Raw genomic sequence first — 67,705 nt, forward strand, 5'->3', positions numbered from 1 at the left:
TGTTCCTAAAGGGGGATAATGTAACACTCTGAAAGTCCATGACATAGTCTAGAGCCTCACTTGATTAACTAAGACTTGAAAAACTATTTATAATCCTAAAACAATGTATTTAGACTAAGTAAGAAGTGTTAGAGTCAAAACGTTAAGAAACGACCGTGACGTCCGGAGAATTGTGAAACATGCACTTGTGTGCCTTGGCATGTTTCATGGGGTTTCAAGAGTCAGAATTTAGTCAAATATGCTGAAAGGGTTTTAAACATGTGTTAGGGTCGAAACGTCCAGGTAAGACACCCCAAGGACCACCCCAGGAGTCCTTGGAGAGGACCCTAACATTTGACCCTAAAACTGTCAACTGGACAGTGGCAGTCGACGAGCCAATCGACGAGCTGTCAATGGGTCAAAGGCCCGTCGATGGTGGTAATTTGCAAACACTTAGAAATTATTCAAAATTCTCCAAAATCTAGTATCTGTCCCAAGCGGCGACCTGCGGGACAGGCCGTCGATGGGACTACAGGGCGTAGGTCGGGGAATCGTAGTTTGGCGGTCTGTTTCACTGCCTAGTTTTTTTAGTTAAGTGACTTAATTAGTTTATTAGTTAGGTGATTAATTAGGGGTTAACTGGTGGTTAAACTAGTCAGTTGGGAGACTATACAAAGACTAAACCTCATTAAACTAACCTAACACCTCATATTTCCCGAACCCAATTCTCTCCGACTTCTCTCTACTTTCTTTCTCTATTCAAGATCCCATTGAAGACCAAGCTTAAAGGTGAACTACTGCTTCAATAGTTAATCTTTTCTCCATTAAACTCGAACGAATCCTGAGATTAAAATCTATTCATTCTTGGGATCTCTTTCCCCAAGAGGCTCTTCGAAATTGGTTTAAAAAAGATGTCAAAACATGGGTTTTCTTCCAATTACGAAATTGATCATTCAAATTGATTTGATATTGGTTTCCCTTGATTATTATTGATATATTATGATTGTTTATAGGTTAATTGTTGTATTTCTTAGTCCTTGACCTAGTTTTATAAAAAAAAATCCATGGTTTGAACCCTTTTTCCTAACCCTAGCTTTGAATTGGACTTGTAGATGATTAAGGTTGTTGAAATTGTTTATGCAATTGTTTAATTCACTATATTATGATGATTATGAGTGGTTCATTGATTAATTGTAATGATTTGAGGGTAAGATATTGATGAAGTCCATGGAGGCTATTTGGTTAGACGTTTTGATCTTAAACTCTTTATTTCAATTATGATGGCTTATAATTGATGGTGTTACGCAATTGAAGTATTATATGTGATTAAATTAAGAAGATATGATACGATGAATATGATGGCATGTTATGATTATGTTTAATGTGAGGTCATGGTGAGGCTATGATAATGCAAGTTTGAAGATGTTTCTCTTGTGTGCCTTAGATGATATGACTACGATATGTTGATGTCACTAATGAGGGTTTGTGATGAAAGGAAGTTCTCATCCTATACCTAATGAGATAATTACATGATAAACAAGGGGTTTAGTCTATTATGACATATATTAATCTATGATGATTAAGAATGACTTAATGACATTTCAAAAAGAGACGTTGGCTTAGCACCGAGCGAACTAGATATTAGAGGTGTCCCTTCCCAATGTGGGAAGGTAGGTTCAAAATGGTTCTCATGAGACGGTGACTATAATGCAATTGTGCATAAAGAGTGTCCAATACATATCTCTTAGTTATTGAACTATGTTGCCCCCATAGGAAAACTAGCTAGTGGATCCACCTAGAATGCTACGTTCATGTTTTGGTCCTACCTTGGCAAGTAGACCACCTTCTTTTGGTGTAGGGTTTCATGACACCAGATTCCATGTTTAGCTCACATGGTGTATTGTCGGTTAAGGCAATTGTTCCTCAAAGTAAAATAAAAGTAATAAAGTGAACACTAACTAGGGTGACTTGAGGGGTTCTACTTTGTGTAGGTAGGGGTATGGACTCTACTTATACATGGCACAAGTTTACCACGAGGAAAGTCCTAGGAGGTTGTTCTTATGTAATTATGATATGAATGAAATGTATATGATGACTTTACATGTTAATGATCCTATATGATGTTAGTTGCATTGATGAACATGTTATTGTTCTATGTTGATGTACATGATTATGAATATGAATGATATAAATATATATATAAGATAGGCATTGCTTATGATCCTTTACTTGGTTTACTTGATTATGTGGGGTTATGAGGCTTCACATAAACATTGCATTTGTAGGCTTGGGAAGGGGTTGCGAGTAAGAGTCTTATATGTTGTGATGATATGAACTCTTGGACATGATTTATTGTTATGACATTATGTTGGAGTTGTTACGCTTATATGATCTTGATATGATGCCATTCATGTTGATATGACTTATGTTGATAATATCCATGTTGACTTGGCTTTGTAATGATATTGGCTTTGTGTTGAATATGGACTTGTCTTAAGTGAATATGTGATTATTGGCTTGTAAATGTTCTTAATCGTGCATAAAGACTTTTGAAAGTGACTTAGCATGGTTTTGAACTAAATGTCCTTTTAAGCATGGTTTCAATGGTTTTATGTGCATGTGTTTCCATACTTAGTACATGTGGTTGTACTAACCATTTTACCAAACAATGTAGGTTCGGTTCGTTGAAGTATCAAGGTCGCTATGCAAAAAGACCTGGACTTTTCCCCAAGTTTTGTAGGTCCTGTAGTTCCAGGATGGTGCCATGTGTTCTACCTTAGTAACATTGCTATTGTCAAAAGACATTAACTTCTTTCCTATTCATGAAGATGTTTGTTGTAAGGCCTATGAGGGAATATGAATTTGTATAAGGGTTATGCCCGAATGTTCTACTTCATTTTAGATGGTTTAATGTGAGACAACTTTATCAGACTAAATCCTTATGTATTGGTTATGATGACTAAACGAGAAGCCTATATAAGCTTCATACGCGAGGAGTATAAGTAAACTCCATATATAGTATGTGGGAAGTCAATGTATACCTCAATATGTAAAAAGTTTTAATTTTCCACATTTTGACCTATGATATGTTATGACGAATGCTAAGGCTTGTCCAAGTCCTCTCCGAGGACGACGATGCCGGTTACGTCTAGGGGGTGATCCAGGGTCGTGATAGTAAATATGTTAAATGGGTATATTGGACCTTGTCCCACCAGGTTATAAAATTCTCAGACGCATCCTTACTAGAGGCTTCTTAGACATAGTGTCACACAACAAACCTACCCCCATGATGTAAAACAGGACCTCGGATCACGAGTGACCTTTAGATAACCCTGTCTGGCATAACATAAGCATACTGACATTATCTAAGAAAACAAAAATTAATATAGAAACTAAAACAACAGTTAACTAAATGCAGGGAATACCCAATACTGATATCTAAGAGTTTAGTGATACTAAACATCATCCAAAAACTAAAATTGAGTCTAACACTATGTTTAAAAAAGCCTCTAACAACTAGAGTTTCTAGGACGTGCCCTCAGCTAACTCTAGCAAAACTAAAATTGAAATAAAAGTTGAAAAGGAAAACATGTATGTTGTCCTCGAAGTGTGAGGATTTACCACTAAAGCTGCTGAATATGGATCGTGAACGGATCTACAGATGATCTGGATTCTGAGTACATTAACCTACATCATGAAATGATGTAGCGCAGTGTATGCGTTAGTAATTGGAATGTACCGAGCATGTGTGATATGGATAGTAGGTGAACAAACATATAAGTTGAACAAAACATAACTGAGTAATGACATGATCTGAATTATCACAATAATACTAAAAACATACTTATATAAACTAAACTGAATGCAATGACCAAGTACTAATTTTTAACATAACATACTTAGAGTGGATGTTGCACTGTAACTGAAAACTAGTCAAATGTACTAATAGTTTGATTGAGAGAGCTACTATTAACCGACATAAAACCACGTGAGCTAAACTTTGAGTCCAATGTATACACACTATCGAGAGAATCCAATATACCTTTCTAGGGGTATAAAGGCATGACTAGCATGATCATTAAATTTGATGCCCACATAGGAGACTTATAAACCTACGGGGGCATGTAGTTTTGGGACTATGAGGGTACTCTATTGCTTGTCCAACTTGGTTCTAAGCCTACTCCTAACTGGACATGCGTAAGACACAACATAACTAAAATACTAAATAGCTCAATACTCTGACATGTAAATCTGAGAATGCAACATTTATATACTAACAATGAAACATTCGAAATTGGATCACTTGTATTTGTTTAACTGACTTAGAAAGTGTAATTCATGAACTAGGATAATCTAAACAACTAGGGTTCTGAGTTTGATGAAAGGAACTAAGCAATAATTCCACAATAATATGATAATTCGGTTAGGAATACTATAGCAGCTAAATCACAATCAATCTATAAGGTTTTATAAAACCTAGGTCTATATAAGATAGGAATGTAGAATCTAACTGAATTTTAGGGACCTAGTGGATGAAAGAAACCCACTAGTGAAATTCCACATACCTAGTGACTAATTTCACGGAGAAAACCTTTAATTTCGGGGCTAGAACTGAAGAAAACATTTTGCTTTCGTAGAAGGGTTTGGGTCACCTTTTTTCTCCTCTTTTGCTCTAAGTTTGATGAATTTTCGGTGAATGAATCAATTAAGGTTGGTTCTGATTTGAATTCTAGCTTAAACTGAGTTAAACAACGTACTATTGGTAATAAACAACGTAGTTTAGGTGTTCAACGCATAGGGGAAAATACCAAAACAACCCCAACTTAAAATCTGACAAGGTCAACCACGGCGTTACTAACGTTCCGTCGTGGGACTATGGCCCGTCTGGTGGGTCGTGGTTCTTGCACAGTCTCTTCTACTTCAAGGCACTTCCCTTCACGGTCTACTTCATGGACCGTGTGAAGGATCACGGACTGCCAAGGCCACTATGGTCCTTCACTTGGGAAAATGGCCTAATGGCTCACAATCACGAGCCTCACCACTACCCATTATCAAGACCACAACTTGTAGTGGGATTTTTGGTCTGACTCTTAAGCCCTGGTTGTTATGTCTCACCTCCACGAGCCTTCCCACAACTTGTGTGGTGGTCCACGACCTGTGAAGGGTCACGTGGTCCATAACTCTTGGGAGGGTGTTTACATGATAAGGGTGACAAATCGTGGTTCTTTTCATGGTCCATGAACCTGTCCGTGGTTCGCAGATTTTCTGATGTTCTGTCTGAGCTAAGTCATGAGGTGTTACAATATCTCCCCTTTGGAATATTTGTCTCAATTAGAGACTAAAAAAGTTGAGTATGGAGGAATAGATCTACAATCCCTACCACTAAGTACTAGAAACTAAAATCTAACTGAACTAAGTTCTAAGAACATTCAAATACGCCGAAATCGGAAACGACTTCTTTGTTTCTCAACCTATGAACCTAACGGTCATGACTCTCAACTGGTACCTCTTCATAAGTGAGGCTATCCTTCACAACCACACTCTCTAATGGTACCATCGATGTTGGATCACCCACACATTTCTTCAATAAGAAAATGTGGAAGACTTGATGAACCACTGCTAGATTTGCTAGCAATTTTAATTTATAAGCCACATTACCAACTCTTTTCATGATTATGTAAGGACCTACATATTTAATATTGAGGTTTCCATCCTTTCCAGATCTCATCACCCCTTTCACGGGTGAAACTTTTAGAAAATTGAATCATCGATTTCAAACTCTAAGTCTCTTCTTCTTACATTTCCATAGACTCGCGATGACTCTGAGTTGTCTTAAGTCTATCTCTGATGAGATGAACTTTTTCCATAGATTTATGAACTGAATTTGTCCTAATCAGTGTTGCTTCACCTACTTCAAACCAACCAACCGTAGATCTGCATCTACACCCATAAAATGTCTCATAAGGGGCTATCATGGTAGCTATTATTATAAGGGAAATGTATGAGAAATAGGTGATCATTCCAACTTCCATTGAAATCGATCACACAAGCTCTGAACATGTCCTCTAAGGTCTAATGGTATGCTCTAGCTTACCATCTATCTGTAGATGAAATCCTATACTGATATTTACTAAGTACCAAGACAAATCTGAAATGATTTCCAGAAATGAGAGGTAAAATGAGGACCTTATCTGAAATGATTGACAATGGAACCCCATGCAACCTGACTATTTCATAAATGTAGAGTTTAACGTAATCCTTCGTTGAATTTGTAGTCTTGACAGCCAAGACAGACTTACTAACTTTGTCCACTATCACCCAAATGAAGTCATGTTATCTGCTAGTACAAGGTAAACCCATAACGAATTCCATATTTATCACTTTCAACTTTTATGTAGGAATGTTAATCTCTTCAGTCATACGTATTGGTTTCTGGTTGACAATTAGGACACTTAGCCCATAAATTTATTATGTCCCTCTTCATATCGTTCCACCAAAACACTTCTCATATATCACGGTACATCATAGTGGTAACTGGATGAATGGAATGCCTAGAATTATGGACTCCTGTAAGGACCTATTGCCTCAACTCGTCTACATTAGGAACAAATAAACGACCCTAGTCACGAAGCACACCATATCTCCCTTGGAGAAAACCTCTACTTTTTATTGATGTACTGCACCTTTCAACTAGAGTGATGTAGGATCAGTATCCCATTTTTTCCTTAACCTCCACTACCAATAAAGATTCTGATCTATTCTGAATTATCACACACCCATATGGCATGTCCATAAGAACAACTCCTAAGCGAGCAATTCGGTGAACATCTTTTACTAATTTCTATCTTTCATCCTTAACATATGCTACACTACCCATAGATAGTTCTCTAAGAGAATCAACTACTATATTGGCCTTACCAGGTTGGTACAATACAGTTATATCATAGTCCTTGAGGATCAAGCCATATCCTCAATCAAAGATTCTACCTTTTTGGGTGAACACATACAAAAGGCTCATATGATCTATGAACACAATACAAGTAATGTGTACAAATCTTTAGAGCACATACTACAACTACAAGCTCTAGGTCATGAGTCAGGTAGTTCTTCTCAAGTACTTTAATATTTCTGGAAGCATAAGTTATGACCTAACCTCGTTGCATCAACACACAACCTTGGCTGACTCTAGATGCTTCACAATAATTACATTGTCATATCAACCATTTGGTAGAGTCAAGACAGGATCTGTAGTCAACCTAGTCTTCACTTTCAAAAAGCTTTTCTCACACTCATCTGAAGACTAAAAGATGATTTTTTTCTGAGTCAACTTGGTCAATGGGGAAGGTATAGATAAAAATTCTTCCCTAAATCTCCTATAATAACCAGCTAAACCCAAGAAACTTCTGATATCTACAAAAGAGGTGGGTTTGGGCATGCTTTACTACCTCTATTTTCTGAGAATCCACCAGGATTCCTTAACTAGATACCACATGACTAAGGAAAGCGACTGATTGTAACCAAAACTCACATTTGCTAAACTTTAAAAATATTTGGCGATCTTTGAGAGTTTTTAGAAAAATCTCAGATGAGTCGCATGCTCATGATCATTATTATTGTGAATGAGGATATCATCAATGAAGATAATAAACAAACAAGTTCAAATATGGCTTGAACATCCTGTTTATTAAGTCCATAAAATCTACAAGAGCGTTCGTTAGTCCAAATGATATAACCACGAAGTTATAATGACCATACTGAGTTCTAGAGGTTTTCTTCGAAATGTCACTATTTTTATTTCTAAGCTGATGATACCAATATCTGAGGTCTATCTTTGAAAAATAACTAGCACCCTGAAGTTAGTCGAACAAGTAATCAATCTTGGGGGATGCGATACTTATTCTTGACGGCGACTTTGTTCAACTGACGATAGTCAATGCACATTATGAGAGAACCATCTTTATTTTTCACGAACAACACTGGAGCACCCCATGGAAAGATACTAGGTCTGATGAAGCCCTTATATATCTAGAAGGTCTTTCAACTATTCTTTCAATTCCTTAAGCTCGGTTGGAACCATTCTGTAAAGAGGAATAGGTATAGCCTAGGTATCTAGAAGAAGATCTATTCTGAAGTTGATTTCCCTTACGGGAAAAACTCCAGTACGTCTTATGTTAACACTTTCGGAACTTATTTACTACTAGGATTGACTCAAGAGTTGGAATTTCAGAGTTTGAATCCTTAACCTAAATAAGATGATATATATATCCATTGGAAATCATTTTTCTGGCCTTGAGGTATGAGATAAATTAACCCATATGCATTGAGCTACTACTTCCATTCTAAGGCTGGCTAATTTGGAAACTGAAAACGAACGATTCTTCTTCTAAAATCGACTAAGGCATAGCACGAATATAACCTATCCATGACTAGAATGATATCTAAGTCTACCATTTCTATCTCTATAAGGTTTGTTGAGGTGACTTTCTGAGAGACTGTGACATGACTATTTCTTTATAACCGTCTAGCTATAACTTGGTCACCAATTGGAGTAGATATTGAGAAGGCTTCTAAAAGAGCTTTTGGTCAATCATCCAAAGTGTACTACAATATAGGATGTTACAAAGAAAAGAGTAGCCCCTGGATCTAAGTACGAGTAGTCGGGATCTTTTAGAAATAACAATGCATAAACATCTAAATTAAAGACTCGTAACTCTAGTCTTGCCGAGCCTGGAGAGCATACAAGTTGTTCTGATGCTGACCGACACCTGTACCAAATGACACACCCTACTGAGTTGGGTGACCTACTTGTGCTACTGGAACTGTAGGCTAAGCCTTATTATTATTACCTCGTTACCCCTGCCTGGCATATAGGCAATTCTTCGACCTATGGCCATAAGGACAACACCCAAAGCAACCTTTTTGCTTGCAAGACACTCTCCCAGATGGTTCTTAGATAACTTTGGACAAGCTAGGAAAGTTCGGTTACCTAAATTACTTCCCAAAGTTTCAGAGCCTCATGCCCAACCTTTCTGTTCTTGTCGAAACTTGGGGTATGGAGCAGTAGCTGGTAAGGTGTTGGGGTTGTAGACCACTGCTGAAACTGTGAGGGATTTCCACCACCCAATTTCTGCTGATAGTATTCATAATTCCCTGTTCTAGACTTCTTGTTGTACTTAGACATTTCCTTAAGATTATCCCCCTCAACCTGTTGAGTGTAATTATAAGCTTGGAGATGTTCATATCCTCTAACAACATAGCATTTCAGCACTTTGTCTTCACCAAGTAAGATATCCCAAACATAAACTTTCTTATTTGTGCCCCTGGATCGCCAACCATGTGTGTAGAATACCTGGAGATTTGGGTGAACATAAGGTTGTACTCATGGAATGACATTGTGCCTTGACTTAAATTCATGAATTTGTGTGCCTTAGACTCTCATCCTTAAGCTGGTAGGATGTCAAATCTACCATATCCTTACTAGTCACTTGCATAACTCCAAAAGATTTATCACCTCATCAATGCAGTCATGAGGGTCCTAACCAACTTGCGACTCTAGAAACTCAGGCGGATTCATTCGAATAAAATCTCAAACCCTAGATTTTATGTACCCACTATTAACATTTGCAGGAAATTGAGCATGCTAATTGTTCCAATTGGCTATACTTTGAGCCAAAAGTTGGATGACATTCAAAAACTTTACATTTTAAACCTCATGGTCTGAGACTAGAGGGACTACATTAGCTTTGGTGCATTAGTATTTCGTCAGAAGGCTCTACGAGAAGGCATGATATGAAACACAATACAATGAATTAGAATGAGAAGTTGGATCATACCTCACATACGATAAGAGTAGCAAGAAAGTGAATTTTTTCCTTAAACACTTCGTAGTCTCCCTCTCATTAGATGTGATACACCTCACATCCATGAAAAGGACTCTACTTAGTGGCGCATTTCAGACATCTTAGGACTCTTGAACCTAATGCAATGATCACGCCCAAAGGCTACCCCGGGACCTAGGATCACGAGTGACCCCAAGCTAACCCTGTCTGGCATAAAATAATCATACTGACATTATCTAAGAAAACAAGAACTATCTTAGAGTTTAGTTATACTAAACATCATCCAAAAACTGAACCTGAGTCTAACACTATGTCTCAAAAAGACTCTAACTAACTAGACTTACTAGAAAATGCCCCAAGCTAACTCTAGCAAACTGAAACTAAAATAAAAGAGAGAAAGGGAAAAACATGTCTTTTGTCCTCGAAGTATGAATTTCGATGCTAATTTTCTGAACCTACATCATGAAATGATGTAGCGTAGAGTGTGTGATGAGTCCTAGATTTGCACTCATTTAGTGATTTATTTATATAGATTTAGTGTCCTCAAACACTTATTTTGTGCAACTATTTGATGTAAAACCCTTGATTTTCATGTATATGAATTGAGGAACAAAGCAAGGACACTAATTTGCAAAAAGGAACAAAGCGAGTAGAAAGAATGAAGAAACACAAGTCTGGTGATTGCCAAGTCCACTTGGCAAGTCGCCGAGCATGGTTATTTGACTGCTTAAAGTTTCAATGTGCCAAGCACTAACGGAAGAAATTAAATCAGCGATGAATACAAGCAGTCGGAAAATAAGTGAGTAGTTCCACGATGCAATGTTGGATCCTCCAAAGTTACAGACCTAGAGGATGCTGAATGCCAAGGCAGAAAGGTGATGAATGTGACCAAAGGGTGGCTTGGCGAGTGGTTCGGCGAGCCCAACTTACTTTGCCAAGTGGCTCTTCGCAACATATTTTTGATGACTATAAACAAATTTTTGAACATTTAGTTTAGTATCTAATATCACAATATCTTAAATTGTAGTTGATATTCTGAGCATTGAGACAAGTTTTCTCTAGTTTTTCCTAAGATTTGAAGAATTGGATTTTTCACTTTTGAGAAATTGGAAGTGGGTCTTTGAGATCTTCGAATTGGATCATTATAAGGACAAATCTACTCTTACCTGGTTTATGGATAATCAATTTGGTAAAAGTTTATTTTTTATGATGTATAGTTAAAACCCCAATTCTTGGGTTGTGATTATGTCATTATGGTCTGATTTATTTTATGGGTATTGCTAATTGTTAGATTAAATGTCATTTAGGAGTGAGTTCAATCATTAATTGTGGTTTAATTTAAGAATTGTAGTTGCGCAAATGCAGTTCTACCCTTGTGTTTTTGTCTTGCTCGAGAGAGAAGTTTTATAACTAATATTATTGGTTGATGGTTAATGGGTATTACGTTGATCTGGGTTCAACTCGAGAGAGTGAATCCTAAACTCAATCCCACATATTCAACTCAAGAAAGTAAATGGACTAAAGTGTGGGCTGTTTTTATTTTTCTTGCTTGTTGATGTTCAAGATAAATCAACTTAATTCGGGGTAAATTATTTGAGAGAAAACTTATCTCCTCTATTTCCTAGTTTACTCACCAATATCTAGCTATTTTTAATAGTTGCAATTACCCGTTTTTATATATTGTCCTATAATCGAATCACATCCCAAGAACCCATCTTATTATTGTTACTTCGTATTGATTGCAATTGTTTTTAGTTGTCAATCAAAACCAAAACCTCCATTTGACATTTATGTCAACCCTTGATTTGAATGATGTTTTTATTCGATTACTTTTATTCCTATGACTGATTTGAACACGTTCATACTTTCCAAATGGCCCTCAAACACGTATCACTCCCTATGGGATTCGACCTAACTCATTTAGTTGGGTTATATACTGATTAATGATCGTTGATGCTTAGAATTTTATTAAGTGTCTTTGATAACTTAATTCCCTTAATCAAAATAGCACTTCTACCGGAGAGTGGTGTTGTTTTAGATTTTCTTGGTGAAGTTGATTTTGATTCTTATTACATATTTGAATCTACTTATTTTTAATTTTGGTTTCCGTGCAGATTTGCAAAAAAGAAAATGAGTGTCAAAGAAAAAAATGGTAGCCAAGTGCCTCACCATTCTTTAGAAGTGATGATTTTTAGGGATATCATCCTAAATTTCAAGCCAATGAAGGGAGAGACAATTCATCACTTGTGGCTGAGATTTAAGATAGAGTTGGTGCAATGCTCTTGGTCTTAAGAATAGAGAAGATGTTAACCAGCTTTCTCCAAGTGGCTGATACGACAACCCTATTCAATAGTATCCCAACTCCTTTATCACATGGCTAAGACCAACAAGGAGACAGAGATGAACCAAGACTTGGCCACACTATTGACTCATCTGAAACTCTTGGCCGAAAAATTCTAGAATCTGAAGTAATGTACAAAAATAAAGATAGGTACATTCCCCCTCATGAGTGTGTAAAGCACAAAGATTTCGAGGGTGAAAATATAGAAGAGACATTCTCACTTATTCTCCATAAAGTTGAAGAACAAGATAGAGTATTGAAAGAGAGAAAATAGAATATCTCGATGTTGAATCAGATGACTACTTACCATTCCATATCCATTTAGCTATTGGAAACCCAAATGGGTCATACGTTGTCTCGTCTCTACCCCAAATAACAAGAGATATTTCCTAGTGACACTATGTCAAACCCTAAGAATAAAGTTTGAGTGGGGACTTGCATCATGCCACGACATTAACTAAGGGCCCTCTTGGGAGGCAACCAAACTTTTTATTTGCTTTGTTTTTATTTTTGAAATAATTGTGTGTTGCTTGTGATCAAAAGTGCAGTTTGGTGAGCAAAATGTCCAATCACGACTCACTGAAGAGATCAGTGAGCCAGACTTGGACCGCCATTGGACTGAGTAAATTATGAAGATGGATTTTGTAAAACTCGGCGAGCCCATGGACAAGTTGGAGAATCGTCGAACATGTCAGCGACCTTATCCGCAGTTTGGATCCCCGTATTAGTTGGAGTTCATGTAAAAATCGATGAGGTAAGTAACCACTCGGTGTATCACAGAGTGGTTCGTCGAGGTTGACTAACATCGTCAAAAGGGTGCGTACAAGATGGTTCTAAAAGGCCAAAGGTTTAAAATTTCAAATGATTTCACATTCCCTCACTTTTTAACTTCATACAATCTCACACACACTCTATATTTCCCATATTTTTGCATTTTTACCGCTTTCTAGTTGTTTATTCGGTGTTCAGAGTTTGATACTTTGCCACCTAGTGTTACAAATCCTTCTAATTAGCATTAAAGGTTGGTTTTCCGAACCCCAAAACTCGTAATTAGCAGTTTAACTCATTTCCAATCGTATTATTCTTAGTGATGTGTGTTGGGCCTCTCTAAAATCATAAATGTGTGCTTGTGTGACTATTTTAGTTTTGATTTCATGCCTAAATATCCTAAATTGTTTATTTCCTGAATGTGCATGCTTTAAAATTGTTCAAAAAATTGTTGGGTTGTGCTAATTGTTGTTAAGTCTAGTCGGGTGAAGTCTAAGTAACCCAAATTGTGCCAAATGACATACTTTTCCCAATGATAGAGCGTTTAACGTTGTTCTTAAGGTCTAAAGTTGTCAAATGACCAAATTTGGCCAAACAAAGAGGAAGTCTGAGTACCCCAGTGGCATGGGTCCTATGGGTCTAGGATTAATTGAATAAGTGTATGGCTTAATTTTTTTAGGGGTTGTGGGGTTGATTTTGGAAGTCGGTATAGAAAGTCAAAATGTTTGGCAATTTGGCGAGTTGGGTCGAGCTCGCCGAACCACTCGGTGGTTCGCTGAAACCCCCTTTATTGCCTTTAATTTCATGTTATATTTGAGTTTGGGTGCTGTAGTTTTTGGCGAGAAGCTTGAGTTCGCCGAGTACACTCGGTGACTTGCGGAATGTCTTCTTTGATCGCCCTTTTTGTGCCCCAATCCCTAAAATATACTGTGATATTCGACAGGATAATCTATGCTCCTTAAATGATGTCGACAATTCACTGAAAGGATATTTTCATCGCTGACAAGCCATTCTTCTAGAATCTCTTTGAGTCAATCTTTTCGGCGAGCCCGATCTAGCTCGCAAAAGTTATTTGGCGACTTGCCGATTGATTCGACAAGTTTGTCTGCATCATGATTTGTGCATTTTTCTTGGATTGACCCTAACTTATTTTGGTGCATTTTGCAGATATGGTTTGACCCAAAGTGGTAGGTAGACAGATGCCGCCCCATAAGAGGACAAAGGGAATTATCATAAATGACGATGCAACTGTATCCAAAGCAAAGGCCACAAAGCTACCTACCACTTGTTGTAAGCACCTACACCAGCATCACTAGAGGCCAGCTTCGATAGTAAGGGGATATATGCCACTCACCTCACCACTTCTAAGAGTGAGGGTGACCACCAGGACCCTCAGGTGGCAATTTCTAAGATTGAGGATGACGAACCACTATTGGCCCGGCAAGCTGAGCTGCGATCCAAGAGGATGCAGGATCCGTCTAAGATCAGAGTGCCTGAGACCCATACTCCCCCTCCTGTATTTGACTAGGTTGTGGTCCCAGCACCACCTCTACATGGTTCTTTTCCTGGTCTATGGACAAACTAAAGACTGAGAGATAGAGGACAATCGTTAAGGAGAAGCAGATGTCAACTGATGGAGAAATAGATAGATACCCACATATTATGAGCTTCTTAAGGTCCCACAAGTTCCAATTATTCACTAGACCCATGGTCCTTACATTCCCAATTGGGTCCGAAAATTCTACACTACCTATGGATCCCTGGTGCCACAAGGGAAGAAGCATGTCGCTAAGTTCAAGCCGGTTGATTATGTGTTGTCAGAGGCAAGAAGGTAAAGTGTAAAGTTATGACATCAATGTAGTTTTGGAATACCAGCAACATCTCCGATGACTATCACTACATGACCAAGATAAAGTAATTAGAGACTTTGAAAAAGTGAATGGCCCATTTCATATTTGATGGCACTCCTCGATGGTCGGAGGCATGAGCTCCAATAGAGAAGAAGGACCTCAATGTAGTAGCGAGGTACTAGTTTGGCTTTATCAACAACACTATCATACCATCCCCGAATATGTATATTCTCCGCCATACGAAGACATCCTTTCTTGGTTGCATTATGATGAGCACAGTCTAAACTTAGATATGATTGTGGGACAAGAGAAGGCCTTGAGAGCTAGGCAGTGCCAAACCACTCTACATTTTGCCGGTGTTGATCACTGAGTTGTGAAGACGAACCCAAGTGTCCTTTGATGGAAGAAGGATGTGAAAGTGATTCCCATATATTCTATCGACATCTGCATATTGAGGCTGGGTATCTAAAGGATGAGGCTGAAAAGAAGAAGGCAGCCCCAGTGGAAACCTCCCCGGGCATTGATATTGACACATTACCTGCATAGGCAGTGTCCTACTCTAGCCCCTAGGCTTTAGGTTTATCTAGTATTGTTTCTTTTGTCATTCCTAGCGCTTCTGAATCTCCCACACCTTCTAGAATTGCTACTACTACTACCCTGCCCCCACTTACCCAGGGTGCATTCCTTCGGATGGGGCAGCTAGCCCATTTTTGCAGATAAGCGTGTCTCCAAGCTTGAGGCCACAATCCATGGGATGGTAAAGAGGTCCCTTATTGCTGTTATGACACCCCTTAGTGTGTCTATTGATGCCCTTTCCCAAGGATAGCGACGTGTGAGATAGTCTGGGGGTCCACTCATAAAGTGACGACCCTAAAGGCCGCAATTACTAACCTGAGGAAGGACGTGGACCAGTTGAAGTTCACAGATATGTCTGTGATTTTTGGGACTATGGAGATCCTCGATATGCATGCTGATACAGATGTGCCTTCAGCTACTAACGAAGTTGAGGTTCGAGTTGAGGAGGTAGTTGCAGAGTTCGAGGCTGAAACTGATGAGGAGCAGCTTGGTGTCAATGAGGAGCTACCTATAAGTTCCAGACAAAGATTAAGGAGGTGATGATAGATTCAGCCGTGCAAATTTCCTTGGCATACACCACCATGGCTGGATATAGTGTTACTGATACCTAAGGATATGATTCCCAAGATCAGAGTATTACACTGGGATTGATGCCCCACAGATGGAGTGATTGTGTAGACCTGACCTTCCTTTACCTCTCTCTCTGTCATTTCTATTGGGTTTCTGTGCTGTAAGTTGTGTGTTTGACACTATTTTGTGGATGTTTAAGCTTATGGCTCATTGTTTTGAATGTAAGTGGTCTTGACCCTTTCTAAAAAATAATACCACCTCTTGTGTATGATTTTGGTTGTTCTTGTGCAAGTTTTAGTGTCAGTTATGATTAATACCAATGACTTAAATAGTGCTTTTTATCAAACAAAAATTAATGTGCAGCTAAGATGAGGCCAAATGAAGTTACATAGACAATATGTAGACTTTTTGCATCTTGTTATAACTAGCAGATTATCAAATGAGTTTTCTTGTGATGAACATTGCACACTAGTGAAAGTGCGGAGTTTTGTTTAATATTGGTGCCAATGTCTTGTGTGATGACCTTACCGTGAACTTTGTGTGATGACACCGTGAATTTTCCCTATTGATCCGGTTAAATAAGTGATGCAAGCTCTTAAAATTATCTTAGGCAACAATTTTGAAGCGTCAAAATTTTTTACAATAAACCTCTTTTGTGGCCAACCTTGTGAGTGTGTAAACTTTCTCTTGAACCCTTTTTGAGACTTATCCTTTTCTTGGAAGAAACTTGATGCAAGTGTAACCCCTTTTTATCCATTCACCTATAATCCTCATGAAGTGTGGATTATTTGAATAGACAACATAGGCCAAAAGCCTAAGTTGGGGATGTGGTGAAAAGAGAAGGCAAATCAAGAAGTGTGAAGAACACCCCCCCCCCCTTTTATCCATGGATTTGAAAAAGATGGAACCCCTTCATATAAAAAAAAGAAAGCAGGAGAAAAAAAATGGCAAAGTGGAAAAATAAATGGGGTGTCCGGTATTCCATTAGAAATTGAACATGAGTGAAAATGTTGAAGAAAAGGAAGAAAATTGATGTTCATACCACATTTCATGGGGATAGCAGCCACTGAGCCTAAATGAGCATACCTTTACACTTATCCCTATTACAAGCCTTGAAAAGCCCTTTTTGATCTTGAGTGTGTTGAAGTGAATGTTGACTGAAAAATTAGGGCAAACCTATGGGTGAAGTCATATATGTGTTCATCTTTGTGAGTGTGAGAGTTTTATGTCATTCCGGAACTATAATTGGTTGAACAATTGTGTGTGAATATGGAGTCATTCTTCTGATAGGGCATTTGAGTATCTTCGTTGAGATTGAACTTGCATTTGAAGCAAGTATGGTGAACTTGAGAATCTTTGATGATGATGAGTCACAACTTGAATCTTTGAGTGCACAATGCATGAGTAAGTTGAGTCTTTTTGTGTGCATTCATGATTGAGTCTTGTGTAGCACTGTTTGAGACATCATTTTTTAACTGCTGAACTTGAGTTTAACTTGAGGACAAGCAAAAGTTTAAGCTGGGGGTGTTGATGAGTCCTAGATTTGAAATTATTAGGTCTTTATTTATATAGATTTAGTGTCCTCAAATGCTTATTTTGTGCCAATAACTGATGTAAAACCCTTGATTTCCAAGTATATGGATTGAGGAACAAAGCAAGGACACTAATTTGCAAAAAGGAAAAAAGCGAGTTGAAAGAATGAAGAAAAGCAAGTCTGGTGATCGCCAAGTGGACATTTGACCGCTTAAAGTTCCAGTGTGTTAAGCCCTGAGGGAAGAAAACAAATTGGCGATGGAAAGGAGAAGTTGACAAATCACCGAGTAGTTTCGTAATGCAGTGCTGGATCATCCTAAGTTACCGACCTTGAGGATGCTGACTACCAAGGCAGAAAGGCGATGAAAGTGACCAAAGGGCGGCGGGCGGGTGGTTCGGCGAGACCGACTTACTTCGCCAAATGGTTCTTCGCAGCATATTCTGAGTGCTAAGACAAGTTTTCTCTAGTTTTTCCTAAGATTTGAAGAATTGAAGTTTTTCACTTTTGAGAAATTGGAAGTGGGTCTTTGAGATTCTTCGAATTGGAGCATTGCAAGGAGAAATCTACTCTTACCCATCAATAATCATTTGGTAATAGTTTTTACCTTTTTATGATCTGTGGCTAAAACCCCAATTTTTGGGGATTAATTATGTGATTTTGGGCAGATTTAAATTATGGGTATTGATAATTGTTAGTCTAAATGCTATATAGAAGTGAGTTCAATAATTAATTGTGGTTTAATTTAAGAATTGTAGTTATACATGCAGTTCTACCCTTGTGTTTTTGGCTTGCTTGAGGGAGAAGTTTAAAACTAATGGTATTGATAATCTTATTGATTGATGGTAAGTGGGTATTGGGTTGACCTGGGTTCAGCTCGAGAAGGTGAATACTAAACTCAATCCCACATATTCAGCTCGAGAGAGTGAATGGACTAAGGTGTGGGTTGTTCTTATTTTTCTTGCTTGTTGATGTTAGAGAAATCAACTTGATTCAGGGTAGATTTTTTTAGAGAAAGTTTATATCCACTATACCCTATCTTATTCACTAATATCTAGTTATTTTCTAGAAGTTTCAATTACCCATTTGTCTATATTAGCCTATACTCGAATCACATCCGAAGAACCCATCTCATTATTCTTACTTCGTATTGATAGCTACTGTTTGTAGTAGTTAATCAAAACCAAAACCCTCATTTAATATTTGTGTCAGCACCTGATTTGAATGATGATTTTAATCGATAACTTTTATTCCTATGTCTGATTTGAACACGTTCATACTTTCCAATTGAGTCTCAAACGCGTATCGCTCCATGTGGGATTCGACCCCAACTCATTTAATTGAGTTATATACTGATTAACGATCGATGACACTTGATGAAGTGTCTTTGATAATGTTATTTTCCTTAATATGTACCCGTCAGTACTTGGAATGTAATGAACATGTAGGATATGGATAATAGCTGAACAAACATATAAGATGAACAAAATATAACTGAGCAATTACATAATCCAAGTTATAACAATAATAATGAAATATACATAAATGAGCTTAACTAAATCCAATGACCAAGTACTGATTTTTAACATAACATGTTGAGACTGGATGATATAGTATAACTAAAAGTTGGTCAAATTCTCTAATAGTTGATTGTGGAGCCACTTTTAACCGGTATAAAACCACATAGGCTAAACTTGGAGTCCAATGTATACGCCTCATTAAGAGGACCCAATATACCTTTCAAGGGATATAAAGTCATGACTGGCGTGATCAATAAATCTGATGCCCACAGATGAGACTTATAATCATATGAAGGCACGTATTTCTGGGACTATGAGGGTACACTAATCCCTAGTCCAACTTGGTTCTAAGCACACTCCCAAATGGAAATGTGAAAGATACAACGTCACTGAAATATTGTATAGCTCAACATTCTGACATGCAAATCTAAAAATGCAACATTTATGTACTGACAATGAAACATTAAAACTGGAATATGTATATCTGCTTAACTGACCTAGCAATTTTAATTCATGAACTAAGACAATCTACATATCAAGGGTTCTGAGTTTCATGCAAGGAACTAAGCAACAATTCCACAACAACATGATAATTCGATTAGGAATACTTTGGCAGCTAAATCACAATCAATCTCTAAGGTTTACAAACACGTCTAAACAAGATATAGGAATAAAGAATCTAACTGAATTCTAGGGACCTAATGGATGAAAAGAACCTACTAGTGAAATACCAAATAAAGTGAAATCCCAAATACTTAGTGACGAATTTCACGGAAAAATCTTTGATTTTGAGGCTGGAGCTGAAGAAAATTTGTTGCGTTCTTGGAAGAGTTCGGGTCACCTCTTTTCTACTTTCTTGCTCTAAGTTTGATGATTTTTTTGTGAACAAATCGATTAGGGTAGGTTCTGATTAGAATAATAGGCCTAAACGGAATAAAATGACCTAGTTTAGGGGTTAAGAGACGTAGTTTATGTGTCCAGTGCATAGGGAAAAAGACAAAAATAATCCCAACTTAAAATTTGATGAGGTCGACCATGGTGACACTTACTGCACGTCGTGGGGACCCCGGCCCATCAAGTGGGTCGTGGTTCTTTGCTAGTGTCTACTGGTTCAGGGCCCTTCACTCTATAGTCTACTTCACTGACCGTGTGAACGATCATGGATCGTGAAGGCTAGCATGGTCCTTCACATTGGCTAGGGACCTACTGGATCAGCTTCACGAGCCTCACTATGGCTTGTCATCAAGACCACGACGCATGATGGGCTCCGTGTTCTGACGCTTAAGCCCTGGTGGTTTTGTCTCACCTCTACGAGCCTTTCCACGGCTCCTGTGGTGGTCCACGACCCGTGAAAGATCCTGTGATCCACAAATCCTAGGACGGTGTAAACCATGATGAAAATGACGGACCGTGTTTCTTTAATGGTCTGTGAACACCTCCATGGTTCACATATTCTTTGTTGTTCTGCCTGAGCTAAGCTTTTGAGGTGTTACACATAGTTTGTTTAAATTCTGAAGTCGCCCATTGAGCGCTCTTATTATCTATGTTTTCATATGAGTCATGATGTTTGTTTAGTTTCTTATGAGTCTACAACTTTAGCACGAGTTTAGCATATTAATTAGAAAGTTCTTGTACAAATCCTTAATATCCACCCCTTTCTGGTTGGGGACATGAACAAAATTATAAGCTTGTGAATCAAATTATGAGTGGCTAAAGTTTATCTTTCTAAGGTTTCAACTACAAATGATTGTGGAGTTGTAAAACTATAAGATGAAGTTTGGTTATTGTATGAGTTATTCCTATTTTCGTATTTTTACCAATTTGATGCTTGATAACCATTGAAATACAACTATTGTCTTGTATTGAACTCATGAGAGGGATTTAGAGATAGAACATGAAATATAAAAAGTGAGTTCATTTTTTGCTAAACCAAGGAATCGATGTTTAACTAGGATAGGGATATATCTAGTTTGTGTCTCTTGTCTAATATATCAGAAGATAGTGTAATGCTCTGAAATTGGGCCAATCCCCAATCAACTATATAGCTACGTATCCAATTTTGGTAGAATGTTAGATGCTCAAGATACCATAACCATATTGTCAACCTCGTAAGTCAATAACTCGATAACCAAGAAAAATCTAATGGTGCAAACACTCTCCATGACTTCATATGAAAGTCGTGACCTTGGAAATTCCTAAATATTGATTATAACTAGTTTGAACTAAAGTCATCGTCACTTAGCTCTACATAGTTGTTAATTGCAATATTTAAGTTACAATCACTATTAGAATACTTTTTAAGCACTTGCACTAAATGAAATTGAAAGTTGAATTGAATATTTACTAGCCAAAAGTTCTTTCGGTTTGATAATCTGGTTAATGAGAGTCACTTCATTATTTGTTAGACCACGTACACTTGCTTGTGCAATTTTAACATAACAATTACCTATTTTAATCTAATGAACCACACACTATATGAGATTAATATTCTCATCAAAATTTATTTTCTTTAATCAATGGGTATAACAATCTTTTTCATGCTTTATCATCCATTAGATGAAGATACACATATTATTCACTTTCTATATTTTCAAAAAGGGGAAAAAAGACAAATATACCTTCGGACTATCCTAAATGATATATATATATATATATATATATATCCTTTGTCATACTCTTTGGACATTGGTGCCCCTACCGTCCAAAAACTAGAGCACATATGCCTTCACTCTAATAGAAGACTAAATAGAGACATGTGGCGCAATCTTATCCGTCGATAAATGTCGGATCGGTGGATAAGATTATGACACGTGCATGTACGTTAGTATAAAGGGTATATATGCGCTAGTTTATGGAAGATAGGGGCACCAATGTTCCATAAGTATGACAGAGGGTATATGCATATCATTTACGATAGTTCAGGGGTATATTTATCCTTTTTCCCTTTAAAAAGATATTGAGAGGACTTTTTAATTAAAAAGTCCCAATGAGGCAGTTATTAATAAAAAGGAAATGTTTACAAGGTTTTAGGCCCAATAGTGGCCAATAACTGGAAAAACAAAACAAAATAATGAAAACCTATTGATAGAAGAAAAAACAAACAAAATGAAAGAAAGAAAAATATCCATTAGAAATGGGAATATCTCGATGAAGCCGACCCATCGTCTTCCTGACCTTCGGTCGCCATTGATGAACTCAAAAACAGATGAAATTAATGCAAAAAAAACCTTATTAAAGAAAGAGATTAGAGATGAGGTGCAATGAGCTTGGATGGATTACATCGAGAATGCTCAAAACTCTCAAAGGTTTAAGATACAGATTGTGGGTCAGATCAATTCGTTCCATTCTTCATGGAAGATCTATGGAATACCAAATCCAAAACGGATCTATCAAAATAAATATTCTAAATAAATACTTGGTCGATACAAGACTCTTTCTTAGTTCAATGGGGTTAACTCTCACAAGTACCATGTAATCCTATTTGAGGAAGCCCAGTTCTACTCTTTTATGTCGAAGGTAAGTTCTCTAATATCAACCTTTTAAGAAACTATTATGATTAATTGCTTGTTTCACAATAGTTCTCCAGTTGGTGTGCCTCTGGACTTATAAGCTCCTAATCTTATAGCATTCCAAATAAGTAGTGCTTTTTTTTTATTGTTTATTCATTTGTCTTATCAAAGCGAGAAGACCACAACCCTAATCCTTTGTCCTTTCATAGATATAGGATCCATGATCTTTCTATAAGATGAATCTTGTTGAGCCCTTCTCAGTGTTGATTTGACTAGATGTTGGTGTCTATGTATTGTAGTGTTTGTTCTCATTAAAATGCAAAATAAGAATTTTGACATTTAGTAACTCTTAGTTAGGAACTTTCTTAGTATATATGATGATGAGTGACATCCCTTTTTAGGTACCTCCTGAAACAAATTAAAAGCTTTAACATCTATACCTGAACAGGAAAAAAATAAAATTAGCAAAATAGTCAACTACCTGTTTTACTCTGTTTCTCCCTTTGAAAATTTGCCAGAGTATAAAACCAAGGATAGCATTAAACAAAGGTATCAATTTAGGTGTTCATTTAGCATTCCACCATTTAAAAATAGTGTCCTCTAGTTACAAGAAAGTCCCCTCCAGACCCGCTACTCTAGCAAACATTTCCCACAACTTTGCATTACAAGAGATAAAGAGGTGTTCCAATGTTTCATTAACAATAAGGTCACAACAACAATAATGAACAACCTTCTCTAGTCCTACTTTGACAAAATAACAACAATAATGAACAACCTTCTCTAGTCCTACTTTGACAAAATATTCTCCAATAGGAATTCTTTGTTTGATTAATCTCTAGAAAGAAGAGATTTTAAAAGGAGTGCCTTTTTTTCCAAACCTGTCTAGACATTTCATATGTTACTCTACGGGTCTTTATAACCTTCTATATTGAACTAAAATAGAACTTACATGAATGATTGAGCATCCAGTAAGGTTTAGTCACCTCCTTACTCTCTTATACTATACCAATCTTGTTAAGTATATGTTCTACCACTCTTTCATGGAAATTATGTCTTAGAAATTCTTCATTCCACCTGCCCTCTTGCATCAACTGATTAATATCATCCTAAAAAGGATAAGTAGAAAAAGACACTCGTTTATAGTAGTGTAGTATTTCAAGCTGATTCGAATCATCAAACATAATACTAGGGGATCCATGGTTAGGCAGCCACCAAATTTCTTAGGTTGACAAATTTCAGCCCTAGAAACCTAGGGCTTATTTCTGCCCACTTTCTTAAAGCTCCAAAGAAATTTAGCAAAAACTTTATGGAGATCATGGAATCACACATTTGGGAAGAATCATTACATATAATTGATATATAGGTTACTAGGTATATTTTATAAAACATTATTGATCTAAACAATCATTCCTCCAAAAGATAATAATTTTCTTTAAAAGCTTGTACTTATTATGCATTTTCTTCCACATATCAGAAGAGTGTGTTTTTCTTCTCCTAGCATCCCAATTGGGCATCCAAGGTAAGTTAAGGGAAAATTATCCCTAGGAAAACCTGAATATTCTTCTACAAGCTAAATATCTGTTTGAGCAGCCATAGACTGCACAATAAAGACACTTTTTCCTTTGTTAATCTTCTATCTTCGTTTTCTTTCATAGTCGTGCAATCAACAATTCTATAGAACACCTATCAGCATTAAGAAAATCACGATGTCATCAACATAGGCTAAGTGAGTAATGTTCCATACCCTTATAATACGAGTATAAGTTATTTATAGCCCTAGAAAGAACCCCCAACATAAGGGGATAAAGGATCCCCTTGCTTGACCCTAAGAACATTCAAATTACTTACTAAGACAGTTATGAGTAAGCGATCGCTAGCAATCATACCCAATAAAAGAGTCGAGGTCGAATAGCACAAGGAATGATATAAATGTAAGAATTTAATGAGGAATATAAAAGTGCAAACCAATTCATTGTAGTAATTAGGACAAATGGGTGGATAATTCCACCAAATTTAGTAAAAGGATTTGGAATCAATTCTCACAATTTGACTTAAAATAGGGAGTAAACAAATAAAATATGACGTAGTGGCGTGGGAGTTGGTATCAACATCAAATAAAGGTGTTTGCTCAACAATGTTGGATAAACATGGATAGGCTGGGTAATCGCTAACGACACAAATCTTCTTTCAATCTCAATGTTTCGTATCACAGAATCTCTTTTTGGTCCATTACTAAAATCTCTCTTTTGAGAAGATTTGACAATTAGAATGGAACTACAATTTCTCTTTCGAGCAAACTACAATAATCAAATCCAATTTGCAAATATTAAGATATTCACCTAGTTCAATTAATCTCTTCAAGAATCAATCAAAGATCTAAACTAGGATTAAGTTTGCATCCTTAACCCACAAATTAAATCAATGTTAAATAACTTAAATCCATGAATGAATATTAGAAAATCAGAGCAAGACTATAAACCCACTAAATTACATTAACACCAAATTTCATAATTACACCCCTAGATTTGATGTTTTAACCAAATATCATAAAAGGAAAAGATATTATACTTATTATGTTTTCAGCCATTAAAGTATTAATAATCAACAATAATCTTCAACACCCACTTTAAATTGAACCCTCAATTATGAATTACAAGATTGTTCAAAAACCTCCAAACGAAGAAAAAAGCTAGAACGGATACAAAGTAAAAGTTCCGATGTCAAAAAATAAAACATCAAAGATAAAAAAAAGGGGTATATTTTCTTTAGCTTTTGGAATATTCATATTTTTCCATACAGCTAGTCTAAAATTCCTTGTGTGTCCTAATTGGTGACATTAGTCGGGCTCGCCTACATGATTCGGCGCATCACATTTCTATTCTTCAGTTCACTGTTTTTTGGCTTCAAAATTTAAGTGTTTGAACCTCAATCGGCTAACTCTATTGAGTCATCCTTTCACACTCGGTCAATCTCCAATTATCACCTTTGTTCGCCCATTCGCCTTCATTTTAACTCAAATGTCTGCCACTTTTGGTGGTGGAAGTTTTAGTTTGCCCAACTTTTTTGGCGAATCACCGTTTACACTTTGTATCACTGACTCGCCTCAAAGATTTTCAGAATTGAAAACCATCACTTTAGGTTACATCCCGACCTATTAGGTGATTTACCCAATGTGTTAGGCGATCCTCTGTTTACACTCTTTTCAATATTTTTGGCTTTTGGGCCTTTCATTTAGTCTTCATAAATGCAAAACATCAAAATATCATCACATAAGGACATAAAACAAAACATCAAAATATCATCACATAAGGACATAAATAGGCATTAAGGACATTATTTGTGGAAATAAAAAGGCCTCAAATGATTCGAAATCTCAGACTCATCAAACCCCTCAAGTAGAATAAAAAAACTAGAAATTTATCCATTAATAAACACACAGTACCGGTTATTTGCAACTAGTCTCCAATTTTTTCGAAAAACAGAAAGCTCATATTTTCAAGAACTTGCATAAACAAACTTTATCCACTCTATTATACGTTTTTGTCATATTAAGCTTAAACATTACAATAGCAGTTTTACTCCTTTTTTTGATGTCTACTATAATTTCTTGTGCAAGTAAGACACTCCATAATGCTCCTACCTTTGATAAAGCAAAACTGGTTAGCAGAGATGAAATTTGGTAACAACACCTCTAGTTAGTCATGTGTACGTCTCGAAATGACCTCATTTAAAAAATTACTACATTTGATAAAGCCAAACTGGTTAGTAGAGATAATATTTGATAATAACACCTCTAAAATGTCATGGATACATCTGGAAATGAATTTTAGAAAATTACTAAGATTGATAGGTGTTAAATCTGAAAAAAGACACATTCTTTTTTTGGGGTTAAAATCAAAGTTGTACGAGTAATTAACTTAGGTAGAGTCAAAACATTGAAAAGGTACTTACAACTTCAAATATATAATTACCAACAATGAAAAATCATCAAGACCACATAAACTATCTCCATTTAGCTCAAAAACTACTCTTTTGACTTCTTCAAAAGTAGAAGGTCTATTCAAATCATTATTATCTTCTTCAGATATCACAGAAGGAGTCAAATATAATAAAGACATATTCATATCAGCTAGCTTTCTATATATTAAACTGATCTTGATAAAATTCGTTGGCTTCATCCACTACTTCATTACCTATACCATGAACCATTAATTTTTTGGATATAAAAAATTTCCAATCTTTTCCTTCTACCTTTTATAAGACAATATAAAGAATTTTATATTTTTATCTCCCTCTGTGAACCACTTAATATTTAATTTTTGTCTCCAAAACACCTTCTCAAAGTGTAAGTACATATTATACTCAACATGAACTCTACTAACTATAGCATTGCTGGCAACAATATATGACTCCTCAAATAGTTGTTCTTTAACTCTTACAATATCTTTCCTGATAAGGAGTGGTTGAGAATATATTCATAACAATCTCTACTCTATTTTGATAATGCTCATTTAGTTCTCTTTGTTTTCATCTTCACGCCAACAAAGACATTTGAATAACCTTTAACAACCCAAATTTGTAACACCACTTCTTTATAATCTTACTTTTCTATCTAAAATTTTAAAAAATCAGAAAGGCTTATGAAAATATGGAACATGTCCACCACAAGATAGAAGCATTGAAGCATGATCTAGCCTAGATCTGGAATAGAATATCTAACCCACATTACACATTTATCCTAGATAAAAATGATAATAAATAATATGTCCAATCTTTTAAAGACGAACTCTTAGTCAACCCTCCATTCCACCATGTGAAAGGATTGCCTTTAAAGTTTAAATTAGTCAACTCACATGAGTTTACAAAGAAAGCAAAATCTTCCACCTCATTAAGATACACCAGCAGTCCTCCAATCTTCTTTTGAACATTCTACATGACATTGAAATCTCCACCTACCAACCAAAGGTATGCCATGTTTTGACTAATATGATGGATCTCATTCCATAATTTTAGTCTCTTAAAGGGATTACATTTTGCATATACCAAAATATTAATCATCTGATGACCATTATCAAAAAGTAACTCCACAACCAAATATTATTCTGAATATTACGCCCATCTGTATAAATAATCATATCTTACCGTCTACATTATATTTTTCATAAGTCATGCCCAGTCTTCTTTATATTGTAGAATATGTCTTATTTCTTGAAAATGTTTCATCAGTGCCATCAAATCAAATTTGTGAAGCCTATAAAACATTTGAACTCGATGGAAAGAATGATGAGGCCTCATAAATTTGATATTCCATATGAGAGCTTTGTACTTCATTTCAAAATAGATCTTCCAAATATCACAAGATTAACCATAGATGCTCCACTCATTGAAGATTATTCTTTATCTTCTTTGATTTATCTTGAGGTGATACCCCTACTTCTTTACAAACTTCAGAGAAATTATGTTGGTTTCAAATTCATTATGTTCCTCCACCTTTAAATTTATATCTTGTGTTGATATCACTTATATTGATTTCTCCTTATTTTCTACTGGATGAGAGACTAGTTCATGAAACATTTTCATAGGATAACTCTGTTGACTTTCTAGAAAAGGTATTATTAGTTTATGATTTCGCATTGATGACTCTTTTATCAATTGTTTTCCAAGTGATTTATTAGATTTTTCCACAATATTATCACTAATGGAAATGCTAACAAATCTTCTTACTCAGAGGCATTTGTAGTATCAACAATATCAATTTGCAAAGAAGTGGGAACTCCTCTTCTTAGCTAGTATTCGTTGTATGCCCCTTAATAACCAATTGTACAATAGCTTGATTTTCAACACTGCTACTTATGTTAATTTCATATGTTATGCTCTACAGATTGGAGTGTTCAACAACAAATTTTCTCAAGTCTTCACGATCATATTGATCCATTATATTTAACTCATTTGATTCTGTGCTTTTATTGTGATCCATATTCATTGATGGTTCATTTTTATTTTATGTTTGTAATTGTACTAGTATCTTCACGACTTTCTTTACTTGTGACTACATGCATTGTAGTACTCCGTTCCTCATGTTTGTTAGTGGATTTATAGAAGGCATTACAAATCCATCCTTTAGTATTCCTCTACTCCAAATTATAATCTAAAACAAAAATATCCTTTATTGCATTTGCATTCTCTATATCCTCCTACGTAAGTGCATTGAAAGGGTTACTAGTGATAACCTTTTTTTTCTCTATTTCCTTCTAGTGGTATTAACAGAGATGATGTTATTCCTGATAAATCTTCTGCTAGTAGGAATTCACTACTTATAATTTCTTCATAGGAATATTTATTGTTGTTGTTGAGATGTTTTCTTGTCTTTCTAATTCTTCTCTTCTGTTTATTCTCTCCTTTTTTAATTCAGGATAAAGAATTATATCGTCATCTTCATTATGACCCAGTAGTGTGAACTTCTTGCGATACTTTGAAAGCATATCATATATCATTGTTACCTTTTCAACTCTAAATGAGTTCTTTGAGGGATCAATAACTTCTAACTTCACAAACATAGGTAAATCACTCAGTAAATCTACTTGTATTTTTACCCTTGCACAACTTAGTCTCATCTTGTCAATAGTTACCTTATCAAGGTGAATTGATTTCCTAATTGTTGAAGCTAGTGAAAAGAAAGATTCCTTCCCAAACAATGTAGGTTATAGATCAAGGAAGAAAATTCATACGACAAATTATTTAGTTTCTTCAACAATCTTGAATTTTTCATTATAGATGAAAGTCTCATAGGGTATCACATACCTTCCTAATAAATAATATAAATAGAAATAAAAAGGCCTAGACATCATGTTAACAAAATCTTCAAATAACTTCAACCTTATTAATAATGGTTATTTCTCACAGTCCAAATCTTATCTCATTTGACATTGAGATGAAATTAACTCCTTCACTTCCTCCAATTTCGGCCAACTTTATGAAAATTTTGCTATCACTGCATATTGGGGGTTTTCTAAGATATTCATCCTTTTAACTTCATCCTTCGTTCATGTCACACTCAGAATACCATTATAAAAAGTAGTTAGCTTAAGCAATATTAGCGCACCTTCATGAGCTTTGATTTTATTCGGTTAATTCATATTTGTGAGCTTCAATAAAGCTGCATCTTTGTCTTCCTTAAATTTCAAAACGCTCCCCGTTTGACAAATTAGGTTCTCTACGCAAATGAATAAAACTCTTATCTTAATAAAAGAAAAAAGAGAGTAGAAATTTGTATTCATAAGCTAATGGAATCAATTGATCAATCACTGCAATGTCCATCAGGTCAAGAGTTACATACTAGGGTTTGCATAATAAAGAGAGCGATCACTTCTGAAAAAATAAAAATATTCAAAGATATTGGAAATATGAATTTCAAAGTACACAATTATTATTATTAATAATTAATTGACTTTAAATATCATTGATCTATTGTACAATAGTATGATCAAAATAACGTAAGTTAATGTTCATGAAATGCTTTGTATATCATGACTCAATTTGAACTTTTATTGAATTTTTTAAAATCGTGATATGTTTTGGATACATTTGTCTATAACTATTCAAAATTGATGACATTTATAGTAAGTGTTAAAAATTATTTTTTTATAGTAGAAAAATATATAAAATTTTAAATATAATCAAGAATTTTTAAGTATAATAAATAAAGTTTAAGTATGGGCAAACTAATGTATTATTTTTTAAATAAGAAGATCATAATTTTAGGTAAATAAGTCTATTATCAAAAAAAAAAAAGTTGAATGATATATCATGCCAGCTAGGAGAGAAAATGATTTTTGAGGTGTTTTGTATTTCTTTTTAAGAAAAATAGTGATAGTTGAATAGTATCTTGATCTTAATAATTGAAATAAAAGTAATATTTGAATGCAATTTAAAAAACTCAAGTGATCATTTAAGGAAATTATTTAATTATTAATAAATAAAATTTTAAAAAAGTAATTTGTGAGGCTTGTCTTATTCTTCATGTTTAATAGTCTAAGTCATGTCAAATCAAATAAAGTGAACTTCATTTTTAAGATTTTTTTTACTCATTTTTTTTTGGCGTAATATATAAGAATGATCTTTAATTTAGTTTAGTTAATATATACAAACTTTAATTTTGGGTGTGCACAAAGAGACACTTAAATTTGTATTAAATCGTATAAGTAGACACGCATATCGTATATGTTATGGAGAATGTCATATAGTACAAAAATATTTATTTATTTATTTAATATAAATTTAAGTGTGTACTTGTACGTAACCAAAATTGAAAGCCATAATTTACAAGTTAAAGGTGTTATGCGTTTTTTTGGTCCTATTCACAAATAAAAATATAGATGTTCTTAAAAAATAAAAGGACCATGAAAGAAAATAAACAGGTAAGCAAAGTATTATAGGCATGTAATGTAAGAAGGGATCTCATCTTTACCGTTGTTGCTTGGTTCAGACAGAAAAATAGCAAGAGAGAGACATCAGCTCTGCTTGTTGTCCGCTCGGCTGAGTAGATACTTGTTACGAAACGCTGTGGATCAAGTTTTCTATCTGGTTTTATCTGATTCTCTTTACTTTTCATCTTTCTTCTCTTATATATACATCATATACATCGTTAATCTCTAGGGTTCCTGATTCTTGTTTTTGATTGATCAAATCAGGAAATTGGTAAAAACTTTTCTACTTCATCTCATCAATTTTACAATTTTATCTGTTACATGCTATGTATAGGAGTTGATGTTGTACTGTTTATGTTTATGGTCTCACTCCTGTGGTAATTCATGGTCTATCTTTTAGCATAACCAACTTCATAGAGCAATTGTTTTTTTTTCTTTTTTCGTTAGAGAATGCTGTTCGTTTATGTTGCTTGATTTTTCTGTGATGGCCACTTGATTACAAGAACATCTTTGTTGATTTGACACTTTTTTATGTATTCAGCTTGTTATCCTCTTTGGTTATTACTGAATAAAAGCAAAATCACTTATCCTTAATTGCAAACTAGTTTGGTTGGCTAGATGAAATGTTTCTATGCCTGAGCTCTAAGTTTTTCAGTGGATTGGTTAACTAGAATAATCCTTAATGAGTTCATGGATAGTTAACAAAAAGAATCAAGGCTACTATAAATTTTAGCATCTGTGGCTAAAGTTGATGGCTTTATGGACAGTTCTCCCAATTCCCTCCTTGTTCCCTCTGTATTATTCATAGCCCCTTTATTTTCACCTGTACCCTTCCAGACACCTCTTTGTTCCACACCTATTTAAGCATCTTCAGCTTTTTGCTAGCCTGAATGACAGTTTTTCCACCATATCGTAGTTGTTCCAACATCCAACCATTTTTTTCATGAAGTCTGTCTCTCCTAACCACATATTCTCTAATCTAAAGGGAGTTCTTCTCTTTCACCACCTAACAAAATGGATGAATGATCCTATGTCAACCTCATAAGGATAGTTTGTATAACTTTTGGAGCAAACTCCACCAGGCAGAAAATCCAGAACGACTCGCTATCTAAAAGATGAACCCTATGACCTAACTCAAGTGAAAGCAGCACTTGTCAATGGAAGATTAATAAGAATAAAGTTATCAATGCTCCGAGAACTCCTTTATTTCCCTAGGAACCACCCTATGCCTCACTCTCTCTTTCAGCAATTTGATGGTGTTAAAACCCCCACCTTGTACCCATGAGATGTTCCACTGTCCCAAAACTGTCCCCATTTCTCCCCAAAAAGCCACCTTAGACCCCTCCCAAACATGACCATTAACTCCACCAAATTCCATTCTGTCCCATTCCCAATATTTTAGATGTCGCTGCTACCATGTAATCTCTTTTCTCCACTTCCATAGCTTAATCTTCCTTTTATCCCTAAGTGACAATATCCCCCCTGCGTTTCCCCGAGCCTCTAACTGGTCATATTTCACCTACACTCTGATCCCTATCTTGATGATGACCCTTTTGTTTGGTCATTCATCACCTCAGATTCCAGCTAGCAATTTTATTATCTATCCAATAACTTCTTTGAAACCCCCTCCCCCCCCCTCCCTTTTCCTTTCCTTATTCTACCCCTAACACTTCCCATATTCCTATTCCTTCTCCCATACATCACTACGTTGCCCTCCCCTTCTTGTTTGCCCTCCTTAGCTTGCCTTTTCCCACCCAAAAAGTCTACATTTTCACCCGTAATTTGTCCACTTGACATATAATCTTCTTATATTTAAATTAAAGCATATGAGAACGCATATAAACTCATATCATATGTGTATTTTAGATACACACAATTCATAAATACTAGCAATTTTTGTGACTTAAATGTATATACCTGTGTATATGTATACACTCGTCTCCTTGTTTACATAGTCACCCCCTTCCTTATAGTAGACATTTGGCTTTTCTTAAACATGCTTTTCTAAGGTCAATCTCTAAACATACCTTGTATCCATAAAAGCTACTGATGTAAAATAGCTTTTGCCCGCACCAAGGATTGCTAAAATTCTCAATCTATCCAAATTAATGAACCTTGGGGTTAATTTACGTCCATTGGACTCATCTTAGAAATCTAGGCTTTGGTCAAAGCCGAATATGGGTCAATGGGGTCAAAACCCGGAACAAATTATATTAGCACATCACCCGTAAGCTAGGGAATTTAAACCTATAGTCAAAATCCTATCTTGACTTACTTTACTTGGTCTAATCTCAATTTACGTGATTCAACGAGTTAGGGTTAATTCCAACTTGAAACACTAGAAAATGCATGTTTTAATCTTAAAAATTCAAAGGAAAACATGTATATAATCCTAAGCTACTATTATAAACCTTACCTCAAAGACTGGGTGGTTACTTTTCAGAACGAGTGAAATCCTGTAGCTTAGGACCCTTAAAACATGGAAAATTAGACTTAGTTTTGGCAAATTCTGGTGCGTTTACATCACCGCTATCACTGCATGCCTTCCACAATCGCGCTGAACAAAGGGGGTGGCTAGGACCTAGGCATTGGCTTACGCAATCACTGAGGATGGGACATGATCACGCTGCAGTGATTGGCCACTTAGCCTATCGGGATCTTCATGCACGATTACGCAATACTGAGGGATATCATTCTTTGCAATTGTGCAGTGTGGCCGTGATCGTGGTGCACAAGTTGACAACAATATACTGAATCTGCAGTTTTTGTTCCAATGGTCCGAAAACCTCACCCAAGCTCCTTGGGTCTCAAACCGAACCACCCCATGAAGTCCCAAATGGTAAAAACAACTTGTAGAAAGTCTCGAAACATTAGTTTAGGGGTAAAGACTCAAAATAAGGGGTTTGACTGTATCATAATAGAGGCAAACGATATTTATAGTGATACAAATTAATTTGAGATTAAGACTATAATGTTGTGGTTCCACTTACATCGAGATTGGGTAGGGGCAAGTCTGAGGTTTTTGGAACCTGCAGTTTTAAAACCCTTAATTTTCCTTAAAAGAGAAGTTACTACCAGTATTGGAATGGAATTGGCTTGAACTGGGAGAATATGTAAAGGATCTATATTGAATATGTAACTTAGCTTGGGATCAAAGCTTAGTTGATTGATTTAGTTGACAACTTTTTCCAGTTTCTCCGCCAAGATAGTAAAAGATAAGGTGGGATGCAATGAAAGAGGACTGTTTTTTCTCCTATTTTTCTTTCAATACCTATTTTAACAAACCAAAAAATGGAAGAGACAATTTCTTTGTTTGCCCTTCCCTCTTCTAGTTTACTACCAAACAGGGTTATACATGCCTGGAGATGTATTGAATAATGGATAATTGTTGGATACTCTTATTTCTTCTGCAATGTAACTGCCTCGTATAGTTTTTCTGTTTTTTTACTGCAGACTTTTCACCTTATTCACACATTTGTTTGTAATTTGAATGTTAGTCAGGGGTCGAAAGAAACCTGGAGAAGATGGTTAGCAACGGTGCTGAAGATGTGCAGATTTGTGGAAGTGGTGAGGCTGAATGTCCTGAGACCACAGTTGAGATAAAGATAAAGATGTTGGACTCACAGACGTATACATTGCGAGTGGATAAATGTGTAAATATCTATTGCTTTTATTTTCAATTCTTTAAGAAAAAGAGCTGTGCTACCTATCAAACAGGGGGAACAATATAAACATCAAGGCCAATCGGTTTATTTGTAATTTGTTTATATAGTTCTTCAAACAGTAGAATTTCAATTAATCGTTGCTCCATATACACCGATTTTCTGTATCTGTGAGAGTTGCCAATGTGCATTCTTGTTGGATATTGGAATACAATAACAAAGACCAATCATGCTCTTGAACTAAGAGTTTAAAAGTTGACTGTAGTATTATCTGTTTTACTTTAGAATTTTCTGACACTCATTCTAATACCTTTTGTCAATTCCAATACAGGTGCCAGTCCCTGCATTGAAGGAACAAATTGCGACAGTTACTGGTGTCTTGACAGAACAACAACGGCTCATATGCCGTGGAAAAGTGTTGAAGGATGACCAGCTGCTTTCCGCTTACCGTATCCTTTTGACTCTCATGTGTTTTAGGAACATAGCATGCACCTAATATATGATTTAGGAATTTGAGTTCCTTCACGGATTTGCAAATAGATGTGGAAGACGGTCACACTTTGCATCTGGTTGTGAGGCAACCTTCATCAGACAGTACCCCTGATCCCCAAGGTTTGTATTATTTGGACAAACTATTGAATTCCATTTGAAAATAGACACGAAGAACTATAGCTTCAGAGGGTCGTATGAACTTCCGTTGTGTTAGTCTTCATTCTTGTTGTCTTGATTTATCTTATAATCTTTCAACTTTGGGAAGCTTGGGAAACTTGATTATAAATGGATGTAATCGAAGTCGGACAGTACCGGAAAATGTACAGAAGACAATACCATGATAAATGCTTTATATGGGTTCTGTCATGTCTTGAAACTTTATATGGATTCTGTCATGTCGCGAGTTCCTTATAACCATTAAGTTTGAAATTTTGCAGCAACTGCTTCTGCATCAAATGCTGGGTACAGTCAAGGAAACAGAGTGAGTCCTGATATGGTAGTTGGAACCTACAGCTCATCTGATCATGGAGATGGAATTTTCCCTGATTTGAATCGTGTAGGCATTATCATTCTTTCTTCCTTTTCATGATGTATTTGCAGTCAGAATTCAGGAGACGGGACTAATTTTTTCTGTTTCATATTTTAAGATTGTAACAGCTGTGCTTGGATCTTTTGGAATTGCAAGCGCTGGCGGTGGGAATGAGGGGATTGATCTCCATGTAAGTATCAAAGGTTTCACTCATTATCCTATGCTGTAGTTTGTCCATTTCCCTTTTCTATGGATGATTGTAATATGTGGTTTTAAAATTATCCCATGGACAAAATCTCTCAGCCTAGGACTTTCTTTTGTCTTCTCAGGCCAAGCTTTCACCTTCTGTGCTAGCTTTCACCCTTATTTCTTTCACCTTTTCAGAATTAAGAACCAAAAATTTTACATGGGGGAAGAAAGGATTTACCTTCACTCTAGATTTAAATCGTATGACATCTTTAAGTTCAGTTCTAGGTCAGAAACATGGTTTGAATGGACTTAGCGTAGCAGGTATTTATGAGGAAAATAACTTTAAGCCTTCAAGTTATGAGATGGCTAGTCCAAGTACTTATTGAAGCTTCAAAGGAGCAAATAATGACAGTTGGGAGATGGAAAACAAAACATCACTTTGCTGAATTCTTTTGCACTCTTAAATACAATGAGCATGGTAGGTATGCCAGTTTTATCGCAGTACAAGGGGGCAGCAGGTCAGTTATTATAACTCCTGAGACTACATTAAATGATGTATGGATAGAAACAGCTCAGTAAGTTACAAAGTTCATTGGAGTCTCAGAAAGGGGTGAGAAAACAGCAGTATTAGACAACATCAGATCAAATCTTCTTTTGTTGAAGCCAACAGAAGCAATAAATGGCAGACAGAAGCAATAAAAGGTTTGACACCACAGAATCACCCTCCTTGGAAGCTCTATAGTTTCAAAAGACAATGTGCTTGGCAGATGTATTGTGGCGAAACTTTTGGACATGAGCAAGAAAGCCAACTCTGACTGACATATGGAGATGGGTTTGCAGCATGTGGAAGCCTTCTCATGGAATCAACATATATGTTATGAATGATTCCCAGTTTCTGATTGAGCTTCCATCTAGGAAGGAAGCAGAGCATGCCATCAATGGTGATTGGAATTCGAAGAAATCCAAATTGCCACTAAAATAGTGGTCCCCCACTGCTGGATGCTGGCCGAATGAAGTGGCAAGAAGCTAGGTATGGATCCATATTTATGCTCTGCCTATGAACTTGTGGTTGTAATCACCTTCAAGCATATCGGAGAGATGTGTGGGGGTTGGATTGAAACAGAGGATGAAACAACTCTGAAGAATCATGCTTTGGGCTAAAATTAAAGTTAGGGGAGACAGAGAAGAAGTTCCAAGAGAGGTGGAAATGGGAAGTGACAGTTATATTTTCAAATTACTGTTTTGGCGTGACATTCTGACAACCGTATGAAAAAAATGATCAGATAAGAGGAGACGTTCAGTGTGACACCCCAGCTTAGGATAAGAAGTCCCACATCAGCAAAACATAGGAGAGATGTTGGGCATATAAGTAAGTAGGTCGTACATCCTAGTGATGCATTTTAAAAACATGCGGTCTAGGCGCAGAGCAGACAATAGAGAGTGGAAAACATAGAGAAAGACTTGGGTGCAGAGGTACAAGGTAATGATTAGGGCGAGATCAGTGTGGCGTTGGGAAAAGATGAATCTCCAATGGCGATTCTAAACACAAACCCAGAGGAGTAGAGTTGGGTAGTGGAAGTTGCGGAGCCACTTCAGATGCAACCCCAAACCACAGCCCTTGATAAAGAAATGTATGCAACTATTTGGGTTCATCAAAATTTGATCAAGTTGAGCAAATTGATTGGGGTGGACATTTCGGGACATGATGAGGCTGTAATGGAGAAGGAATTCAAGAAAATTAGATTCAAAGGTGTACAGGAGCTAAAAGACCTAGTATCTTTTGACGTGAAGTTTTAAGGACAGTGGTAACAAGAGCAGGGGAAAGAGTTCGACAACAAATGACTCATGAATTTCCAACTTGTCTCATGGAATTTAAGGGGTCTGAATGCGAGGGATAGAATAACATTAGTGAAGAGTTTGGTTATAGATTGGAACACAGATATCCTCTGCCTCCAAGAAACCAAATTGGAGGGGGATGTAAAGAGATGATTAAGCAAATACGGGGATATAGATGGGTGAGGTATGCATATCTGAAGGCTAATGGTTCAAGGGGGGAATTTAATTGTTGTGGGACAGTAGCATGTGGAAAGGGGAGGTTCTAGAAACTGGAGCTTATACTATTACTTGCAAATTTGAACTCTTCTTCAGGAGTACTCGTCATTTAACAGGTGTATATGCCCCTAATTGTGGCACTGAAAGTAGAATAGTGTAGGATGAAAGTAGTGCAGTTAGAGGTCTGATGGAAGGACTTGAGCTCTAATATAGTTAGATACCCCACAGAAAAGAGTAATTGCAAGAGAAGATCCAAAAATATTGTGTAATTTTTTGACACTTGAGAAGATATCAAGCTGATTGATCTTAACTTGGAAGGGAGGAAATCTACACATGGTTTAAAGGGGATAACTACCTCACAACATCTAGGATTGACAAAACTCTTATTTTAGAGGAATGGGCTGACAAATTCAGCAACATAGAACCAATTCTAACGCAAAGACTGGTTTTAGATCACAATGTGGAACATGGGCACATAATAAATCTACTTCAAAGTAGAAAAAGTAGTGGCTGGCTTTGCAATATGGAACACGGGCACATAACAAATCTACTTCAAAGTAGAAAAAGTGGTGGCTGGCTTTGCAATGTGGAACATGGGCACATAATAAATCGACTCCAAAGTAGAAAAAGTAGTGGCTGGGAACTGTAGTATTTATGGATAGAAGCAGGTACTGATGGAGTACTTTTAGCTCTCAGGGAAGCCAGACTTCATCCTCATTAATAAACTCAAAGTTCTCAAATCAAAGCTTAAGGAGTGGAGTAAAAGTTATTAAGGACATCTCAGCTCTCAGAGAAGGAATCTACTTGGGCAATTATCTGAACGAGAGGCCATCCTGGATCACAGACCATTCAATGAGGAGGAGAATGTGAGGAAAGCTGCACTGTTTATGACTTTATGTAGTGTGAGGAGTTTGTCAAAATTGAAGAAATTTTATGAAGTCAAAGGTCCAGGATGCAATGGCTAAAAGAAGGTGATAAGAACACCAAGTTCTTCCACAAATGCTCATAAGAGATACAATAATATAGACCAGCTGATGATTCAAGGAGAGATTATTTAAGATCCATCAAGAATTAGAGAGGAGATCATTGACTTCTGTAATAGAAGTTATATATAGAAACAGAGCGCTGGAGACCTGTTTACAATTTTGCCTACTGCCCCGCTATTTCAGAGCAAGAAAATGAGACTTAGCAATCTACCTTTGAACTTTGAAGAACAAGAGGTTTTGTGGTGTACTAGACACAAAGCCCTAGGATCTTATGGATCACTGTGGATTTCATCCTCACTTGTTGGGAGATAATGAAACAAGACATTATAGATGCATTCAGGAATTTTCATGAACATGAGGTATTTGAAAAGAGTTTAATAGCTCTAATCCCAAAAAGGAAAGGAGTTCAGCAATTGAGAGACTTCAGGCATATTAGTTTGATAGGGAGTATCTATAAGCTATCTCCAAAGGTACTGCCTGAGAGATTAACAAAGGTGATGGCAAAACTGGTAGATTCTCAACAAATGACTTTTATCAAAGGGAGACAAATATGGATGCTGTGTTAATGTCTAAAGAAGTTGTTGATTCAAGACTCAAACAGAAAAAACATGAAATATTATGCAAGCTTGATATAGAAAAGGCATATGATCATGTTAACTGGGGTTCTTACTGGAGATTATAAGGGCTTTGGAGGAACATGAATCAATTGGATCAGGCAATGCATTTCCACAATATGCTTTTTAGTTTTGATGAATGGCTCTCCTCTTGTTTTTTCGAAGCTCAAAGATGGCTAAGACAAGGTGTTCATTTTGGCAATGGAAGTTTTTAACAACATAGTGAAAAAATCTGCTAAGCACATCGACTGGATTAATGGTTTTGAAATGGATAGGAGGGAAAACATTAGCATGAAGATCACACTTACAATATGCCAGTGACACTCTAATTTTCTGTGATGCAAATGTGGGTGAACTGAAGTATCTGAGGGTGATTTTGGTTCAATTGCCGTGTATACTGTCTGCACATCAAATTGGAGGAAGAGCTCACTGTATCCAATTAATGAAGTCAATGATATGGAGTTCCTAGCCTCAACAAGGGGAGAAGTAGGGTCCTTCCATCTGTATATCTTGGTATGCTTTAAGAGCTAAATCCAAATCCAAGGAAATATGGAATGGTGTCATTGAGAAGTTTGAGAAGAAACTATCCAGTTGGAAGTCCCAATACTTGTCACTAGGTGGAAGGGGTCGTTTGGTTTGAATACCAGTTATGTTGCGAAGTCCCAATAATCTTATGTGTTGTTCCATTATGGTCGTGTTGCATGGTTTGGCCATAATCTATGTCGATCTTCTAATGCATCGACCAACAGGTGTGAAATTCTGGGGAGTGTTAAAAAGGGACTAGATAGACTTAAATCATCTCTGGGGAAAGATAGGACACAGTGAAAAGATTTATATAGGCGATACCAAATATCTTGGGAATTTATTTTTAGTCATGTTTATACATTTACTTTAGGTCCTATGCTTTCTAAGGGTCTTCTTTCCCTATTTTATAGTCCTATTCATTCTATAAGACTTATCTCCTTATTGTATATTCTTATGCCAATAAATATAGAGAACTTCAAGTACTGATCATTTTTCTTTTATTGAAATGTTGGCCCGAAATGAATTTAATTGTTAGTGAGGATCTATATAGCCAATCCAACTGATTTGGAACTGAGGCAAGTAGTTTTTCTATTATGGTCGTTATGTAGGGACTAAGTACCCTGGTCTTAATGAACACACATCCCATATGTGGGGTTGGGAGGAGTTTCAGTCTTGGCCGTGGGATAATCGTTTGTGACTTTGTAATCATGCATGTTGTATTCTTTGCAGGGTTTTGGTCCGGCAAGTCTAGGAAATATTAGAGATTCTGGTAGATCACAGACTGAGCAAGCTGATACAAGGGATCAATCCAACGTCACTAATAGTGCTTCTGCACGTCCGACGGATGTCCCACCAGAAGCTCTGCAAGCACCGGTAAATTTTGCATCAATTTGTTCGACTTCAAATTCTCCTTCATGTTGTTGGGGCACACTCTTCATTCAACATGTAGTCAACATGTTGACCGTCTCATGCATCATTTCAGATGGCAGAGCATTGTTCATATGTTTTTGTACTTCATCTCCTCTGATTTCCACGTTAATATCTTTGTTCTTTTTCATGCAGGTTATTCCTGATTCTCTTACAACTTTGACCCAGTACTTGAGCCATTTAACTGCAGAGTTCAGAGCCAATGGTAAAAGTCCCTTCCTCTTCTTTTACATACACTCGCCTCCTACAGGAGGGGTGGGGTGGGTGGGTGGGTAAGATCTGTTCTTATTAACTGAAATTTGGTGTTGGCAGCTAGAGGACAAAGTGAGACTACACAATCTGCTGGTGTACATGTAGCAGATAGAACAGCTTTGGAGGCTACCGCTCATTCAATCGGAGAGAGGGGGTTCCCGACACCTGCATCCTTGGCGGAAGTGATTATTTTGACGAGACAATTATTCATGGAACAAGTGGTAGAGTGTTTGTCGGTATGTGCTTGTACTTTTAGTAGTTTTATTTAAAACTGCTAATATCTGGTAAGAGTATGTTTTTCCACTCCCAGACTTTGGTCAGAGGCAAGATTGCAATGCCTGATGTGTGGTTGGGCGTATCACGGGCTCGAACCCTATTGCGGAATATTTCTTGGTTATATATATATTTTTGAAAACGGTAGTGTTGTATTCCTCAGCATTAAGGACATGCTGGTGACCTCCAAAAATTCGTACATAGAGGGGCTAGGAAGGCTAATTACAAAAAACTTAACAAGTATGGACAGGACTCCAATGGTGTACCAATGAGGTCACTAGAGGACTGTTTGATGGGCCTTGGGTAGTATGTGGGAATTTCAACATAGTCAGATTTCCTTTAGAAAAGAGAAACTGCTCTAGATTGACAAGAGCAATGAATGATCTGTCTAATTTCATTGAGGATATGAGCCTACAAGATCCTCATTTGATAGGGGCAATTACACATGGAGGAAAGGGGATAGAATGATGTTGTTGCCAGGCTTGATAGGTTCTTATTTTCTAAAGAATGGAATGAGGAATTCAAGAACATCAAGCAGACAACCTTACACAAGGTAACCTCTGATCACACCCCCATAATGCTCCAAAGTGGGAACTGGGAACCTAGAAATCTTATTTCAAATTCGAAAATTGGTGGTCGCAAATAGAAGGTGTTCTGGATAGAGTTATGCTGTGGTGAAACTCTACAGTCTGTGAAGGGAGGCCAGATTTTATCTTGACATTCTAGTTGAAAGCTTTAAAAGATGAATTGAAGGAATGGAGTAAAACTTCCCATGGGAATTTAGCAATCTGGAAACAAAGCATCCTTGATCAACTGACAGAATTAGAGGAGATTCAGGATCAAAGAGCACTAAGAGAAGATGAGACATACTCAAAGGAAGAACTCCTTGTAGATTTGAAAACATAGCTAAATTTGAGGAAATAGCTTTGAGGCAAAGATCAAGGGTTAACTGGCTGAAACAGGGTGACAACAACTCCATGTTTTTGCCATAGATCAGCAAATGCTCATAGAATATATAACAATATTGATGAACTAATGGTAGATGTGGAAGCAACCAAAAATCCAGAAGCTATAAAGAAGGAGATTGTGGATTATACACTGAGACTGAGACATGGAGACCATCTGGTGGATGCAGGGTAGACCACATAGTTCCTTTTGAAGACAACCAAATGTTACAAAAGGAATTTGAGGAACAGGAGATATAGGAATGTGGAACTTTGTGCCAAAGACAGAGATCCTGGCCCGTATGGATACACCATGGCTTTTTATGTTCATTATTGGGAAGTAAGAAGGGGGGAGTAATTAGTACAATCAGGAATTTTCATAAAAGATGTGTTTTTGAGAAAAGCTTCAACTCTACCTATGTAGCTTTGATTCCTAAAGAGATGGATGCTAAAGAGTTCACGCATTTCAAACCTATCAGTTGATCGGTAGTGTCTACACAAATTGGTGGACACCCAACAATTGGCTTTCATTGAAGGAAGGAAAATAATGGATGCCATCCTAATGGCAAATGAACTAGTGGACTATAGAGTCTGTGAGAAATATTGGAGAAAATATTATTGAATTGTGTATCTAAATTGTTACATGAAGACCCTATTTATAGACACTACATTGGAAACCTTTTCCAACTAGAATTCCTATTCTTATTCCTATTCTAATTCCTATTCTAATTCCTATTCTAATTCCTATTCTAATACTCCCCCTCAAGCTAGTGCATACAAATCATATGCACCTAGCTTGTTACAAATGTAATTAATACGAGGACATGTGAGAGACTTGGTGAACATATCTGCAAGCTGATCATTTGACTTCACAAATTTTGTAACAATATCTCTTGAGAGTATCTTTTCTCTGACAAAGTGACAGTCAATCTCAATGTGCTTAGTCCTTTCATGGAACACTGGATTTGATGCGATATAAAGAACCGCTTAATTATCACACACAAGTTCCATCTGATCAATTTTGCCAAATTTTAGTTCTCCCAGTAACTGTTTGAGCCAAACTAACTCACAAGTTGCTGTCGCCATTGCTCGATATTCTGATTCCGCACTAGATCGAGCAACCACATTTTGTTTCTTACTCTTCCACGACACTAAATTACCTCCAACTAAAACACAATTTTCGGATGTCTAACGTCTGTCAGAGGGTGATCCTGCCCAATCAGCGTCTGTATATCCAATGATATGCTCATGACCTTGATCCTCAAAGAGTAGTCCTTTGCCGGGGGCTGACTTTATATATCGAAGAATATGAACAAGTGCTTCCCAATGACTATCACAAGGGGAAGTCATAAACTGACTTACAACACTCACGGGAAAAGAGATGTATGGTCTAGTCATTCTGAGATAATTCAACTTTCCAACAAGTCGTCTATACCTTTCAGGATTACTAAGTGGCTCCCCCTGTCCAGGAAGAAGTTTAACATTCGGATCCATCGGAGTGTCAATAGGTCTACATCCCATCATTCTTGTCTCCTCAAGAATGTCTAAGGCATACTTGCGTTGAGAGATAACAATGCATGATCTAGACTGAGCAACCGCAATACCTAGAAAATACTTCAATCTGCCAAGGTCTTTAGTCTGAAAATGATTAAAAAGATGTTGCTTTAAATCGGTGATACCATCTTCATCATTACCGGTGATAACAATATCATCAACATAAACAACCAAATAGATACATTGACCTGGTGTAGAATGTCGATAAAACACAGAGTGATCAGCTCCACTATGAGTCATGCCAAACTCCCGAATTAGTGTAATGAACTTCCCAAACCAAGCTCGAGGAGACTATTTCAGACCATAGAGTGACCTACGTAATCGACATACAAGGCTACTAGACTCCCCTTGAGCAACAAAACCAGGTGGTTGCTCCATATAGACTTCTTCCTCAAGATCACTATGCAGAAAAGCATTCTTTTTGTCCAACTGATAAAGAGGCCAATGACGAACGGCAACCATAGATAGAAAAAGACGAGCAGATGCTATTTTAACCACAGGAGCGAAAGTGTCACTATATTCTAGCCCAAATATCTGAGTATACCCTTTGGCGACAAGGTAAGCCTTAAGTCGATCAACCTGACCATCTGGACCAATTTTGACTGCATAAACCCAACGACAACCAACATTAGATTTACCTGTAGGAAGGGAGACAAGCTCCCAAGTACCACTCTTATGTAAAGCAGACATCTCATCGACCATAGCCTGCCTCCATCCAGAATGAGAAAGTGCTTCACTTGTAGTCTTAGGAATGGAAACAGAGGACAAAGACGACACAAAGGCATAATGGGTTGATGATAGACGATGATAACTTAAGAAGGTATAATGCGGGTTAGTATTTCGAGTAGATCATATACCTTTTTGAAGTGCAAGCGGTGGGCTAGGTAAAGGCAAGTTCGCAGTAGGAGCAGGATCTGGCGCATGACATGAATCATCTGGGACTAGGGTTGGACGTGGACGGCAATGATTAGTTAGTAGTGGTGGCACTACAACTGGAGATGTAGACGTAATTGTAGATCCCTCAAAGGTTGGCACATGTAAAACTTGAGGTATGGGTAAGACCATAGAGACATCAGTATGATCAGAAGATGTATAGTAAGGCTGAGACTCAAAATATGTAACATCAGCGGACATAACGTATCGATGAAGATCATGTGAATAACAACGATACCCTTTTTTGAACTCTAGAGTAACCAAGAAAGACACATTTGAGGGCACGAGGAGCTAATTTATCTTTCCCTGGGGCTAAATTATGAACAAAGCATGTGCTCCCAGAGACACGAGGGGAATAGGATAGAGATGTGACTGAGGAAACAGTATGGAATGTGGAACGTGATTTTGAATAGACGAAGAGGGCATTCTGTTATTTAAATAACAAGCTGAAAGGACTGCATCGCCCCAAAAACGCAGCGGAACATGGGATTCGATGAGGAGAGTGCGAGCAGCCTCTATGAGATGCCTATTCTTTCTTTCTGCGACACCATTTTGTTGAGGAGTGTATGGACAAGATGTTTGGTGAAATGATTCCGTGGTGAGACATAAATTGCTGAAATTGGGATGATAAGTATTCTAAGGCATTATCACTACGGAAAGTACGGATAGAAACACCAAACTGATTTTGTATTTGAGCAAAGAAACTTTTGAAAATAGAAAATAACTCAGAACGATCTTTCATTAAAAAAAACCCAAGTACATCTTGAATAATCATCAATGAAACTAACAAAATAACGAAATCCTAAGGTGGAACTGACTCTACTAGGACCCCAAATATCAGAATGAACTAATGAAAAAATAGACTCTAAATGACCCTCAGTATTACGAGAAAACGTAGCACAAATGTGTTTTCCAAGTTGACACGACTCACAATCTAATGTAGATAAACTAGACAAACTAGGCACCATCTTTTGCAGTTTGGATAGACTCGGATGTCCCAGACGTTTGTGAATTAGATCTGGGGAATCTGTAACGGAGCATGCTGTCAAGGAATTTGAAGAGGTAAGATAGTAAAGGCCTTGTGATTCATATCCTGTTCCAATCATCTGTCCCGTACTGCGGTCCTGTATGAGAAAAAAATCATCGAAAAAAGTTATGCTACAATGTAGGGATTTCGTCAAACGACTAACAGATGCTACAATGTAGGACTCAATGCCTACATAATGATGTCCCTTTTACCTATCCCTGATGGGGTCATTGAGAGATTGGATGCTCTAAGAAGAAATTTTCTCTGGGAAGGAAATAGGGAAACCATGGAATTCCACTTGGTAAAGTGGGATGCACTGCTTGGGAGTGAACAAAAAGGGGGTATGGGGCTGAGGACTTAAAAACACAGAATCAATGCCTTGTAATGAAGTGGCTCTGGAGACTTGCATCTAGTGAACTGGCTCTCTGGAAAGAAGAAGTAATCCAGTTGAAATATGAAATGACAGATCATTGGACCACCAAAATGGCCACTGACACTTGTGGAATCAGCCTTTGGAGGTCCATCAGGAATCTGTGGCCAAAGCTAAGAGAGAATTGTAGTATAAGAACAAAAATAGCTGGAATGTTTCTTTCTGGGAAGACAACTGACTTGAACAAGCTTCCCTTAAGGATACCTCTAATGGCATATACATCCTAAACCAACAACAAAGGGCCATTGTGGCTTAAGTTTTGTCAGAACAAGGATGGAAGTTGAGCTTTACAAGACCTTTTAATGACTGGGAGATTTTGAGGTTAGTTGAGTTCTACAACAAGTTGGAGCAATTCAAAGCAACTTCAAATGACCTCGATAGATTGGAGTTGCAGGGCCACAGTCAAGGTAGATTCAGTGTGAAAGGCGCCTACAAAAAGCTTAATGCTTATGATAATCAGATTAATGACTGGCCTTGGAAGCTTATATGGAAAGTTAAAATTCCTTGTAAAGTTTCCTGTTTTACTCGGCTTTGGCTAAACAAGCTGTGTTAACTCAAGAAATCTCATGAAGAGGGGGATCCATCTTAGCCCTAGGTGCCTCTTTATGAAGAAAAGGTTGAGACAGTAACTCATCTATTTATACGCGGCAGGATTACCTTTTAACTGTGGGAAATCTTCCTTAATATGAAGGGTCTGAGCTGGGTGATGCCAAGGAAAATAGCTCAGACCCTGAAGATCTGGAGCAGCTATGGTAACATTTCTGACCACGAGGATAGGTGGAAAATTACACCAGCGTGTATCTGGTAGTGTGCTTGGACACAAAGAAACCTCAGGTGCCACCAGAACAAGATCTAGAAACAGTTATAGACGTCTTAAGCTCTTTGTAGTTTTTTGTTAAAGGGTTGAAGATCTTCTGGATACTCTACCTGAATTGTAATTAGGAAACCTGATTTTCTGGTTATTACTTTCTCAAAAAAAAATGGTTAACTTATATATAAACATAAATATTTTTTGACGACTAAACATAAATATTTAAAAGCTTTGGTATTGAAATATAATTTTATAGATGTTCCTTCAAATTAAACCAATAATTTGTTCGTATTTTAAGCTTTATTTTTCTTAAACTTAAATTGTTCGTACTTTAAGCCTTATTTTTCTTTCAAAAGATGCGTGTTAAGAAATAACATTTTTTACTTTTTCTTAATTTAATGAACTTTTTTATGGAATCAACATGTATATAACTTTTTCGTGTTGAACTTAACTATTTTATCCTAAATTATATAAAATAATGATCATCTCATATTTTGCAAAATATTTTATTATTAACAAAAGTGAAAAATGTACATTTGAGGAAACTGGTGGAAAAATATCGGGAAAAGAAAAGGTACTTGCTTATGGTGTTCATTGAGCTTGAAAAGACTTACGGCAAAGTCCCGAGGGAAGTCCTCTAGAGATGCCTAGAGGTTAGAGATGTACTGGTAGCTTACATTAGGGGGTTGTACTGTTGCGCCAATCGATTTTTGTGTGTCTCATTTTCTGAACTTTGGTGCAGCAATTTTCGACATTGCTAGAGAATCAAGCAAATGTCACAAATCCAGGGGAGAGAATGAGAATTCAATCATATGCTTTGAGAACAGGCGGTCTTTTCCGAAACATAGGTGCTATGCTACTTGAGCTTGGTCGGACGGCAATGACATTGCGAATGGGCGAAACACCAGTATGTTTTCTCTTTCAAGAGTGTGGTATCACCCTTTCTGTGGTTATTTCCCAGATTTGTTGTTTTCTCTTCTCATCCTGCTATAAGAAGGTAAAAAGTATTGACAAGGGAAAAACAACCGTAGGATGATGCTGTTGTGAATGCTGGACCCGCTGTTTTTGTGTCCACTGCTGGCCCCAATCCTATAATGGTTCAGGTTATTTTCTTGTCAGATATATACTTTATTATGCAGCCGATTGTGTGGATGCTTGATATCTGTTCCTTTGATTGTATAGCCATTACCTTTTCAGCCAAATACAAGCTTTGGGGCTGTTCCTGTTGGAACTGTACAAAATAATACTGGATTTTCTGGGGGATCTGTTAGTTCTGGCTTTATTCCAAGGAATATTGACATTAGAATACGAACAGGTTACTTTTTCTTGTTTGTGTTTATTATGCTGTTGCTAGGTACAAAGACTGCATGTTTATCTTCTCTTTTACTCACTCACTTGTATCATTAGGTTCATTTATGGCTTCAAATCCGAATCGAAGAGAGCCTGCTGGTGGTCCACAGCAACCAGGGCAAGCTGGTCAAGCAGCTTCTATTGGTGGAAGTTCTGATCAACAGAACACTGGAGGCTCTAGAAGCTCTTCTGCCAGGGAGTCAGCAGTGCGGGTAGTTCCTATTAGGACTGTAGTTACTGCAGTTCCACCTTCCATTGGGCGTTCAACTTCTGATTCAGTTCGAAATCCCATGGGAATATTCTATCCAGTTTTAGCTAGAGTGCAACATGTCAGTTCTGGGAATTCTAACAGTTCAGGAGCTTCTCAAGAATCTGATCAAAATAATTTACATGGTATTGACACTCGAGACCCAGCTAATCCTGATTATGCTGGGCAACAACAAAATGCTGGACTTCCTAGTGTTGAAGGTAACCAGTTTTTTATGTATTATTACTTTCTGTTGGTTTATGTATAAAGCGCTTGCAATTTTTTTTCTCTGAACATGGTGCTAAATCTTATGAGGTAGAAGATGGTTGCACTTTGACAAGTTTTGTGGACTTTCTGTACTTCACACTTGACAGTGTGACATATCCAACATCCGTTATCATAAAGTTGCGGTATATATTACTGGTCACGAATTCAACCTTTTTTCATAACTTCCGTAGGTCACTGGCATGTATTGTTCAATAGATTTCCTTTCTTGTCTATTGTATCAATCTTCCATCTTAGAAGGAAACATTTTTCATGATGGATATTTCCAGGTTTTGTATGAACTAAATATAACTGAGGCTTTGACATGTCAGTTGCATCAATATTCTTCGTATGCTACATATCAAAAAAAAAATAATTCTTTGTATGCTCCAGTTTGATAAAACGGAGTTAAAAGTATTTATGGTCAAATCTGGTAGAGTTTTTGTTTATTTCTGAGTTCCAAGAGAGGAACATGTGATATTGCAATGTGGTTATATGACTGTGATTTACTTGGTCTGACATTGCTTTTGATTTTCCGTTTTGAGTATATAAGCTTATGCAAAAACTATCTCTACGTATTTGATATGTCACAATGGTTTCAGGTAACTTTAGCTCATTCAGTGAAGCATCAAATGGTGACGAGTTTTCTGCTCAGTACCAAAGTAGTGTTGACCAACTTCTGAGGTCATTATTCTCTGGTGAATCTATTCATCCTGAGAATGTTAATGATCGTGGTGTAAGTATGAATTCCTCTAGTGGAGATGGTGTGGAAGCTGAAAACAATAGCAATTCTCAGGGGACAGAAGCAGCAAGAGATGACGGGGTTTTTCTATCAAATATTCTACGTCATATCATGCCAATTATTTCTGAAACCAATGGAACATCATCAGCTAATTTACCTAGTGAGCGATCAAATATGGCTGAAGATGGAAGCGATGGTCGTCAAACACAGGTATATTTATATGCTTGACATCTTATTTTCTTATATGAAGCCAAATTTGAAATCAAGGTTGATTTGAAAAGAGACTTAATAGTTTGCAACACCTATCACTTGTAGAATTGAAAGCTTTGCACAATAGACTATATATTCCAGCATCATTTGCTTTTCTGCAGGCGCAAGAAAACACAGAGAATGCAAGTTCTTCGCATGAGCGTCGCGATCCTCCACTGCCACCAAGCTCAAAGCGTCAAAAGGTAATTGCTCCTTCATCCTAACCAGAAAAGAGGAAAGAGAAGGCCCTGAATGCATTCAAAGTAAAATGGAAAAAAAAAAAAAAGAAGAAACAAATAGATGGATGGAGGAGTAGTTTAGGGAGAAAGCAAGAAAAGAATAATATTGTCATTGTTCTGAACTGAATTAGGATTGTTTGTTGTAATCACCATTGTATGATAAACTAGATTATCATCTTGTTGACTGCTATCATAGCACCTGAAATAGGAAATTCTGGTATTCCAAAGAGTTGGGCTTACAATCAGTCAAGTCGATTGTGGAAGATTGATCTTAGTGATACATAACACATAAATCTTCCTTGCACGTTAAGTTCTCACTGGATTGTCTTCGGTGATTTAAAAACAAATTTAATTACTTCTCCTTCAATTGTTGAATTATAGTGAACACCTGATAAAAACGGACATGTGGTTGGACCTGAAATGGTTCCATTAGAGTAATCCATTGTAAAGTAGGGTCCTCCAAGGCATGTAAGAGCTCTCTTCAACCTACTCATGGCTAGATCGATCAGTTTAGAGTCAAATAGGAAGAACTAGAAGATTCCTATGCCTAATGTGTTAAGCCGTTGTTCCCATTTCCTCGTTGACCCATCATGCAAAAGGTAAGGTATTAGAGTGAGCCAATAGTCTTGTTAGGATAACCAGAGGGGATAATGTCAGTTCGACCTTACTGCCATTGTGTTCTTATTGGATCAGTTATCCTATGAACTTGTTGAACGTTCCAGCTTACAGTAGGAGCACAACATCTTTGGGTTTGGTGGACTTTAATGAAATACTGATCTGAATTTGGTTCTGTTTTTACTCTGATTTATATGTCAACCAGTCTTGAATATAATATATCTGCTTTATGGTGCAGGGGGAGTGATTTTGTGGTTTGAGTCAGAGAATGTAATGCGGCTTTGTGGTGCAGCGGAACTGCTTTGAGGTTTTGTTGGTGATATTTAGCTTTGCAAAACAAATTGAAACGTTATTTCGTCAGCTGCAGAATATAGAATGAATATTTACTCCTTTGATGATTGTAAATTGAGAAACGCAACTATGTATTGAGCTATGACGAAATAAATTAGAAGCAAGTATAGGACGATTCTCCTCCTTTGCCTACACACTCACTCATGACTGGAAATGGAAAAATTAGATCTTAGTTAAGTCAAAAAAAAAATGAAAATAACTAAATTTGGATTAACTTTACTAGATGGAAAAATTACAAGTTGGATCAACAATGTTTCTCTCATATGTTGATAGGGTTTACTCAGATCATAAACAAACATTATGATCACAAGTATTTAAGCTGGTTGTGGGGATGAGCTAACAAAGCATGACCTACTTGCTTGTGGCATATAGGTAGATTTTCAGAATTTTAAATTTGTGTTTTGAATATAAATATTATTATCAATTTGTCATGTCAATAGATTCAAGAGCACCTAGATCTAACTTTTTTGATTTTATAGAAGAATTGACATACTAGCGATGGAAGAGAATATTAAGTGACTCGAGTCTTGAATTTTTTTTGTGATCGTATGGACTCTTACAAAAAGTTGAATAATAACTAAAACACAAATCCTAACACATACTATGATGGTGGGTAGGCTAACACTTAAGAAAATTAAAATGCAACTCCACAGTCCACAAAAATATCAAATAAAATAAGTAACTAGATTTACCCAAGTATAATTATAATTCTTGATTTAACTAAACAGATCTTTGAATAATGTGTATAAGCTAGGATCGAAAATAAGCAGGTGTATACGCGGAAGCTAGCAAAGCAAACCTCGAAAGATCACGAGTAAGAAGACAACGAGAAATATACCAAAAGACACAAAGATTTGACATGGTTCGGTCAATGGATCTAAGCCCACAAAGGAGATGAGCAATCCACTATAAATATGAGAGTACAAAATACAGAGTGAAACAACCTCAACCAATTCACTCGGAATACATGGGAGGTTCACACAAGTGATAAATGTATCAAGCTTGTGACCCATAAATTCTCTCCCTAACCAAAACTCTCAAAACCTTTAAGACTACATTTTGAATGTTGATTAAGTTAGAACGAACATTCCTCTATTTATAGAGTTCTAAACCTTTTCCTACCAGAAAAAGAATTAGTCAATCCAAAACCTTTTCCTAAAAGGAAAACCTATTTATGGTAAGATATCAGGGCAAATAAAACCCAACAAATCTCCCCCTTGGCCTGAATTTCTGACAAAATAAATTTGTCCACCTTCTTCACTTAATCTTCAACAACTTGCTTCTCCTCTCCATAATCTCCTTTGCGAAATTTATGTCTCAACACAGAGAACCTCTGTGAAACAATTTCTCCAACAAAATCTTCATTACTGTCAAAATGGTTGCAGCTAGAACTACACCCGCCAAGATGAACACATCTTTCTAACCTGGTTCAATCATCGATTATCGAACCACTAAACCTGACTCCATCATTGAATCTGGCACTGATACCACTTGTTAGGACCGTAAATAAGCAGGTGTATACGCGGAAGCTAGCAAAGCAAACCTCGAAAGACCACGAGTAAGAAGACAATGAGAAATATACCAAAAGACACAAAGATTTAACGTGGTTCGGTCAATCGACCTAAGTCCACAAAGGAGATGAGCAATCACTATAAATATGAGAGTACAAAATACAGAGAGAAACAACCTCAACCAATTCACTCGGAATACATGGGAGGCTCACACAAGTGATAATGTATCAAGCTTGTGACCCATAAATTCTCTCCCTAACTAAAACTCTCAAAACCTTTAAAACTACATTTTGAATGCCGGTTAAGTTAGAAGGAACATTCCTCTATTTATAGAGTCCTAAACCTTTTCCTACCAGAAAAAGAATTAGTTAATTCAAAACTTTTTCCTAAAAGGAAAACCTATTTATGGTAAAAAATCAGGGCAAATAAAATCCAACAATATTTACAAAAGAATTGCAGAAGAAGAGTGAAGAAAGAGTTGAGGTACCTGACATTATACTCTCGTGGTCTTCTACAAGTTACAATAACAATCATATATCATATCATTTATCTATATACAATTGAAGAAGAAAATGTACCACAGCACCACAATTTTTTTTTGAATTATTAAAATTAATTTAAAATATAAAAATCTTAAACTAAAAAAAATTTCAATCACTAAAAAAACCCTGTGTTTTAACGTTTAGAACTTTTCTTCTTCTTCCTCCTTTTTTTAAAATTTAATACTAATTATTTATTTCAAAATAAATTTTAATTATATAACATAGTATTTGAAAGAACTACCCACGTTCTTTGGAAAAAAAATTTAAATATTAAATTGTGTTATAAATACATTGAATTAAGTGGATTGTCCATTAAGATTATCATAAACTTATCCTTATCATGGATATGTTTTCCCAAGGTGATGAATCTTTTTGGATAGAAATGTATCTACTAATGTGAAATAAACATGGTGACCTTTTGGTTGATTTCTCTACCTATAAATACAGATATCATTCACCATTGTAATACACACTTGAATAAGAAGAAAATGACTATTCTTTATCTACTTCTCTCGTCTTCTTCTCTTTATGATTATGTTCGTATGAGCTTGATTTTATAACACGTTATCAGCACGAGTCTCTATCTAATTGAGAGTGAGTTCTTGTTTTTCTTTACCTCATATTTTGGTTGATCTCGTTATGAAGATCAAAATATTATATGCATAAAATCAGGAACCGAAGACATATACTACTATTGGTTGAATATGACATGCTATACAAAACTTCTTAAATGGAAGAAGGTATAAAATTTTGCATGAGTTTGAATATTATTTTGAAAGACTCAAAGAATAAATTATGTTGTACTTCGGTTTATTATATCGTTGGTTAAGGGTAAGACGATGAATTCAAGTTTCATCGCACCAAAAGGGTAAGACATCAGGTTAAAGTCCGGATGCACCATAATGAAAAATATTTGAGGATAAGACGATAGATTCAAGTTCTATCGCACCAAAAGGGTAAGACATCAATTAGAGTTTTGATGCACCGTGATTGGGTTCAAGTCCCATAGAATTATGGCGTAACACGCCTTATATGGGTAAGACATTGAGTTTGAGCCAATGCACCATAGCGATGATAAAATGATGACTAAGAAAAATAATATATTTTTGATGAAATGTCTTGAAATTCATCATATTGAATTTGCTCCATTCCTTGAAAAGAATGTGGTAGCAACATGTGATAACTCTGAAATCCGCCTGTTGACTTGCTCCATTCAATCATATGAATGTGGTAGCAGTGAATGATTAGTCTGAAAGATGACAAATAATTAATGATATGAATAAGGGCGTGGAGGGACAGAATTATAATAGTCATCATTGTGGTAATGATAAAAGGAAGAACACTATGAGTTCTTCAAATAGTCCTTCAAAATGTGAAGGCAATTTTTATTATCAAAATGGTATGAAAGGTCATTAGACTTGTGAATGTTGTCAACCCAATAATTTGACAAGTTTATAAATCCTCTATCATGATACAAGAAGATAAAGTGATGGTACACTTGATCTTTCAAAGTGATGTTGAGGTGTGTCATGGAAATATGATGAATTTTAAAGCCATGACAATGTGCTTATAATGCAAATTTATGAAGTACATATAAATAATTAGTCCATTCCTTGAAGAGAATGTGACTTGTGATGAGTATCGTGAATGCTCGACCATTCTATAAGAGAATGGGTCCAGATGTGATAAAATCATTATGGGTTGGATATATGCCACAACTCACCTCTATGGAAGGTTTGAGAAAAAAAGATATATGTCACTTCTCATCTCTACGGGAGATTTGAGAGGAAATAAATTTTATTTGGCAGAAATGGCTAATTGTATTGTACGTTTTATACGTCACTATGGTATGTTCTACCGAAAGGGCAAAAGAAAGAAATAGTTCTTGCCTATAAGGGTTGTGGTCATTATTGTGTGGCAATACAAATTTGTCATTGGTTGTGTACCTATGGTACAACAAAAGTAAAGCAAGAAAGACATCTTGCTCGTAATGATTTTGACCATGACAATAATAATATAATTTCCTCCTTGAAGGAGATGCTCACCATAGGGATGGTGTCATGCAATATGTGATAGTACACAAAATTAATTGCAAGCTCTAACGAGTTGTGCTATTATCAGAGGAATAATATTGGGGTTGTAGTAAGTCTCAAAAGAAACTTTTTAAGTTTCGGATGAATTGAAAATAAATATTGAGACTATAAATCACTACAACCGAAGAGGGTTATAAATGTTTATGTAAAAGATTACCCCACTTTTCCTCTTGTTTGTTCCATACAAACATGTACATGCTGATGAAATCACATGTAAAAGTAAATTATAAGTGTACTAAAATAAAGATCAGTTGGCATGACTGGTTGACCATTCCGATTAAATGTGATGCAAACGTGATTGAGAATTCAGGTGATTTATATGATGAAGAAATAAAGATTCTTCAAGAATTCTCTTGTGTTGCTTGTTCTCTTGATAAAATGATCATTGTACCAGCTAAGGTTGGGATTGTAATCCCCTAAAATTTTTGGAACATATAAAAGGGTGAATATGGGCCCGTTCACCTGTCATGTGGATCATTTGCAACTATATGATTGATGCATCTATGCGATGGTCACATGTATTTTGTTGTCAACTTACAAATTGGTTTTTGTAAGGTTGTTTGCTCGAATTGTTAAAATTAAGAGCACAGTTCCAAACTATGAAATTATATTGATAATGCTGATTGATTTAGCAGAAATTTTATGCCTCCAATTATAGCCAAATCATGGTTATGAGAACAAAACTCCCAAATAAGATTTGGTATGAGATAATTTTATTTAACATGTAGCAACACATGTATGCATCAAACCAACAAGGTTTCCCCATTAAAATTGGTTCAGGGTCAGGAACCATATAATTTTCATCTAAAATGTTGAATGTGCGGTTACGACTTTAATTGTTCCACCACGCACAAAGATGAACTTCCAAATAAGGTTGGAATGAATGTTAGATTTTCTAACATTAGGGGGAGAGATGATTGACAGCTGAAAATTATGTGTGAGGTTAATTATGAATTATCTAGATCCTCGTTAAATAAATATGTGAACTTAAAGTTCAAGGGATAATTCAGTTGCATAATGTTGCAAATAAGTTGCCAGATGAATGCACTAACCCTATGATATAATTCAGCTGCAAATGCTCCAAATGTGAAGTCCTTGAAGGACAGAGTCTATGATACGCCGGAAGCGTAATAGACCAATCGATTCCAAATATAAAATTTCTTGAAGAAGGAAGGAGCAAATGATCAATACGGTCATGATAATGAGGCAAGTGCTATAAAAGAGCACATTGACATAACACTTCATAAAATCTTGAAAAAGGTTCAGGTACCTGAAATAATGAAAAATGAAGAGATCTAGATAAGTTATGTCTTGTTGGAATCGATATCAAATAACCGTCGACGGTATCTTTGATATGAGGTAGCGCTCAATGATATAAATTGTGACGAGGATCTTGAATTCAAATCTGTCATATAGTGTGGACAGATAAATGGTTGGCCAAGTAAAATGCACAATTCAAGTACATTTTGTTTCACTTAGAAAAGTGACATTTTGGACTGGTAGTCCATAAATCAAGGTATAATGTCAGTGGGGTACAAATAAATTATTATGCGATAGTATAATCTTAAGATATCAAATACGGTTTGTTCCTTGGGGCATAAAGGTTTATCGCAAAAATCCTAACATTATTGGAGATGTTTTCTCCTTTGGTAGATGCAATGAGGTTTGTTTTGATCTGACAACATATGAAAAACTTGAATACATGTAATGAATAATTGTAATGTCTAGCTAGTCAATGAAGGTTATATGATAATCCTTGAAACAATCGAGGTGTCTAAAGCATACAAGAGTTCGAAAGAAACTTTTTCAATAAAGCTTCAAGAATCCTTATATGGATTGAAATAGTCAAGCAAGAAAAAGGGNCTTGAAGAAGGAAGGAGCAAATGATCAATATGGTCATGATAATGAGGTAAGTTCTATAAAAGAGCACATTGACATAACACTTCATAAAATCTTGAAAAAGGTTCAGGTACCTGAAAAATGAAGAAAAATGAAGAGATCTCGATAAGTTATGTCTTGTTGAAATTGATATCAAATAACCGTCGACGGTATCTTTGATATGAGGTAGCACTCAATGATATAAATTGTGACGAGGATCTTGAATTCAAATCTGTCATAGAGTGGGACAGATAAATGATTGGCCAAAGTAAAATACATAATTCAAGTATATTTTGTTTCACTTAGAAAAGTGACGTTTTGGACTAGTAGTCCATAAATCAAGGTATAATGTCAGTGGAGTACAAATAATTTATTATGCATCAAATAAGGTTTGTGCCTTGGGGCATAAAAGTTTATCGCAAAAATCCTGACATTATTGGAGATGTTTTCTCCTTTGGTGGAATGCAATGAGGTTTGTTTTGATCTGGCAACATATGAAAAACTTGAATGTATGTAATGAATAATTGTCATGTCTAGCTAGACAATGAAGGTTATATGAAAATCCTTGAAACAATTGAGGTGTTTGAAAAATATAAGAGTTTGAAAGAAACTTTTTCAATAAAGCTTCAAAAATCCTTATATGGATTGAAATAGTCAAGGAAGAAAAAGGGTACAAAAGAATGACCCTAATTGTCCTTGTATTTTATGAAAAGGTTTTGGTAAGACAAAATTTGTCTTAACCTACAGATTGATAATTTGACAAATGAAATATTTGTCTATCAGTGCACATACACAGATATGTTTTGATGCATTTTTATATGGATAAATCGCATTCATTGAGTACCCCAATGATTATGAGATCACTTGACATAAATGATGATTCAGTTTGATCTCAAAAGAAGAATGAAGAGTTTCTTGGTGATGAAACCCTATCTTGGTGCAATCAGGGCACTAGTGCATCTTACTAATAATATTTGACCAGATATTTGTTTTGCAGTAAATTTACTGGCAAGATTCAGTTTCTCCCCGATAAAAGGACATTGAAATGGTGTTGAGCACATGATTGAATATCCTTGAAGGACCATAGTTATGGGTTTATTCTATTCCAAGGAATCCAAGATAAAATTGATTGGTTACGCAGATGCAGAATATTTATCTGATCCGCATAAAGCTCTATCTCAAGCACGCTATGTGTTTGCATGTGGAGGCACAATAATATCCTGGCGATCAATGAAGCAAATGTTGCTATGCAGAAATAAAAGTCCTCCATGAAGCAAGTCGAAAGTGCGTCTGGTTGAGATAAATGACACACCATATTCAAGAAATGTGTGGTTTTTCTTTGAAAAAGAATATAGCAACCACAATGTACGAAGATTGGAGACATCAACACAAGAAATTAAGTGATGTTTTAATCAGGGGGAGTATAATACACGTTGCACTCTTTTTCCCTTGACCGAGGTTTTTTCCCACTGGGTTTTCCTGGCAAGGTTTTTAATGAGGCAACAAATAGTGCGTATCAAAAGATATGTGTACTCTTTTTCCTTCACTAGAATTTTTTCCCACAGGGTTTTTCCTAGTAAGGTTTTAACGAGGCACATTATCTATGGACATCCAAGGGGGAGTGTTATAAATACATTGAATTAAGTGGATTGTCCATTAAGCTTATCATAAACTTATCCTTATCATGGATATGTATTCCCAAGGTGATGAATCTTTTTGGGATAGAAATGTATCTACTAATGTGACATTAAACATGGTGACCTTTTGGTTGATTTCTCTACCTATAAATAGAGATATCATTCACTATTGTAATACACACTTGAATAAGAAGAAAATGACTCTTCTTTATCTACTTCTCTCGTCTTCTTCTCTTTATGATTATGTTCGTATGAGCTTGATTTTATAACAAATTGTTACTTATTTTACAACTAAAAGTATTTTTCCTTTAACTTAAAACAGTTCGAAAAAATTAGGATGTGTGATTTTTTTAAGTGGGGAGTTATTATATTTTTATTAATTTGAATAATAATAATAATCTTTTATCTCTATCTATATCTAAAATCGGATATTTTTAATAATCGAATATGTATGTAATAGAATCAAATAATAAAATAATTTTTATTTATAAACTAAACGTTTTAAAAAAAATTTAAAACATTTCTAAAAAAATTTATAGTCTTTTCCTTTCTTTTTTTTTGTGGGGGAGGGGGGGGGGAGAGATTTTTTATTAATATATATAAGTTAATTTCGAAATTAAAAATATATACAAAAAATATATTTTTAAAATTTTAATTTGAATTGATGTATTTGAATTTTAAACTGATGGCAACTTCTCATCAATTTATTAACTTCTTATAATGAATGACTTTTTACTTCATTACAATTATCCTATAAATAAACTATCCAGTAAGTCTTCTAAAACCAACCCCACTCAATATTTCTACGAAAAAAAAATCAATCACCGCAAATTCGAAATTACCATACATCGTTGTAACTGTTCAAAAGTTTTATCATTATTTGAATATAACAATATTAATTAATTATTTCAGATTGTCTTCTCATGCGCGATGAAGAAAACAATTCATCAAGGAGAAATGTGAATATGAGTAGAATAGGAGGTGCTAGAACGATATGTATTTAATAACTCAAAATATGAATTTAAATGTTTTCCATGATATTCTTAGTGCCAAGGTATTAAAATGTCAACGAGGTCTTTTGGTATGTATATCAGTTACTCCTTTTAGTTCTGCGTACTTCTTTTTTGTTTTCTCTATGAATTGTATTTTTTGATATATAATTAAATTTGTCTATTTTGTTTTCAATTTTTAGAATTGCAGCCGTCTTCGAGATTTTGCAAGTTATATGAGTTGAAGTTTTACATCAGTTACTGACTTTATTAAATATGGAAAGAAGCATCATGTAAGTGTCAAAAATTTATTAATGTTGTTAATAATTAAAGAGTTGATTGTTAATGACGATGTACCAATTGTTCATAAAATAACTTTATTGATTGAGCTACAACAAGAACACCAGTTTAGATGTGGAAGAGAGCATAAGTAAGACGAGGAGCACAATTCTTTTGTAAGTGTCTTGCTTCTTATTACAAAATTGTGGAGTTACTGAAGTCAAATTCAAGACAATATATAATGTTTAAAGATTATTATTATAAAAATAATCTTTAAAGGATACTAATACTTCATAATCTTTAACCAAAAAAGAAGAGATAAGTGTAAGTAACACACTTAAATTATCTTCATACATAAACTATTGAGAGTGTGAGTTACACATCTAAAATATCACCTTTTAGTTTGAGAAACACACCTTGGTGGTGTGTGCAATACACTCTCTCTTTAATTTGAAAGAAACCTTGACACATGGCATTCTACATGGATAAAATATTTCACCTTAACAAAAACTAAATAATAAACTATTAATATTAATTAAAAAAAAGATTAAAGTATTATTATCTAAAAAAATAAAAAAATTAAATTATTTTTTTACCCCACTTCCTCCACGTACCCGAAAAATTCTACCCCATCCTGTGTAACCTCCGCTCCTGATTTTTTTTTTACATTTTTCTCATTTTGTCTTAGATATGTATGTACATATATTTTTAGAAAATAATTTTCTATTACTGTACCAAATGTAACATAAATAAGTAAAAAATTTAAAAAATATTATGCGACGACAAGTAAAAATTATTTTCGACATGTATATGTAGACAATAAAATTCGCATCGAGAAAACAATAATCAAGAACGCAAGAATAGCAACAATCGATTTATTATTTCAAGTGCGAGTGTTACAATTTTTGTGATTCCTCTGAATTCGCCTTTCCAAATATAATTTCAAGGGAGTTAAAACTTGATCTTGAATTTGAGATTTATCTTGATCTTGATCTCTATCTAGATCTTGGACTTGAACTTGATCTTGGAATTGATCATGATCTTGGACTTGAACTTGAGCTTGGAATTGATCATGATCTTGGACTTGAACTTGAGCTTGGAAATGATCATGATCTTGGACTTGAACTTTATCTTGATCTTGACATTCTAGTTGAATTCAAGGGCATGGAGCTTGATCTTGAATTCAGTGGTCTTGATCTTGATCGTTCTTGAACTTGATTTTGACTTCTTCTTGGACTTGGACTTGGACTTGATCTTGATCTAGACTTGAATTTTATCTTGATCTTGACTTTCTAGTAGAATTCAAGGGCTTGGAGCTTGATCTTGAATCCGGTGGTCTTGATCTTGATCGTTCTTGAACTTGATCTTGGACTTGAACTTTATATTGATCTTGACTTTCTAGTTGAATTCAAGGGCTTGGAGCTTGATCTTGAATCCGGTGGTCTTGATCTTGATCGTTCTTGAACTTGATCATGGACTTGAACTTATTCTTGAACTTAATCTTGATCCTGACTTGAACTTTATCTTGATTTTGACTTTCTAGTTGAATTCAAGGGCTTGGAGCTTGATCTTGAATTTGGTAGTCTTGATCTTGATCTTGACTTCTTCTTGGACTTGTACTTGATCTTGAACAGTTGAATTCTTGAACTCGTAGAGAAATTTATGGCTTTTGATCTATGAGCTTTCTCTAGCTTCTTGTTTAGAATTCTTGGGCCCCTTTTTCTGAACTATGAGACCTCTATTTATAGTTTTAGAATAGAGGAGTTGCGATTGGAACAAAACTCTCTTTGAACAATTAGATTTAAGTGAAATATCATATGGGCTTTATGGAATAGGCTTTAATTAAATTTATATTTATTCAATTCAAACAATTAAATCAATTATATTAGTCCATAATATTTATTTGGACTAATATATTCATTAATTTAATATTAATCCAAACAACTTTATAAATTTACATTTAATAAATTTTAAGTGACCACAAATGCCCCTTCTTCAAGTCTTGTCGAGATATTTTATCTTTCAAAAACTAGGCTTGAAAAATTTGAAGACTTCAACTGGATGCTTGGAGATTTTGAAGACTTCATCTTGAATCAACTTTATTCATAAGGGTTTGCCCCCATTGAGTCACCATCATTCGGTGCAAGTCTGAAGTTTTATGAATGATTACTCATAACTTTAACTCATACAACAGATCAAGTGGGAACATTTGTTTTTTTTGACACTCATGCAACTGAACTTAGAATATGAATCTAAGTGCCTATGTACCTCGATGAAGATGATCAAGTCACAACGTAGTTATGGAGGAGTGAGTGATTTTTTGTTGTGCCGTACACAGTTTATACTCTTGCGGGCCAGGAGTGACATGCAATTTTGGCTTGTACCTTAAGGAGCATTTTAACTGGAAGATTTAGCTCAAATTTAAAGAGTTTTATGATATACAGTTTAGACTCATTTCTCAACGAGCATCTCAACTTGATGATTCAACTCAAAATTGAAGATTTAAGGGACATATAGTTTAAGCTCGTGTTTCAAGGAGCATTTCCACTTGAAGATTTAACTCAAACTTGAATATTTAAGTGACAAATAGTTTAAGCTCGTGTTTCAAGGAGCATTTCAACTTGAAGATTTAACTCAAACTTGAAGACTTAAGTGACATACAATTTAAGCTCCTGTTTCAAGAAGCATTTCAACTTGAAGATTTAACTCTAACTTGAAGATTTAAGTGACATACAGTTTAAGGTCGTGTTTTAAGGAGCATTTCAGCTTGAAGATTTAAGTGACATACAGTTTAAGCTCGTGTTTTAAGGAGCATTGTAACTTGCAGTTTAAGCTCATGCGTTAAGGAGCGTCTAGATATACATTGACTCTTCAAAGTCATCTTCGGATGCAGACTTGTTTCCACTTTGGAGTTCTTCTATATCTTCATCTTCATGAGGTCCATAGACAGGAGATTGTTGATCTTCTCTTAATGTCATGCTTAATTCCATGTCATGTGAACGAGTTGTCAATTCTTCGAATGTATTGGGCTTTAATCCTTGCAAAATGTAGTGAAGACCCCAATTCATACCTTGGATGAAAATTTCACTAAGGCGATTTTTGCAGTTGAGGCTCAGACTTCTCCAGCTATTGATAAAGTCAACAACTAACTCATTTTCACCTTGACGAACCTTTGTAAGTTCCATCATACTAATGACATGTCTCGTGCTACTGAAATTATTAAGGAGAATTGTGTACCAATCAAAGACATTTTCTTTGAGAGATCGAACGAACTCTTTAACAAGATAATCATCTTATGTCCCAGCAGCATTGCAAGTCTCAATAAAGTGCGCTATATGTTGTTTGGAATTTCCTTTGCCATCAAATTATTGAAGCTTAGGAGGTTGATAGCCCTTAGACATTATCAAGTTATCAATCCTTTGTGTATATGACCTTGCATATATGGGAGGAAATTTGGATGAAGACTCAAATTTGTCTTTGATAGCCTCTATGATAAAGTTCTTTAATTGATCAATTAAAATCAAACCTTCAGCTGAGATATGAATCTCATTGATATTTGTTTGCTTTACGCAAGACTCTCATTCGTCTTGAATTTTAGAAAGCTTCACAGGTGATTGACTTGATCTTCTTTCAATCATGTTATCCATCTTATTTGTTAGCTTGGAGAGTTTAGCATCTTGTTTGTGTGCGCACTTTTTCAGGCCTTCAATTGATTTAGTTAAACTTACTAGTTGTTCGTCTATAGTGGAAGATATTTTGATATTCTTTGATGCTTGAAAAGTTGAGATGAGAGGTAGAGATTGTCCCACTGGACATGCCAGAATTTGTAGACAATAAAATTCATGTCGAGAAAACAATAATCAAGAGGGAAAGATTATAGCAACAATCGATTTATTATTTCAAGTGTGAGTATTACAATCTCTATGATTCCTCTGAATTAGTCTTTTCAAATATAATTTCAAGGGAGTTAAAGCTTGATCTTGAACTTGAGATTTATCTTGATCTTGATCTCTATCTAGATCTTGGACTTGAACTTGAGCTTGGAATTGATGTTGATCTTGGACTTGAACTTTATCTAGATCTTGAATTTCTAGTGAATTCAAGGGCTTGGAGCTTGATCTTGAATTCGGTGGTCTTGATCTTGATCGTTGTTGAACTTGATCTTGACTTCCTCTTGGACTTGGACCTGATCTTGATCTTGAATTGAACTTTATCTTGATCTTGACTTTCTAGTTGAATTCAAGGGCTTGGAGCTTGATCTTGAATCCGGTGGTCTTGATCTTGATTATTCTTGAACTTGATCTTGGACTTGAACTTTATCTTGATCTTGGCTTTCTAGTTGAATTCAAGGGCTTGGCGCTTGATCTTGAATCCGGTGGTCTTGATCTTGATTATTCTTGAACTTGATCTTGGACTTGAACTTTATCTTGATCTTGGCTTTCTAGTTGAATTCAAGGGCTTGGCGCTTGATCTTGAATCCGGTGGTCTTGATCTTGATTATTCTTGAACTTGATCTTGGACTTGAACTTTATCTTGATCTTGGCTTTCTAGTTGAATTCAAGGGCTTGGCGCTTGATCTTGAATCCGGTGGTCTTGATCTTGATTATTCTTGAACTTGATCTTGGACTTGAACTTTATCTTGATCTTGGCTTTCTAGTTGAATTCAAGGGCTTGGCGCTTGATCTTGAATCCGGTGGTCTTGATCTTGATTATTCTTGAACTTGATCTTGGACTTGAACTTTATCTTGATCTTGGCTTTCTAGTTGAATTCAAGGGCTTGGCGCTTGATCTTGAATCCGGTGGTCTTGATCTTGATTATTCTTGAACTTGATCTTGGACTTGAACTTTATCTTGATCTTGGCTTTCTAGTTGAATTCAAGGGCTTGGCGCTTGATCTTGAATCCGGTGGTCTTGATCTTGATTATTCTTGAACTTGATCTTGGACTTGAACTTTATCTTGATCTTGGCTTTCTAGTTGAATTCAAGGGCTTGGCGCTTGATCTTGAATCCGGTGGTCTTGATCTTGATTATTCTTGAACTTGATCTTGGACTTGAACTTTATCTTGATCTTGGCTTTCTAGTTGAATTCAAGGGCTTGGCGCTTGATCTTGAATCCGGTGGTCTTGATCTTGATTATTCTTGAACTTGATCTTGGACTTGAACTTTATCTTGATCTTGGCTTTCTAGTTGAATTCAAGGGCTTGGCGCTTGATCTTGAATCCGGTGGTCTTGATCTTGATTATTCTTGAACTTGATCTTGGACTTGAACTTTATCTTGATCTTGGCTTTCTAGTTGAATTCAAGGGCTTGGCGCTTGATCTTGAATCCGGTGGTCTTGATCTTGATTATTCTTGAACTTGATCTTGGACTTGAACTTTATCTTGATCTTGGCTTTCTAGTTGAATTCAAGGGCTTGGCGCTTGATCTTGAATCCGGTGGTCTTGATCTTGATTATTCTTGAACTTGATCTTGGACTTGAACTTTATCTTGATCTTGGCTTTCTAGTTGAATTCAAGGGCTTGGCGCTTGATCTTGAATCCGGTGGTCTTGATCTTGATTATTCTTGAACTTGATCTTGGACTTGAACTTTATCTTGATCTTGGCTTTCTAGTTGAATTCAAGGGCTTGGCGCTTGATCTTGAATCCGGTGGTCTTGATCTTGATTATTCTTGAACTTGATCTTGGACTTGAACTTTATCTTGATCTTGGCTTTCTAGTTGAATTCAAGGGCTTGGCGCTTGATCTTGAATCCGGTGGTCTTGATCTTGATTATTCTTGAACTTGATCTTGGACTTGAACTTTATCTTGATCTTGGCTTTCTAGTTGAATTCAAGGGCTTGGCGCTTGATCTTGAATCCGGTGGTCTTGATCTTGATTATTCTTGAACTTGATCTTGGACTTGAACTTTATCTTGATCTTGGCTTTCTAGTTGAATTCAAGGGCTTGGCGCTTGATCTTGAATCCGGTGGTCTTGATCTTGATTATTCTTGAACTTGATCTTGGACTTGAACTTTATCTTGATCTTGGCTTTCTAGTTGAATTCAAGGGCTTGGCGCTTGATCTTGAATCCGGTGGTCTTGATCTTGATTATTCTTGAACTTGATCTTGGACTTGAACTTTATCTTGATCTTGACTTTCTAGTTGAATTCAAGGGCTTGGAGCTTGATCTTGAATCCGGTGGTCTTGATCTTGATCATTCTTGAACTTGATCTTGGACTTGAACTTTATCTTGATCTTGACTTTCTAGCTGAATTCAAGGGCTTGGAGCTTGATCTTGAATCTGGTGGTCTTGATCTTGATTATACTTGGACTTGATCTAGATCTTGACCTGAACTTTATCGTGAATCTTGAATTTCTAGTTGAATTCAAGGGTTTGGAGCTTGATCTTGAATTCAGTGGTCTTGATCTTGATCTTTCTTGAACTTGAACTTGACTTCTTCTTTGACTTGGACTTGATCTTGACTTCTTCTACGACTTGGACTTGATCTTGAACGCTTGAATTCTTGAATTCTTGAACTTGTAGAGAAATTTATGGCTTTTGATCTAAGAGATTTCTCTAGCTTCTTGTTTAGAATTCTTGGGTCCCTTTTTCTGAATTATGAGACCTCTATTTATAGTTTTAGAATAAAGGAGTTGCGATTGGAACAAGACTTTCTTCGACCAATCATATTTAAGTGAAATATCATATGGGCTTTATGGAGCGGGCTTTAATTAAATTTATGTTTATTGAATTTAAATAATTAAATCAATTATATTAATTCATAATATTTATTTGGACTAATATATTCATTAATTTAATTTAATCCAAACAACTTTATAAATTTATATTTAATAAATTTTAAGTGACTACATTATATATCTAAGACAATATGAAAAAAAAATTGAAAGCGGAGGGTTAGATGGGGTGGGTAGAATTATTATCTAAAAAAAATTAAAATAATATCTAAATTAGTATTTGAAAAGGGAGGGGGGGGGGAGGGCTGATGGAGTAGGGTAAGAAAAATATTTTGCATTTTATTTTATAAAAGAAATAATATTTTTTGATAATAATTTTTAAATTTTAAATTTTAAATAATACTATTATTTATTTAATTTTTGTCAAGGTTGAATATTTTTTCCGTGTGGAATGTGATGTGATAATTTTGTAAAATAAAAGAGTGTATTACACACACCATGTTGAAAATGGTATAAAAGAGAGAGAACTTTTCTCAACTAAAAAGTGATAGTTTAGGTATGAAACTCACACTCTCAATAGTTTAGATATGAAACTCAATAAAATGATATAATTTAGATATATTTTTAAAATTTATTTCAAAAAAGTAATTAAAAGATAAATTCACAAAAGGAATAAAAAGTATCAACTACTAACAAATATGTAACTCAAATAATGCTACATGCACCATGGACAAAAATTTGTTCAAAAGATAAAAGGATACTATATAATCTTACATAAAAAAGAATATGGAGATAAATCAAGAAAAGAAAGGATACTATGCAATCTTACATAAAATATAATCTTACATAAAATAAAAAAGAATATGGAGATAAATCAAGAAAAGAATTAAACTAATAATTTAATTTATATATATATATATATATATATATATATA

The 67,705-nt window shown here is 35.8% G+C and overlaps 1 protein-coding gene across 4 annotated transcripts; it reads left to right on the forward strand.

The window, feature by feature from the left end:
- Positions 1–30,896: 30,896 nt before the first annotated feature.
- On the forward strand, positions 30,897–51,300 carry LOC107023172 (ubiquitin-like domain-containing protein CIP73). Of its 4 annotated transcripts, none has more exons than XM_015223766.2 (16): positions 30,898–31,066; positions 34,411–34,562; positions 34,903–35,020; positions 35,112–35,183; positions 35,501–35,619; positions 35,711–35,782; positions 40,688–40,831; positions 41,021–41,090; positions 41,198–41,373; positions 47,852–48,016; positions 48,141–48,212; positions 48,307–48,424; positions 48,517–48,927; positions 49,573–49,922; positions 50,084–50,164; positions 51,054–51,282. In XM_015223766.2, exons 2-16 carry the CDS (start codon positions 34,434–34,436, stop codon positions 51,060–51,062), a joined length of 2,106 nt encoding a protein of 701 aa, XP_015079252.1. In that variant the 5' UTR covers positions 30,898–31,066; positions 34,411–34,433; the 3' UTR covers positions 51,063–51,282. The 4 variants fall into 4 exon arrangements, with proteins under 4 accessions (XP_015079253.1, XP_015079252.1, XP_015079250.1 ...); XM_015223764.2 differs by having other exon boundaries at positions 30,899–31,066; positions 48,292–48,424; positions 51,054–51,300; XM_015223765.2 differs by having other exon boundaries at positions 30,899–31,066; positions 34,407–34,562; positions 48,292–48,424.
- Positions 51,301–67,705: the final 16,405 nt, after the last annotated feature.

The sequence above is a fragment of the Solanum pennellii genome, chromosome 6 (genome assembly GCF_001406875.1).
Source record: "Solanum pennellii chromosome 6, SPENNV200".
NCBI classification, from domain to species: domain Eukaryota; kingdom Viridiplantae; phylum Streptophyta; class Magnoliopsida; order Solanales; family Solanaceae; genus Solanum; species Solanum pennellii.

What these genes read in the sequence shown, in the direction of transcription:
- LOC107023172 (XM_015223764.2), top strand. Translation starts at nt 34,434, where the DNA reads ATGGTTAGCAACGGTGCTGAAGATGTGCAGATTTGTGGAAGTGGTGAG. An exon ending in TGCGAATGGGCGAAACACCA is followed by an intron (nt 48,017 to 48,140) that starts GTATGTTTTCTC and finishes AAACAACCGTAG; the next exon opens with GATGATGCTGTTGTGAATGC. An exon ending in GCGATGGTCGTCAAACACAG is followed by an intron (nt 49,923 to 50,083) that starts GTATATTTATAT and finishes GCTTTTCTGCAG; the next exon opens with GCGCAAGAAAACACAGAGAA.